General features: G+C 42.5%; 1 protein-coding gene across 1 annotated transcript; it reads left to right on the top strand.

The window, feature by feature from the left end:
* Positions 1 to 14,649: 14,649 nt before the first annotated feature.
* tmem65 (transmembrane protein 65) lies at positions 14,650 to 69,886 on the top strand. The gene is made up of 7 exons (XM_084312314.1): positions 14,650 to 15,064; positions 57,187 to 57,231; positions 58,716 to 58,783; positions 60,346 to 60,400; positions 60,534 to 60,576; positions 62,267 to 62,372; positions 64,361 to 69,886. Exons 1-7 carry the CDS (start codon positions 14,782 to 14,784, stop codon positions 64,490 to 64,492), a joined length of 732 nt encoding a protein of 243 aa, XP_084168440.1. The 5' UTR covers positions 14,650 to 14,781; the 3' UTR covers positions 64,493 to 69,886.
* Positions 69,887 to 72,089: the final 2,203 nt, after the last annotated feature.

Below are 72,089 nucleotides of genomic sequence, written 5' to 3'. Positions count from 1 at the left end.
CACTTTCTAGTCTTGCACGAGAACCAATCAGCATGGGTATGGGCGGGTTAATTTGCCATTGATGGGGATTTGATTGGCTGTTTTTAAATAAAGCGCGGCCGCAGGATTAATAACGTTAGCGTTAGTTCGGCCAGAGAAACAAATATACTAATTAAAATAGTTGGACCTGCAAGATTTGTACTTTGTAGGTCTGCATTTTAAATGTAAGGAGTAAAACGTTTTTTTTTTTTCTGAAATGTAATTGAGTAAAGTATACAAACCTTATAATACTTTAGTAAAGTACAAATCCCCAAAAACAGTACTTAAGTATTGTAACGAAGTACAATTACTCAAGTATTTTACACCCCTGCTTATGTATGATGAAAGCACGTAAGGGCTTGCACTAAAATAACCCATAGAAATGCATTGGAGGTTGTGGTGTTTGGAGAAAAAAGATAACACATGAATGAACAAGAGGACTGATAGTCCCTGGGCCAGACCAGATATCGGTACCACTCAAGGTGACGAAACTTACATATCATTTTTTTAAAGATCTATGTCTGTAGATGATATTTTGGTATTATAGCACTTCCTGAGTGATGGCTGTATCATAATTATCAAGTCATGAAGTATACCCACCCCCTCAGGAAATTGCATTTCAGATGCTGGTGCATATCCTGCTTTAGACTCATGTAGAGGACATCTGTCAATGTTTCACAATATTTCTTTGGTATAATCTTAAAGGGGAATATGTCTTCTTTCATTCAAGCAAGATGTGAATATTTCTGACCAATATAGAGGTCACTGGAGCTCTTTGAACAGTCAACAACACATTTTACATGATTTTTCGCCTAAATGATATACTATCTTTTAGCCTTGTGTCATCTAGGAGCAACAGGGACACAAAATACAATCATAAGGGTTCAGGAAATGTATAATATGCCTATACTATTTCTTGTCAGCTGTGATTGTGAGCCTTCAATTAGAAGAGCAGTACTAGGCTCCTATTAAAGGGGACATGTCTTGCTATTCCTTTCACTATTAGTCTATGGAACACATCTGTAAAGTTTAAAAAATATATATGAATTGTTTTGTATTTCTAATCAAGTACTCTAAAGCAGCATTTTTCCACTTCAAGATTTCAAGCTGTTTTGGGCTGGGCTCCGCCCATAAGCACTTTGAGTGACAGTCACCCACAGTCAGACAGAGGCAGACAGGCAGACAGAGAGAGATTGAGGGGGATACTAATTCATTTCGCCGTGGGGGGGGGGGGCATAATCCAATGGGACAATGCATTGGTAACTTGTTTCAAATGACAATATATACCCCTGTGAATATTATTGCACGGATCTGAATACGGGCGTGCGCGTGGAAGTCAAAGATATTTTGACAGTGATATGCGAGTGGAGAAGCTCCATCCCTGCACGTCGGGAGGTTGTGTGTAAATGCATGTGTTTTCCCAGAGAGAGAAGCTCCTGCTCCGTGTCCCCCTCTCCCTCTCCCTCTCTCTCTCTCTCTCCCTCTCTCCCTCTCTATCTCTCTCCCCCTCTCTATCTCTCTCTCTCCCTCTCGCTCGTTCTCTGCTGTCTCTGTTGGCACCCGCTTGAGGAAGTGTAGGTATTTCCACTCGCTCTGTTGTTGAGCGAATGGTTGCGCTACAACCATAGAGGGGGCGTTACTGCAGATCAGCTCCGTGCTACGTAGGATAGCGAGTCAAATCAGAATAGCTTAGTTAACTGGGGGAGGATATTGTCTCAACTGAATTGGCGCAATCCGCCAAAATGAGAATTAGAGACACAGACCCCATATTGATACAAACCCCCATTGCTAGGAAACAATGCTTTTTTTTTTATCCACTTTTTCTACCATTTTTTCTATATTTTCTCCCATCCCAATTTCGTATCATCCAATTCAACCCTCCCCTGTCACGAACGCTGTTTCTTGCCTCCCACAAGCCGGCTGCAATGTGGACTAAGTCATACATAGCACAAGTCCCCTCCGGTACTTGAGGTAACAGCAGTCGCATCTTTTCACCTGCGCAGCTCGATCTCTCAGTGGCGAGGAGTAACGCGTGGGAGGCTCACGCTGCCCCCGACACTTCCTGATTCTACTGCGCAGGCGCACCAACCGACCTGTAGGAGTCGCTGTCCACAACGCCCAATCCCCACCCATCAGTTTCCCACCCCCTAATACGGCCAATGTGTATTAGTACGGACGACCAGCTAAACTGAAAGCAATGTGGAGCGCTGGGATCGAACAGGCGATCCCAGCGTCTCCGCATTCGTGGCGAGCGCCTTGCCCACTACGCCACGTAGCCGCCCTGCTAGGAAACAATGCTAAACACTGGAAAGGGCCATTTATAAGACACAGGACTTTTTTTTTCCATTTTTCTCCCCTCCCAATGTTAGTCGTTATGCCAATTCCCAATCCCCTTCCTGGTCGTTGCGCACTCTACCCCCTACCGTAGGTCTGGGAGGGCGGAGACTATCACATGCTTCCTCCGACACATGTGTACCCAGCCCACCACTTCTTTTCACCTGGCAGCGTGGACTCTCACTGGGAGAGTGTAACGTGTGGAAGGTCACACTACCTCCCTCCAGATCCTTCCCTCGCTGTGCAGGCGCCCCGACCGAACTGTAGGAGTCGCTGTTTACAACGACCCGGACCCACCCACTGGCTTCCCTCCCGCTGACTCTGCCAATCGAGCCAGTATGACGGCCGGCCAAGCCGGAGGCAACGCTGACAGCCGGATTCGATACCAGTGTCCCTTTCGTTGGTGACAAGCGTTTATTCCGCTGCGCCACCCAGCCGCCTCAGACACGGGACCTTTAAACTATACAGAACAGCCACTAGGATAATGTCACAAAGTGGTCTGTCTTTATCATACATATACAGGACATAAAGGACACCACAATGAGATAAGGAACGACTTAGAGTTTTATAAACAACCTATTAAACAGAACAACATTATAAACAAAATGAACATTGAAAGTGAATTATACATTTAATCCCACAGTATACAGTATCGTTATTAATGGGAATAGGCCTATGTCAAGATCTGATTATACTCAGGCTATCACGATCTGTGTGTACTTAGTTGTGATGGGTTACTACTGTTTGACCTTACTCCTAGAACCCACCTCACCCCTGCCCACTTTGACAACCTAGGATGGCTTAGAGTAGATGACAGAGTACAGCAACTTGCAATGGGCTTGGTCTACAAGATACACTACACGACCAAGGTACCCATGTACATGTCAAAATACTTCCCAAAGGTCAGTGAATACCACGATCACAACACCAGAGGGAGCTCCACAAATCATGTTAAACCCAGATTCGGCTCAAACAAGGGACTAAACATGTTTCGCAATTATGCCACATCAATGTGAAACGCCCTACCCAAAGCTGTAAAGGAAAACAGAGCTTAAAGTCTGGACTGTCTATCGACAGACAGAGATTCACGCATGCTAGGAACAAGGTCACACAGACCCTCAGAAAGGCCAGAGCAAACTTCTTTATTAGTATAATTGAAGCAGGAAAAGGGAACGGCAAAAAAATCTGGCAAACCTTGAATAAACTCCTAGGCAAACACCAGAATCGGGAAAAAGACCCCCTAGAACTGAATGTGAATGACATACTAGTTAAAGACCCCACAGTACTGGCCTGCACCCTCAACGAACACTTCTTAAATAGTGTTCTAGACAGCACCAAACACTTTGCCCCCTCCAGTATCCTACCAAACCCAGTAACCAACACCCAGCCCCTCTTTGAACTGGAGGAGATAACAGAGCCTGAAGTGAAAAAGATCATTCTGGCTCTGAAAGGCTCCAAAGCCAAGGACGCCTACGGGCTCGACACTGATTTCCTCAAAACATACTCTGATGCACTCATTAAACCCATCACTCTATTAGTGAATCAAACAATCACCTCCAGGGAAGTTCCATCATCCTGGAAGATGGCCATGGTGACCCCTATCTTTAAATCTGGCAACAAGGCACTGGTGACCAATTATAGGCCCATCAGTATACTTCCTGTCATATCCAAAGTTGCAGAGAAGTGGGTGTCGAATCTCATGACTAAACATCTCGACTTGGGCCCCACCCCACTTAACCCAATGCAGTTTGGATTCCGTGCCCTTCACTCAACAGAGTCAGCCAACTGTCTGTTTGTTGAAAAGGTCAAGAGTGCACTAGATAGCAACAAGTATGTTGGTGCTGTCTTCTTAGACCTTACTGTAGCAAGGCTTTCGACTGTGTCAACCATAATATCTTCCTAACCAAACTAACTCACTTCAATTTCTCAGCTGCTACAATAGAATGGTTTAGATCCTACTTATCAAACCGAAAACAATGTGTCACGGTCAATGGCGCCAAGTCCCCATATCTAGACAACCCTGTAGGTGTCCCTCAGGGATCACTCCTTGGGCCCCTGCTATTCTCCCTGTATATCAATGACCTGCCAAATGTGTGTCCCGAACTCAATGTACAGATGTATGCCGATGATGCAGTCATCTACACACAGGGCAAGGACATAGAGTTGATTACATCCAGGCTCACATGCGCACTAGACAAGGTACAATGCTGGCTAAACAGCACCTGTCTCCTACTTAATGCGAAAAAGACTGTGTGCATGTTCTTTAGCAAGCGTCCAGAAACCATCAAGCGGTCCAATGTGTTCCTGAGGAAGGAGGGAAGGAAGGAAGAACTAGAACTTGTTTCCCACTTCAAATTCCTTGGGGTCATCTTGGACTCAAACCTGACCTTTAAGAAACACATAAAGAAAGTGAGGAACACCATCAACTTCAACATTTCCAACTTCAAACAAATACGGCCCTCCCTAACACTTGAAGCCGCAAAGACATACCTACACTGTATGGTCTTCTCTCACATTGAATATTGCCTTCTAAACTGGTCATTTACTGGGGCCACAGCCATGAAACCCATAGAACAACTCTACAACAGAGCATTGAAGGTATATGACAGGAAACAGTACTCATACCACCACTGTAAAATCCTGGATAAGCATCAAATTTTAAATTTTGAAAACCTCAGACGTTATAAAAGTTCCTGCTTTGTATATAAATGCCTGCACAGATTAGCCCCTCCCCCTCTCAAGGAGTTTATCCACGAGAAAAGGAACACTGGATTAGCCACTAGATCAAACACCAGAGGGGATTGTGAGGTCCATTTTAGAAAGACCGCCTTCAGCAAAAATTGTCTATCGATAAAGGGAAGTGGAACATGGAACAGCCTTCCGGTCCCCTTAAGGGAATGTCCCACCCTGTCCACCTTTAAGGGCCAACTCAGGAAATGGCTGTTAGACAGCCAAATATGCACTTATTAGGGATGTTAGTGATGTTGTACTGACTGAATGTCATGTTAGTGTGGTCATGTCAGTGATGTCAGTTTTTATGAATGAACGTTGTATGGTCCGTTTTGTGTTTGTTTTATGTTAGGACTACGGGTGGAAATTAGCCCTGTGCTATTCCTGGCATATTTACGTCCTTATCATGCTGTGATGTTATGCATACACATGTAAATGATGTTCATTAATTTGCATTGTCCTTAATAAACAAATCTTAATCTTAATGTGAATCACTACCCACTTTCAAAACCACTCTCAAAGAACACCTACGGGAGACTGCAATTCGAAACTGGCCCCTGTAAATGCACTAACCCAACCCCCTCCAATGTACAGTAAATGACCAAGTATGGTTTTGTCAATATTCCAATGTACAGTTTTGCTTGTACAGTTGTACAGTGTCCCCCCCCCTCCTACCCACCCCCCCCCCCCCCCCCCCGCCCCCACCCACCCACTCAACCCCACCCCACCTACCCAACCTCCTCCAATGTACAGTTTCTACGTCAAATGTATATACTCTCTTTTCTGGACTCTTTTTGTATCACAAACAGTACTGTATTTGCAAATCTGGTATGTCATAAATGTATAGATGTAGCAGTACTGTCTATCTGTATGTTGTGTATGTCATATATGTTATGATGAATTGAAAATGGGGGACCCTGATGTAAACAAGACGAAAGTCTTTCTCTGGTCTGCATCCCCTTAACAATCGTATGTATTGAGCTGTACTGTACTGTACCCATTCTGCAATCTGTTAAAGTTTTCAATCAATCAATCAATCAATCAAACCTAGTCTCATCCCAAATATTACTTTACTACTTTCTGGTGATGTAGTATCATAGTTACAAACAGTAGAGGTTGAGTACTTTCTGGTGATGTATCATAATTAAAGACAGTAGAGGTTGAGTCCTTTCTGGTGATGTAACATAGTTAAAATAGTAGAGGTTGAGTACTTTAGATTTTGTATTTTGTGTCCCTGTTGCTCCTGTAGATGACACAAGGCTAAAAGATAGTATATAATTTAGGCGAAAATCGTGTAAGAATGTGTGTTGTTGACTGTTCAAAGAGCTCCAGTGACCTCTATATTGGTCAGAAAGATTCACATCTTAGCTTGAATGAAAGATGACATAGTCCCCTTTAAAATGATGATCAAAGACAATATTGTGAAACTTTGACAGATGTCCTACGTGAGTCTAAAGCAGGATATGCACCAGCATCTTTTTTGTGTAGTTATCCTATAGGTTTAAGAGGGGAGGTCGCTTATAAGCCCTTGGGTTTTTTGATGCGGTTATGTTTCGTACAGGGGTCATTCCAGAATTGGAGGACAATTAGGCATCAATACTTTTGAAAAATTGACCCTTTATTTGATAATTTTCTGTTATGTATTTCATAAAAACAGGTATTAAACCATCAAATAATTGGATTCGTCCAGCTCAGGCATCAAAGGTACACTTTTTATGATACGTTTTATTTGTTGTGTGCTATGTTTGCCGCAACCCTGTTACAAATACTCAGGAAGCTGAAAAAAGTACATTTAAAAATATTTTCAATAAATCCTTTACAATTAAGTAAAGAAAGTCACATGCTTACTGAATACTGATTTAATTTCAGATAAGACTTCACTTATATTAATTTAAGCAACTTTGAAATCGATCTTGCCCAACTTTTTAATAGTCACATCTTTCTTTTTACTAATTTCAGTATTTAATTTCAAATATTTGTTCAAATACATTATGCATTTAATCATGCAAACTATTACATTTACAATAGGTTAAACCACTGTGAGCTGAGAAAATCATGTATGATTATTTGAATAAAAATGATATGGCAACAGCCTTCAAATTAGAGTAACAGGGTTGCGCTAAGTAACAGTTACTTTACTTTTGATTGTAGATGAATGAATGAATGAATGAATGAATGAATGAAAACTTTATTAACAGATTGCAGAATGGGTACAGTGCAGTACAGCTCAATACATACAATTGTTAAGGGGATGCAGACCAGAGAAAGACTTTCGTCTTGTTTCCACCAGGGTCCCCCATTTCCAATTCATCGTAACATATATGACATACATGACATACAGATAGACAGTACTGCTACATCTATACATTTATGACATACCAGATTTGCAATTACAGTACTGTATTTGTGATACAAAAAGAGTCCAGAAAGAAAAGAGTATATACATTAGGCGTAGAAACTGTACATTGGATTGGGTAGGTGGGGGTGGGACTGTACATTGGAGGTGGTTGGGGGGGGGGGGGGGGGGGTAGGAGTGGGGGGGGGGGGGGGGGTGTTGGCGGGGGTTGTGTTCGGACATTTACAGGGGCCAGTTTCGAGTTGCAGTCTCCCTTAGGTGTTTTTTGAGAGTGTTTTTGAAAGTGGGTAGTGATTCACATTCCTTTACAGCTTTGGGTAGGGCGTTCCACATTGATGTGGCATAATTGCGAAACGTGTTTAGTCCCTTGTTTGAGCCGAATCTGGGTTTAACATGATTTGTGGAGCTCCCTCTGGTGTTGTGATCGTGGTATTCACTGACCTTTGGGAAGTATTTAGTCATGTACATGGGTACCTTGGTCGTGTAGTGTATCTTGTAGACCAGGCCCATTGCAAGTTGCTGTACTCTGTCGTCTACTCTAAGCCATCCTAGGTTGTCAAAGTGGGCAGGGGTGAGGTGGGTTCTAGGAGTAAGGTCAAGCAGTAGTCTGACCAGTTTGTTTTGAGATGTTTGTAATTTTGTTTTTAGCGCCTTTGAGGTGCTTTGGTACCATGAGGTGCAAGCATAGTCGTAGTACCCTTGAATGAGTGCTCCTGCTAGAGTCTTCAGGGTATTCTTGTTTACCAGTGAGGAGATCCGGTACAAGAAACGAGTTCGTTGGTTGACTTTTTTTATTACATTGGATGCCATTTTGTCACAGGAAAGATTTGCCTCTAGGATGGAACCCAGGTAGGTAATATCTTCTTTCCTTGTGACAATATTGTCACCCACTGTAACTGAGAAGCCGTCGGTCTTGCTGAGTTTGTTATTTGAACCGAAGAGAATGGACTCTGTTTTGCCCATGTGTAATGATAGTTTGTTATCAGCGAGCCATATGCAGATTTTGCTTAGTTCTGAGCTGAGGGTTTTTTCAACCTGTAATTTGTTCTTGTCAGAGACCAGCAGGGCTGAGTCGTCCGCAAACAGGAACAAGTTGCAGTCACAAGCTGACGACATGTCATTTGCATAAATTAGGAACAGTAGCGGACCTAGTATGCTTCCTTGTGGAACACCACAGTTTACTGTGAGGGGGGGGGATAGGGTACCGTTTACCTCCACCATCTGCTCTCTCCCCTCCAGGTAGGATTGCATCCAGCTCACTGATAGACTATCAAAACCAATTGCTTTTAGCTTGTCAATCAGAATGGTGTGATTGACAGTGTCGAAGGCCTTTTGTAGGTCCAGCATGACCATGCCGCAGTATTTGCCCGCGTCCACCTCTTGTTTGATGTGGTCGTTTAAATAGAGAAGGCATGTGTCAGTGGAGTGGGATGTTCTGAAGCCAGATTGGAATTCGTAGATTAGATTTTTTTCCGCAAGGTATTTTTCGACCTGTTCGTATACAATTTTTTCCATGACTTTCGAGATGGAGGTAAGGATAGAAACAGGGCGGTAGTTGCCTGGGTCTAATTTACTGCCTTTTTTGTGCAGAGGGGTCACTCTCGCAATTTTGAAGTCCTTGGGGACGTGTCCCTGTTTTATAGAGAGGTTTATTATGTGTGTGATGACTGGGGTGATGGCGGCTGCTGAGTCTCTGAGGAATTTGGAGGGGATGTTGTCATGGCCAGTGGCCTTGTTAGGTTGGAGGGCGCTCAGTTTTTTGAGTACCTCATCTGTTGTTACCATTTCCAGTTTGAAGTCGTCTTTGTGGACCCCTAGGTTTTTGTAGTAAGCTACTATGTGTTCTACCCCATAATGCCCTGAGTGGGAGGGTAGTTTGTTTACCAGTGTTGTGGCTATGTTTGTGAAGAAACTATTTAAGTAATTGGCTACATCCAGCTTTTCTGTGATGAGCGTGTTGTCCGTCTTTATGTTTATGTTTGAGAATCTGGTTTTAAGTTTTTTACTGCAGCCTAGTTGGTTATTGAGTAATTTCCAAAGTTCACGTGGTTTGTTTTTGTTTTCCTCGGTTTTGTCATTGATGAATTTTTTCTTTGCTGTTTTGATCATGGAGTTTACATCATTTCTTAGTCTGTTTCTTTGCAGTTTGAGTTCAGTCACGTGGGCTTGGAGTTCACTGCTCGTGCTTATGTTAAGCTTTGACTGACTTTTACGAAACTCAGAGCATTTTTTGTCTCTGGTTTTCATAGCGGTCAGTATTTCAGCGTGCATCCACGGCTCAGCGCGATTTTTTACCCTGGTGGTTCTTAGGGGGGCCATGTTGTTTAGTATCGTTGAAAATTTGGTCATGACAGATCATGACATATGTGACAAATACATACTCAGGACCACAGGAATGTTGTTTAATAATATTATTTTATTTTGGGACTCAACAGGATGAGTAGGAATGATACAAAATAAACATGTCAACAAAACCACAAACTGGATCAGAATAGGCCAACAACCTGGCATTCTTGCTGCATTCCTCACCTGAATAAGCATATCAACAATAGTAATGAACTGATATATTGGGAATAATACAAAATAAACATGTCAACAAAACCACAAACTGGATCAGAAAAGGCCAACAACCTGGCATTCTTGCTGCATTCCTCACCTGAATAAGCATATCAACAATAGTAATGAACTGATATATTGGGAATAATACAAAATAAACATGTCAACAAAACCACAAACTGGATCAGAACAGGCCAACAACCTGGCATTCTTGCTGCATTCCTCACCTGAATAAGCATATCAACAATAGTAATGAACTGATATATTGGGAATAATACAAAATAAACATGTCAACAAAACCACAAACTGGATCAGAACAGGCCAACAACCTGGCATTCTTGCTGCATTCCTCACCTGAATAAGCATATCAACAATAGTAATGAACTGATATATTGGGAATAATACAAAATAAACATGTCAACAAAACCACAAACTGGATCAGAACAGGCCAACAACCTGGCATTCTTGCTGCATTCCTCACCTGAATGAGCATATCAAAAATAGTAATGAACTGATCAATCTTTTAGAAAGCTGATTTTATGTTCAGATTTCATTTTTCGTGGCTGGCCAGAGTATCCCATACCTCTCTTGCTATAGCCATGTGGCGCAAGGTAACATTCTCTAGGGGAGGAATGAGGGTCAGCATATCCTCTGAGGGATACCAGTGGAGATCATCCCTAAATGGCCAGAAAAAAACGGTTTGCCCCCACTCTATGCATACATTTCACTTGGCAGTGAGTCTCATTCACCTCCTGGATGATCCCAGGGTAGATGGTGTGGTCGTACAGCAGGGCACACCATTTCCCCATAACGCCTGGACTGAGCCACTGCACTTCTTCACATACACATGTGCTGTGTATGGGGTCTTCTGTGTGGTCATCTGTGGGATTAAAGCTGAAGATTTTTGGCAATCACACTCCAGATTCCCTGTTGCAGAACATATGCAGCTGATATCGTGGTAGAGCATTTTCCCAGGTGAAAGAGTGACCACCTGGTGGAGCCTCATAGTGGACGGTACGGCTGGAAGGTCAGCTGGCATTTCTTTCACTGCATTATCCACAGCTTGCTCCTGAATGTAAAACAATTTCACTTTTGATTGTTCCTTACTCAGAGCTTGGTACAGGGATAGTGCCGTAGGGATATCAACTCCTTGGGTGACAAGCCTGTCGGCCCTCCTCTGCAATGTGCCACCCACACCATCTCGGACACCTTTTCCATGGCTGGCTTCAAAGTAGTTCCATGATCGTCTTGTAAACCCCCTTTTGAAGATTTCAGTACAAAACAGGTAAAAATTGCCACGCTGCTTGTACTGTGTGCAGGGTCCGTCGCTAAGAAAATGGATGGTTTTCACATCTGGGAGTTTCTCTCTGATTTCCCTCAGGATGGGCTGCAGGTGTTGCCATATGGCAGGTGGTCCCTTCAGTCTGGATGCTGATACAGTGCAGAAGGAGGTAGGGGCAGATGCCTCCCCCACATAGTAAACCCCAGTGTGCAAAGTGGCCTGTTGGTGTGATGCACCAAAATGGATAGCCTGTACTTCAGTGCTGTACTTGCAGCTGTAGTTCTCTGAGAAGTCGATATGGACTGCACATTCATTTGCAGGGAGGTCCAGCTTCAGGGCCTGTGAGAAAGCATATTGCTGCCTGATGTTGTAGAGATGGCGCCTGAACTTCTGGAGCAAAATCTGAAAAGTTTCCACCAGCTCTTCTTGGGAGCATTCAAATTCTTTTTTCAAAGTGACCTTTGAGGCTGCTCCAGGATAATTTTTGTGCTCTTTGTCCACAGTGGCCCACTGAAGGTAGGAGACAGATCGGTGGCTCTGTAGTGGCTTGTGAGTGTATAGGTATTGTTGCTGCAGTTCTCACATTCCCCATACATACATTGCTTGCTTGTGGTGTCACACATGATGGCTTGTGTCAGGCTCTCCAAGTCACGTACTTCCTCAGCTACAGCTGTGTGGCACAACAGGGTTCTCCTTAGGGTTGTGACCGCGATGTGTCGAATCAACTTGTTGACTTTGGATCTTGGAGATGGATTGTTCTTTTTCAAACGTTGGAGTCGCTTTCTGTATTTTGCTGCCCTCTGTTCAGCTTTCCTCAACGTATCCTGTACTTTCTGGAACTCCCTGTTTAACTTTGCTTTGGTAGCCCTCAATGTTCTTCTCCCAGCATCACGTTGCCTAAAAGAAAGATATAAACATAAATGCATTGTCACATAATCATTTCACTTGCATGGACGTTTTCCCAATTGTAGTTTTGCACCAAACAAAGTAATTACCAGGATTAGATGGGCCTAATAATTACTGAGTACATATATCAAGTAAATTAAATGGTAAATGGTGCATTTACTGTATAGCACTTTTATCCAAAGCACTTTACAATGTTTTGTAAAAGATTTAATGATATTTTTTTTAATTAAATTACCTTGAAGTCCCAGTTTGAGAGCTGACTGGGTATTCTGGCCTGACTGGAACGTCTGGACTGACTGGGGCATCAGGGCTGACTGGAGGGGTGTTCAATCCTTCAAGTACACTATTCCTGGCATCACTCCTCTTATGAGCCTCCTTCCATTTTTTACGTTGGGCACGCTGCTCTCTCATACTGCAGTCTTTTAGCCTTTTCTTCTTCCCTGTTTCTACATATTTTCTCCACTTATCTTTCTCTTTTTCTAAGTACTGCTGTCTCCTCTGTTCATCAGCATCACGCCTGGCACGGTAGCGCCTCTGATTTTCAGCAGTGCTCAATGGTGTGGAAGAACTCTGTAGAAATCAATTACATTTCAAACAAAATGTCTATTAACCTTTGATAAAATAATGATTTGGGTAACACCTTACATTAAGTCTGCATTCACTACTATTAGGCACTAATAACATAGTTGTTACTAGTACACGTAAGTACAGTTAGTTACAGATGGAACAAGACATCTAATAATTACAAAGAAATGTGTGTAATTACACATGTTCATGTTCTACTTCTGTAAAGACATACTGCTGAACTGAAGGAGATGCAACCCTGTTACTGTAGTGCAACCCTGTTACTCTAATTATAGTAACAGGGTTGCAAGTAACAGGGTTGCAAATAAATGCTAATGTTAGCTTTTACTTCAGGAAAAGATGCTAGCTGAGGAATGTAAGTTACTGTTAATGTCGAGGTTAAACATAGTTATATGAATAAAGAAAGATACATTTGAAATAAATGTGTCTTATTGTGATAATATGAGTAACAGGGTTGTGTTGGCTAGAGTGACACAGTCAATCAAGGCTGAAAAGATTAGAAAAATATAAAAAGTAGAAGAGAGGACTTACCTTTGGTCTAGCCATTTTGTTAGCAGATGGCTTGATGATGTCATTTCCTGTGTCATGTGACTCACTGTTTTTATTTTTTCCCCTCTATCAGGTGAAATAGGTTTCGGTAACAGGGTTGCACACATGTTGTGGGACACAACTTCAGTGCATAATTACTATTATTTAAAATATGTTGATGAATAAACAAATTGTTTTTATAATTACAATAGACATATATCAACAATCTAATACCAAAAAAGTATATTTAAAACATATATTTAAATGTTATATTGGACATGCAAGTTGGTCATCAAGAAGGTGGGACAAGAGAAAAGTGCCATTTTAGGTGGTGTTCAAGAGCTATTTGGTATTTTAAATAATATTTTGGAACCACTTTTTCCACAACCATATTTACATTTAGTCTCAGGACAAGTACAATTTACATAACAAGTGCATGTTTTAGTATTTTGTGCATGGATTGTTTGGAATTTCATGGGTGGGACTGAAAATGTCCTCCAATTCTGGAATGTCCCACAGGTGCTTTTATTTATTTTCTCTTTTTCTTTTGCATTTTAGCATAGCAGCACTGTAGCTTTTCTTTGGTAGTTGTCATTGCACCGTGGTTGATACAGGCTCACACTACCCCCGCCATTTCCTGTCTCTGCTGTGCAGGCATCCCCCAACCGACCTGTAGGAGTTGCTGTCCACAACGTCCAGATTACCACCCATCGACTTCCACCCGCTAACTCTGCCAATTGAGTTAGTATGACGACTGGCCCAAGTCGGCAACGCCGACAGCCAGAGTCGTACCCGGTGTATCTTGCGTTGGTGACGAGCGCAATGTCCGCTGCGCCACCCAGCCGCCCTGGATTTTAAAAATTATTATATATCTGTCATCAATCATTATTTTGTAAAACATGTATGTATGTAAAAGAAAATGCCTGTGGCAGGGAGTGCGACACACAAATCGCCATAATCAGTCAGCCGCCCCAGTTCGGTGTGCATATTCGCACTTAAATGTCATATAAGTGAATTGTATATAAACCCTCCCTCCTTGCCATGCCTTGGCTTTTACTGAAATGACACCACTGTACCTGTCTAGATAAACCCAACGTCCTTTATACTTACCAGTTATACTTAATTTTTTTTTTTTATTAAAAAATTGCATGTAATTTTTTTTTTCTTTAAAAAAAAAGAACTAAAATTGCCCCTCCACCATACTAGCTCTTGGTGTTAATTTTACAGGCGAATATCATCGGTAATCGAGTACGCTCTACGGAAAACTTGTGCATTGCATTCTGGGGAATGTGGGCGTTACTGTATTTGTATGTAAAAGCTTCAGAAGTCATGATCATGAATGAGACCGTTTGGACAAACTAGAAACTTCGGAGATACGAACAGGAGAGGAGGAGGACTGAAGCGAAGTGAAGATCCACCCCACCCCTCTCCGTTTTATATTATATAGACGTGCGATCGTTTGCATTATTTTGTTGTTGTTGCCACAATGATCAAGCTTTGCCTACAGAGACGTTTCCGACCCACTGTCCACCAACAACAACATCAGCTGTCGTTGAGGTTTCTCCGGCAGGTCCCCGGTGGTGTCACGGTACCGGAGACGTCCCACCGCCTGGTGCCCAGCTGCTGGATGGGAACCCGGAGGAACGAGCCCCGGGAGCCCCTGAACTCTCCCAAAACAGCCAAGGAGTTCATCTACAGCCTGCAGCCCACGGAGAGGGTGTCTCTGCTCCGAGCCCTGCAGAGCTTCGAGTCGATAGCCATTGCTCAAGGTGAGTCAGTGTGTATGTTTTTTAGTATGTATGTATGGACATTATGTAATGCATGCATGCCACATGTGAATGACATGACTGGAAACGGGTCATTCCTGTTTGAAGTGGTGTTATTATCAATCAAGTGAGCGTGTTGGAGGAATACCTTGATTGATTGATTGTAGTTGTTGTACAATATGTGCCGGCCGGGGGGGGGGGCTAACATAGTATGTTTAAGGAGGAGACCTATGATTCACCTCCATTGTCCAAGACATTGAATTTTTTTTTATGTCTGTCTTAAGCCACACCCATTTCAAAGCCTAGTTCTTACAGTAAAGTACAGTTCGAGCTTCATCAGTCATTGGCTGCTACTGCTAGAATAGTTGACACTAGTGGTGGGCAGGAGACTCCACGTGGAATTCCCCGGTGGAAAATACACCGCATAGATCAAATTCCTCATCAAGTTGTAAAGAAAAAAAAGATGGAAAAAAATGAATATCGGATTGTCATTTTCAGCCTTATGACTCCCGACAAACACACACACAGTGGCGTGCACAGATATGGTCGAAGGGGGGCTTGAGCCCCTGCCCTTTTGCCCCAAGTGCCCCCCCCTCCCTCAAAACAACTTTTATTATTATTTAATTTTTTATATGAAGACTGAAATGTATACATCACATTTACATTACATCTTGTCATTTAGCTGACACTTTCATCCAAAGCGACTTACAAGTTCTGTACAAGAAGTCAACAGGAAGGGTACAACTCTTATCAGCTGAGTAACAATGTTCATCAAAGTGTTCAAACTTGAGTGCTGCAGTGTCAAGTTAGTATATATGTGTAACGGTTGTGACAACGTCACCTCAAACTTCGATGCCCTGAGTGGGAGTCGAACCCTGGTCTCCCACACCGCAGGCAGCAACACAGACCGCTATACCAAGAGGTGAATTAACTTCTAAGTAATGGGTTTATGCGTCTTTTGAGGATGTGAGAGTGAGTTTAACCCATAGCACCGCTACTCACCCCAGCCCTTCTTGACTGCGCTTCACGATACCATCCGTTACATATGTTAGTATATTAGGAAGAGTGCATGACAGTAGAGAACAGTAAGAATCCATTATGGGTGTAACGATTCGACCCCACTTCGATTCGATTACGATTCTTCAGGCAACGATTCAATGCATCATGAAATCTCTTCATTTGACCACGAGTCGATGCGATTCGATACATTTTCTATCAGTTAATTCCCCAAAACATTTTGAATTCACAAATGTGGCTGGGGGAACTGATTCAATCAGCATGATTGATTGATTGATTACGTTAACAGATTGCAGAATGGGTACAATAGAGTGCAGCTCAATACAAACAACTGCTAAGAGGATGAAGACCAGAAAAATACTTTTGTCTTGTTTACATAAGGCTCCTCCATGAATGGACTATATATAGGTCAATAAAAACAATACACCAAGCTTATGTACAGTAACGTTAAGTTAATTTAACTTATTCTAGGCTTATCAATAGCAATAGATTTTAGAACACCTAGATTTATCAATAGTAATATATAACGTTAATGCCACAAAACGAATGCCTTTGTTAATCATAACGTTGATGCAGTAGCGTATGGCGCGTTGGCTGTAACGGACATGAGAATAACATAACACTGCACACATTAAAATTGCGATTCTAATCGATTATAACATTTTCAAATCGATGCAGTTGAATCGTCACCTTAGGATCGATGCATTGTTACACCCCTACTACCCATGAATAAAATAGGCCGCCTCATCAATTTATAAAGTACAAATTGTCTGTGCACGCCCCGCTACACACACACACACACACACACACACACACACACACACACACACACACACACACACACACACACACACACACACACACACACACACACACACACACACACACACACACCCAGTGCACACACACACACACACACACACACAGTTGTCATTAACAAGCGTACAAGAGCAGCTGGATATCTGAATAGGTTTATTTTAGTTCAGAGATGCAGGTTAGATATTATAATATGAGTACTTTATAATAGCATTAGCCTATATTGCCTACACCATATTTCTCTATTTTGTATATATTGAGTGTATTGTACTCAATATAGCCTATGAGCCAGGACCCCAAATTTGGGCCACTGGTACCATCTGGGGGTACCATCAAGTCAAGTCAAGAGTTTTAATTGTCACGGCATACAGGTATACAATGAAATGCGGGTGGTCTTGCCCGCAACGATGTGCAATACAGTGGTACAACATATAATAGAATAAAAAAATAAAAATAAACAGTGCAATAAACAGGTAACAGGTAACATGGAGTGACATCTCGGTATCTGTACATAGTTATTTACAGAGCATATGGGACATGCTAGTTAGCTTTGGTAGTGCAATACACTGTTCCTGTTATTCTAATTTAAAGTAGCCTTTCCTTTTGGCCATAAGTGTGCATGTGTGCGACATGAGTGTGTGCCCGCTCATGTTAAAGTGTTAAGTGGCTGCTCGTGTGTGAGCGTGCACAGCGTGCGTGTCGTGTGTGTGTTCATGTGTGCTTGTGTGTGGATAGTTCAATGTTCTGAGCACTCAATGTTCATTGTTCAGGGCTCTGATGGCCTGGGGGAAGAAGCTGAGCCTAAGCCGCTCTGTCCTAGTAGCTGGGGTTCGCAGGCGTCTGCCTGACCTCAGCAGCTGGAACAGGCTGTTATTGGGGTGGTGAGGGTCTTTCATTATCCTGCAGGCTCTGGATTTGCACCTCTTGTTGTATAGAACCTGCAGGGGGGGTAGTGCAATACCCGTGGTACGCTCGGCTGAGCGCACCACTCTCTGTAGGGCCTTCTTGTCCTGTGCCGTGCTGTTTCCATACCAGGCAGTGATGTTTCCGGTCAAGATGCTCTCTACAGCTCCTGAGTAGAAGGACTGGAGTATCTTCCCCGATACTCTGAACGTCCTTAACTGTCTCAGGTGGTAGAGGCGCTGTTTCGCCTTCTTTACTACTGTGTCTATGTGTGTTGACCATGTCAGATCCTCTGAGATGTGGACCCCCAGGTACTTAAAGCTGCTCACCCTGTCCACGGTAGCCCCGTTAATCATCAGTGGTGTGTGTGTCTCCTGCTGTCCTCTCCTATAATCCACGATAAGTCTCACAGTGATGTTTGGCAGCAAGGTATACACCCCTAGTACTAGAAGATATGTGATAGTATTGCAGTGGTGGTAGCTAAATGTGTGTTATCACTCAATTTATAACCCCATGCCAAAACATACCCTTTAAAACTATACATAGAATAGAGTAAAGCATTTGTCTTCAAACTGATGGTTCTCTCTTATTATTGACCCTTTCTCTTTGAGACTTAGTGTAATGGCAGAATTTCTTCGGAGTTTCGTTTACCATTTCGTTTTCAGTGCGTGCAGCAAAAAGTTTCACACTCGTGTCCAATGGCTAATACAAATCTGTATCCACAGTTATGATGTACACTCACGGACTCCAGGATTAAGTTTGAAGGTTCTTTACTTTCTTTGGGCAGTCACACAATATACAACATCATTCTTCAACAGGATATAGATCGAATTAGGATCGGTGGACTTCGTTTTGGACTACGTTTTGGACTACGGTCAAAAAGTTATGTGCTTCTATACTGCATGGGCACTGTCTCACTACTAACTAGGCACTTCAAGTTCACTGCATATAAAGACTCTCGCACATGCGCAGTAACACATCTAACGTACATGTAATGTTAATTCTTAGAAATAATTCGCAACTAAACTATAAATATGGCTTATAGCATACCACAGCATTACAAATTAAACTACTGCTCGTTTTCTAAATATATAGAATACAAATATATTCAAAATATAAACTTTCAAGGTTTGGCTCTTACATTGCCGGCCTCTAATTGGAAGACAAGCAGGCTGCCAATTACTCAATAAACAAACTAGAGCCAACGTAAATTTCAAAAATAAAGCATTATCCTATATGCTAATCAAATTCTAGCGTGAATGTAATGAACGTACAAAGGATACGTAGATCAAAGTTCTTTTGTTTAACTGTCCTTCTCATAGATGAGACACAGCTTGTCGACAGGTCTTTCAAGGGTGTTCGTCTTCGTCTTGACCAGCACACGCCTCACAAGTCCGTTTGCATCGGGAATGATCTGAGCGACTCTTCCCAGCAACCATGAGCTCCGTGGCGCTGATTCATCCAAGATCATGACGACATCTCCAATTGACAGATTCTTCTTGATCTGGGTCCATCGCTGACGCTCTTGCAACTGGGGAAGGAACTCACGCACCCATCGCTTCCAGAATAAGTCGGCGAGATATTGTATCTGCTTCCATCTTCTGCGTGCGTATGAATCCTCCTTGCTGAACAGTCCAGGCGGCATGACTGGCTGCTTCTTCATCAGTAGTAGAGATGTTCCGATACCATTTTTTCCTTTCCGATCCGATTCCGATACCTAAGCTTTGGGTATCGGCCGATACCGATACTTATCCGATACCAGTGCATACATAAAAAAAAAAAAAAAAAAAAAAACGATATTATATAAATTTTTTATAAATATATATATATATATATTTTTTTTAACAAATACTGTTTTATATATACTGTTTTTTAGTAATAACTAGAAAGTAATGGTATTTATTCAACAACAGGTGATTGTATAGATTTGTATTAGTATCATTAATCAATGAGTATGGGGCTTCAGCACTGCAGATATACCCTACTCCAATGATCCACACGGACATTATACGTTGCTGCACTCGCTACCCACTGGCTCTGCAGATATACCCTACTCAGTCTGTCTACAAGGCTCCGTTTCAGTAGCAGTCGGATCTGTTGTGATTTTTGCACAATAAATATTCAACATTCTCTTTTGAGACTCCGCCTCAGACTCTTATCATTTGGCACTAAAAGCTAAACATTGTCACCGATATGGCTGTCCGCAACATGTCATTAATTGTGTACGCGAGGTGGTCTCAATGACGACGCCAACGTGAGCTAAGTTAGCATAGCATGAGCTGCCGGTATATGAAAAGACTGTAACGTTACTGGTGACATTGTGATTTAACGAATACTCCTTTGCCAACTTGCTGTACTTTGCTTGCAGGTCTGCAGCCATTATTGCTGGATTATATGAATAGCCCCAACTTTAGCCAAGGTAACGTTAAAGCTAGCTTTCGGTTAGCTGTTCAATGCTAATAACACCAGCCACCAAGCGAACCCATGAGCTCCCCGTCAACACCGCTCTGTCGGGACGATGACATTTAAGAAAGTATCTGCTGTTAAAATGACAAATGGCATTGACACTTTAATCGTTTAAGCACACGTTTGTTTTATAATGCTTACTCAACAGACCACAGTGTTGTTGATAAATTACGTCATATGGTATCGGAGCGCAGCATTAGAGGGTACTCGCCGATACCGATACCAGCATTTTAGCCAGTATCGGCGGCTTTTCCGATACTGGTATCGGTATCGGAACAACTCTAATCAGTAGTAAGTGGTTAGGGGTCAATGCTTCGAGGTCTGAAGGGTCGTCTGTTGTTGTGAGTGGTCTGTCATTTAGTATGTATTCCACTTCACACAGCAATGTGTGCAGACACTCATCACTGACTGTTTGTTCCTTCAGCACAGATCTCATTACTTTCCTTACCGATCGGATCTGTCTCTCCCAGACTCCTCCAAAATGTGAGCCTGCAGGTGGGTTGAAAACCCATTTGATTCCTCTTTGCATCAGTGCATCTTGAATCTTTGTTTGATTCCACTGCTGAATCGACTCTCGCAGCTCACGCTCAGCGGCTACGAAATTTGTCCCATTGTCTGAGCGCATAATTGCTACTTGTCCTCTCCTGCACAGAAAACGACGGATTGCATTCACACACGAGTCAGTGTCAAGCGAGTGCGCTACTTCAAGGTGTACTGCTCGCGTAGTGAGACAGGTAAACAGGACGCCATATCTCTTCACAGTGCTGCGGCCCTGCTTCACGTCAAACGGACCAAAGTAGTCCACCCCTACGTTAGTGAAAGGGGGCTTGTCAGGTTCCAGCCTGTCTGGAGGCAAGTTTGCCATCTTTTGTCCGAGGGTCTTGCCTTTGACTTTTCTGCAGACCACACATCTTGACAAGAACTTCCTCACCATTGAGTTCGCTGAGGGGATCCAATACCTTTGACGCAAACGTGAGAGCATATAGTTTCTTCCACAGTGTCCGATTTTCTCATGAGTGTCTCTCAGAATCAGTGTAGTGACGTGCGAATCCTTTGGGATGATGACCGGATGCTTCACATGCTCCGGCATAGCAGATGCACAGAGACGGCCTCCGACCCTCAGAACTCCATCCTGGATCACTGGGTCAAGCTTTGTTAGATGACTGCTCTTCTTCACGTTGCTTCCTTTCTCCAGCATGAGTACTTCTTCAGGGAAATGCTGGGTTTGAGTGAATCTGATGATCTCCATCTCAGCTCTCGTTAGACATTCAACTGTCAAGGTGCCCACTTCTGGCATCATCTTGTTGTCGTTCTGGTTGTCATTTCTTGTTTGACGATCGGGATCTGTTTGTAGATCTGTCTTCTTCTTCCTACAGCGCTGTAGCAGCATATCCTTCAGTCGGAGAATCCAGGCGACGGCTCTTTTCAATCTGTACCAGCTGGAATAGTGGTTGATCAGCTTGTTCACAGCGTCTGTGTCTTCGACTGCGTGTGTAAGGTGTACGTGTCTCACCTCGCTGTCGTCCTCTTCGACCTTCATCTCGGCAGGTCTGTCCGGCCATTGACTCTCTGGTTCTCGAAGGAAAGCTGGACCATGAAACCAGCTAGGGCTCTCCATGAACTTGGTAGGTGTAAGCCCCCTGGAAGCACAGTCGGAAGGGTTGATTGAGGTGTTGACTGAGGTGTTGGTGCGCCTTCGTTGCATCTCTGATGGTGGCGACACGGTTGGCAACGAAGGTCTTGAAACGCAGTGTTTCATTCTCTATATATCTCAACACGGTTGTGCTGTCAGTCCAGAATGTCGAGTCATGAAGGTCCATCTGGAGCTCTCGTCTCAACATCTTGTCAGTGTTCACGGCCACTACCGCTGCTGTCAATTCCATTCGTGGAATAGTAGTTTGCTTTGTTGGAGCAACACGGGCTCGTCCCATCATGAAGGCGCAGTGAACCTGTCCATTGCCGCTTGTCAGTCTGAGGTAGGAGACTGTCCCGTATCCATTTTCAGACGCGTCAGAAAAGTGATGAAGCTGTGCTTCTGCAACAGGTCCGAAGTCCACTGGTCTTACACATCTGGTCACACCCACTTCTGACAGTTGGTGAAGCTCTTGCAGCCACGTTGTCCATTTTTGGGCAAACTTTTTAGGAATTTCGTCGTCCCATGCAAGCCTTTCTTTGCACAGCTGCTGCATGAGCATCTTTGCAGGGAGGATTGCTGGGGCAAGGAAACCCAGAGGGTCGTAGATAGAGCTGGTTACTGAAAGGATTCCTCGTCTTGTGACGGGTCTGTCTTTAAGATTGATCCTGAACTTGAATGAGTCGGACTCGATGCACCACAACACTCCTAAGACCCTTTCCACAGGGAGAGCATCGTTGGTCAGATCCAGGTCTCTCAGTTCGTTTGCTCTTTCGTTGTCTGGGACAGACGCAAGCAGCCTGCGACTGTTACTTGTCCATTTGGTCAGGTGAAAACCTCCGTCGGCGCACAATGCGGTGAGGTCTGCTCGTAGGGCGATAGCTTGAGTTTCGTTGGAGACCGACTTTAGACAGTCGTCTACATAAAAGTTCTTAAGAACTGTCTACAGCCTCAGGTGGAGCCTTGCTCCTATTCTCTTGTGCTGTCCTCTGTAGAGCAAATGTGGCGCAGCTGGGTGAGGAAGTCGCACCGAAGAGGTGCACAACCATCTTGTACTCAGCGATGTCCTGGGTAATGTCTCCCTCGGGCCACCACAGGAAGCGCAAGAGATCGGTGTCTTCATCAGGCATGCGCACTTGGTAGTACATCTTTTCGATGTCAGCCATCATGGCGACCGGCTCCTGTCTGAAGCGAGTCAACACTCCGACCAGGGTGTTCGTTAGGTCTGGTCCTTGTAGAAGCTCACTGTTCAATGAGACTCCTTGGTAGCTGGCGCCACAGTCAAACACCACACAAATCCTTTTCTTCTGTGGGTGGAAGACTCCATGATGGGGAAGGTACCATACTTTTCCATCCTGACGACTTAACAGTCTTGTTGGTACTTTCACTGCATATCCTGCTTTAATCATGTCACACATGAAGCTGGTGTACTCTGCATGGAACTCAGGATTCCTCTTCAGCTTGGTCTTGAGGTTTAGTGCTCGCTGCATAGCAGCACTTCGATTGTTTGACATTTGGACACTCGCTCTCTTCAGCGGAAGATTTATGTAGTAATGTCCATCCACATAGCGTGCAGAGCCTGACACAAAGTCCATGAAACGATGGTCCTCTTGTGACATCTCTAACTTGTCATCACAGTTTCGTTCGGGAAAGTCATGGTTATATTGCTGGAGAAGAAGCCGTTCTATATCATCAGTCTCGACAGCAATTCTGTTCACTGCAGCACTTGATTGTTCACCGTCACGTGCTGTAGTGTCCGTTGGCTCTTCCAGTGGACCATTCAGAATCCACCCAAGAGCAGTTTTGACCGCATATGGTCCGTTTGCTTGGCTGTGGATCACTTTCCATGGCTCTAGCAGCTTGTGTTCTCTTGTTCCAATGAGAAGCTCCACTTCGGCGTTGATGCGTGGCAACCTGACTTCTTTGAGGTACGGCCATTTGTCAACATCCTTTTGTTGTGGAACGTTCTTCACGGAGACGGGGATGTTCCTCTGTGTGAACACCTTGGACAGTTCAATGAAGTTATTCTCCTCTAACCCACTAACTTCCAAGTCAGTGAGGATGTAACTCTCCACTCGCTTCTTTGCATTGATGGTGCTTAGCACTAGCTCCGTCTTTCTGCCTTGAATGTTCAATCGCTCTGCCAGTGTCTCTGTACAAAACGTTGCAGAGCTGCCTGGGTCCATGAATGCATAGACCTCCACAGCTTTGTTGCTTTTCTTGTTCTTTACTCTGACTGGCACTATGGCGAGCACGCAGTTGTCTCCGGCCCCAGTGCAGGCACTTAACACTTTGTTTTCCTCTGTACTGGCTTGGGAGGCGGGTTCATCTTCTTTTGAGGCAACTTCTGTTGTCTTCTCCTTTGCACCTTTGTCTTGCCTTGCAAAATGTAGCATGCTGGGATGCTTCATGGAACAGTGTTCACATGTCATTTTCTTTTTACACTCCTGGTTAAGGTGGCCTTTCACCAGGCAGCCGAAACAGAAGCCGTTCCTCTTCAGAAACTCCACTCTTTCCTTATGTGGTTTGTCTCTTAGCTTGCGACATTCTTCCAGGGTGTGACCTTTCTCACAGAACACACATGGCTTTGTAAAGGCACGGTTGAAGTATGTAGCATCCTTTGATTTTGATGATTCACCTTTTTCATCATCCACTTGTTCAGCACTGGTAGCGAAGCTGCTTCCCCTTTTAGCTTCTCTTTGATCTTTCTTTCCGTGCTGAGGTTTCTTTGTATCTTTCTTGTCCGCTGTTGCAGAGTCGAGATCTCCAAAGAGAGGGTCAGATGTGATCTTTGCTTGGCGATCTACGAAGCTCACCAGATCTGTAAACTTGGCTCGCCTCCGACGGCGTTCTTGAAGGTCATATGCATGAACTCTCCATCTTTCTCTCATCTTGAATGGCAGCTTAGCAACAACCGCCCTCATTGTTCACATTTATCTGCTTTAGGCTGAAACCACAGGTCTTGATCAGCATTCTTTTCTTCTTCATCACTGAGATATAACAGCACCAAGTGATTAACGTGTGTAAATTCTTGATAGAATGTGTCATACATTCTTATTTCCCTTTGCACAATAGTTATATCAGGGGCTTGTTCTTCTTCATTTGCCAGAAGACTTTCTATTTCGTTTGACTTTGCAGTTAATTGTCCTAGCTTGCATCTTCTGGCTTTTATAAGCCCAGTCAGCTTGTCCTCTAATCCCTTGGGTGTTAGCTCCCTCTTGCGGACATTCTGTGTAACTGCACCCTCTGGCTCAGGCTCCGTGAGTTTCGCTGCAGTTTCACCGTCCATCTTGGTTGTTATTGATGCGAAGATACACCGTGAGAAGAGAACGGTAATGATTTAACTCTTTGAGTTATATTCTTCTTCAGGTGTCACATGAGACACTAGACACTTTTCTTTATTCAGTTGACATGCACAATGTTCTTATTTGTTTCGTTTTTGCAACGTAGTCATCCAGTTTAGCTCACCAAAGTAACGTTAGATTCTAAAGCTGACGTCACGTCACGAGTCCACATGCTGATCGTTGCTAGCTCCCGCTTTCGTCGTCAACGAGGGGCTTCTTTAACTAACTCTTCCAATAGCCAGTTTATTTTCTTGATAACGATGTCAATAGCAATATTTCCTCTTGGTTAGACAACTTTTTGACTAATGTAATGGCAGAATTTCTTCGGAGTTTCGTTTACCATTTCGTTTTCAGTGCGTGCAGCAAAAAGTTTCACACTCGTGTCCAATGGCTAATACAAATCTGTATCCACAGTTATGATGTACACTCACGGACTCCAGGATTAAGTTTGAAGGTTCTTTACTTTCTTTGGGCAGTCACACAATATACAACATCATTCTTCAACAGGATATAGATCGAATTAGGATCGGTGGACTTCGTTTTGGACTACGTTTTGGACTACGGTCAAAAAGTTATGTGCTTCTATACTGCATGGGCACTGTCTCACTACTAACTAGGCACTTCAAGTTCACTGCATATAAAGACTCTCGCACATGCGCAGTAACACATCTAACGTACATGTAATGTTAATTCTTAGAAATAATTCGCAACTAAACTATAAATATGGCTTATAGCATACCACAGCATTACAAATTAAACTACTGCTCGTTTTCTAAATATATAGAATACAAATATATTCAAAATATAAACTTTCAAGGTTTGGCTCTTACACTTAGTATAAATATAGCTCAGACTATATATATATTTTTAGAGAAGTTGTTAAAGTCAGCATTTTTACAAATCATATCTAATGGCAGTGACAGTACAGTTACTACCCAATACATACGTACGATGCATTTCTGTTTTCATGACAGATATCAAAACTGTTTCTCCTGTCAAGTCAAGAGTTTTATTTGTCACGGCATACAAGCATACAGTGAAATGCGGGGGGTCATGCCCGCAGCGATTGTGCAATAATACAAGTAATAAGAATAAGACATAACGGGTATAATGTACAATACATAACGTTTACAAAAAGTATGGTAAGACATGCTAAGGTCCTGCGATAGTGCAATACAATGTTAGCTACGGATGAGGCACTGGGTCTTATGTTATATAGAGCTGCCGCGATAACCGCATTACCGCGGTATCGCTGTTGCATCACGCTCACCGCAGAGTTAGGCTGAATACCGCGTCACCGCTGTTTTTTATCATAATAATAAAGTTGGCTTGCGGCTTGCGGCTCTGCAGATATACCCTACTCGGTTCCAAGCGACCCTATTGGTCCAGCCTGGCTCTGCGGCTCTGCAGATACCCCCTACTCGACGCCTCTGAACGAAAACAGAACGCCGCCATCTTTACTGCCTCGCTAAGGATGCATTTCATTCAGGATTTGTTTGCGACAGAACCAAGTGCAATAAACAAAAAAGAATGGATTCACTGTGTGTATTCTGCCTTATTTATTGATGAAACAAAACTGACATCAACCCAATTTACCACCGAGCGGAGAGTTTAGTGTCACAACAAGATCGCTGATGTGTTACGTTTGTTGTTGTTATCCGATATACACGAGAGGTAACGTTAAACCCGGGTTTGCTTGGTAGAATACACAATGAGAGGTAACGTTAGCTTTGGCAGAATAGACGCAACGAGAGTCTGGTTAATGTTGTTATTGATTGATTGATTGAAACTGTGTTAAACTCTGGCTTGCTGCAAGCCCTCGGACATCTATGCCCACGGAGCTTTCAGTGTACACAAGCGAGCGGCGGCGGCCCCGCCTGCATCCCCATTTCCCAAACGGAGTAGTACCTGGCTGCAGTGGAAAAGGAACGAAGTACCAGGTGCCTAAAGCGGGTCGAGTCGAGTAGGTAATATGCAGTGGAAAAGCGCCATTAGACTAGAGGCAGGCTATAAGAGTAGACTACTAAAAAAAAAAAAATGCATTCAAACCTTTTTTTTTTTTTGTGCGCACTGTGCGGTAATTACCGCGGCGGTAGGAAATATTGCGCAAATTCGTGCGGTAAGGAAAATATCAATACCGCGGCAGCTCTACTTATGTACACTATTATACAATGCTATACTATACAATCTACATTTATACTATGTGTCCTTATGCTAACTTGCTATATCCATCTATTTACTATACAAGAACCACTCCCGTTCTCTTTTTATTTTTTAAAGTGACCTTTTCATTGTGTAAAGTGACCGTTGAGTGTGAGCGTGTGCAGCATGTGTGTGTGTGTGTGTTCATGTTAAAGTGACTGTTAGTGTGTGAGCGTATACAGTATGTGTGTTATATGTGTGCTCATGTGTGCTTGTGTGTGGAGAGTTCAGTGTTCAAGACTCTGATGGCCTGGGGGAAGAAGCTGAGCCGGAGTCTCTCTGTCCTAGTTGCTGGCGTTCGCAGGCGTTTGCCTGACCGCAGCAGCTTGAACAGGCTGTTGTTGGGGTGGTGAGGGTCTTTCATTATTCTGCAGGCTCTGGATTTGCACCTCTTGTTATATAAGACCTGCAGGGGTGGTAGTGCAATACCTAGAGCCATATGAAATCCGCGTTCACGGAATCGCGGACGGAATCGCGGAATTGAGCAATAAAAATTAAAAAAATATATATATATTTTAATGTTGTGGGACTTGTACAGCACTTTGTTCAACTTTGTCAGTGCTGTAAAGTTTTAATCTTAGACAAACAAAACACTTTGCTTTCATGAAATATTGTAAGCCGTCATTTGAGGCTTTATAAAAGCAGCACAATGAACACATCTGTCAGTGCCGAGTCCAACCTCATCTTAAATAACAAACAGCATTGCTTGTTGTAGTTAACAAAGAGAGGCAGAGTTGATTTTGCAAAATAAAATTAAAATATATCATTTATATATATATATTTTTAATCACATTTTATTTTCATATTCGAATCCCATGCCCATCGAACAAAGCTTCGAAGTATTTAAGACAGCCCTATTAAATGGACTGTTATATCTTATAAAATTGTGGACATTTATTCATTCCCACTTATTAGACACTATTTCTGATGGTAAAATGAGCGTACAAAGCAAAATACAGAATTCTGAAATATTAAAACGGAATTTGGAAAAAAATAAAAATGGAATTTGGAAAAAAAATTAACGGATTTCATATGGCTCTAGCAATACCCGTAGTACGCTCAGCTGAGCGCACCACTCTCTGTAGGGCCTTCTTGTCCTGTGCCTTGCTGTTTCCATACCAGGCAGTGATGTTTCCAGTCAAGATGCTCTCTACAGCACCGGAGTAGAAGGACTCAGAGTATCTTCCCCGATACTCTGAACTTCCTTAACACTTTGGATGCCACGGGTCCCGTGGTTTAAAAGCAAGCGTATTCCACCACCCACTTCCATGATAGAGCACTCGCATTTATGAACGCATTTACTATATCTTAAATTATGGCTATGTGTCTAATCTGGCCGTCACTTATCAATGACTTGTTTGCAGTCAACATTGTCAAAACGGATTGTTTTTTAATCGGTTCATTTCCGTTTTATACCATTTGGAAAAACGCTTGTTTCTTGAAACTTCCAGAAGATTTCAGAAGATTCTGTGATAAACGCCCTTTACTGTATACACAAAACACGTTGTCATTTTTCTGCCTATTAATGAATCGTTTTCAAATAAACGCTAGATTATCGATAGTATATGTGTACTTATGCACACTATAGAAGCAGGCTGAAAAATCGAATCTCTTATTTCCTGATCGCGCGCACACACACACACACACACACACACATAGGGCCCACGTTGATATCTCTGTGAAAAAAGGTCTGATTATCCTAAGACTGGTAAAATAGATTCCTTACCTCAGATCGGATGTTTTCCAAAAAGATTATTTCAATTCCTGATCGCCATTCCAAATATCGATTGCGTTTATTGATCCAACGCTGGGTGGTCGAAACACCGATTCCACGCTGTTCTGATGGTCCAGAATGAATCCGATCGTCTCGGGTGACTTGTCTGAGAAGTAAAATGAGGAAGCCGGATTTTTCCCCCCCATGCTTTTCATTCAGTCTAATCAGGGAGCGAAATTAACTTTTTGACTCACCGGCCAGTGGCGGGTAGATGGGAAGAGTCTACCCGCCAAGCATATTTCTTACCTGCCAATATATATTTTATATATACAATTTTTTTTTAAATAAAATATATATTATATAATCATACTTGTAGTTGTATTATCTGCGAGACATCGCCACCACGCAATAAGTCAAAATGCTTGCTATCTGCAAACAGCTCCACTGTCTGTTTTGGCTATGTTGCTCTTCTAGAAAAATAATCCTTTCAGGGTTGCCTATTGAAATACTGTACACTTTCCTACTGTACACTTTCCTGATTAATTGAAATGGGGGACCCTGATGTAAACAAGACGAACGTCTTTCTCTGGTCTGCATCCCCTTAACAATTGTGTGTATTGAGCTGTACTGTATTGTACCCATTCTGCAATCTGTTAATAAAGTTTTCAATCAATCAATCAATCACACTTCCAGTACAGAAACATTGTTTGAGTTTGCGTGTCAGGTAGACCATTGATTGACAGTCGAGTCTGCCAATTACATCACATCGCTTGCACTCCGGTGCTGCAGCTGGACCCATTGCCCACCTCTGCTGTTGATAACGCTAGCCAAGTTATTATACACACAGATACACAGTGGGCCAGTGACTTTGGTGTAGGGGTGTAACAATGCATCGATCCTAAGGGGGAAATTCAACTGCATCGATTTGAAAATGTTAGAATAGATTATCGCAATTTTAATGTGTACACGTTATGTTATTGTCATGTCCGTTACAGCCAACACACCGACATACGCTACTGCATCAATGTTATGATTAACAAAGCAAGGCATTCGTTTTGTTGCATTAACGTTATATTACTATTGCTATCGATACATCTAGGTGTTCTAAAATCTATTGCTATTGGTAAGAGAGACTATAATAAGTTGGTGTCTCGAAAAACGAGAGCCCTGATCGCGGAGTTTCAGGAAGTAAACAAGAAAATTGAGAGCTTCCGATTGGTCATTTGCTTTATTTCCCATGAAACCAGTCACTTCACTCTACTGTGATTGGACCGTTGGCTTGAGTGCAATGTGGGACTTGTAGTTTTTTAACGATCTCGCAGCGGAGGAAAAAAAGACGAGAGAGGCTATAATCTGTATTCGCACAGCGTGCGCGTAATTGATTTTTACCGTTCGCATACAAATATTTTTAGGGGCCTGCTTATGAACTACACGTCTACACGCCACACGGCGGGCAGCCCTCTAAGTGTCATGCGCCAAAGGTAAAAACAGACCGCCCCTGGCGGGCGGCGGGCTTTAGTTTCGGTCCCTGAGTCTAATCCAATGGGGTGCAGTACCACAGGGAGAGACGATAGGGGGCAGTATTTTCCCAATGGAGCTCAGAGAGTTCCAGTGGTAACTGGAGGCTAGATTGATGAAATATTAATGGAAATCGCTAATAAAAAAAAAAGATTAAAAACGAGATTTCTCGCTCCGTGGCATTCAAAGTGTTAACTGTCTCAGGTGGTAGAGGCGCTGCTTCGCCTTCTTTACGATTGAGTCTATGTGTGTTGTCCGTGTCAGGTCTTCTGAGATGTGAAGCTGCTCACCCTGTTCACGGTAGCCCCGTTTATCCTCAGTGGTGTGTGTGTCCCCTGCTGTGTTCTCCTAAAATCCACGATCAGCTCCTTGGTTTTACCAATGTTCAGGAGCAGGCTGTTGTCCTGACACCAGCGTTCTAGTGCATCAACCTCCTCCCGGTAGGCCTTCTCGTCGTTGTCAGAGATGTACATACTGTTGAGCAATATTTTGCTGCAACAACACATTCAAACTGTGCCAGAGGCTGTGACAGCTGTTTAACTAATTCTGCGCCAAACACGAGATTTCTCGTGTTTCAAATACAAGCCAGAAAACGAGACATCTCGTTTTTAGATCCTTTTTTCCGATTTTCCCATTCTAAACACTCGCGCGGACCTGCCTGTGTCTCCCTGGCACTGCTGCCTATGTTTTCAATGACGACCATACAACTATTGTCTCCATAGCTATAATATAGAATATACAATAGCTCCGCAAACATTGTGGTGAAAATGATCAATAACGCATGGTGCCAGGGATTAAAGATGGGAAAACAGCGTGGCAGTCAATGAGTTAAGAGGTAAGTGACAGAACATTTGAGATGAGTTCGTATTAGCATACTTTCTCATTTAATTTAAGCTTTCTAAAATTAGCTAACTAATGTTAGCTGACATTGCCCATTGATTGATTGATTGAAAACTTTATTAACAGATTGCAGAATGGGTACAGTACAGTACAGCTCAATACACACAATTGTTAAGGGGATGCAGACCAGAGAAAGACTTTCGTCTTGTTTACAATACCATACCATCAATTTAGAATACAAAACCTTTTTAAAAGCTAACTAACGTAATACCCACTGGTTATATTGTCAAAGCACTGTTATGGGCTATATGCTATTAGCTGTTATTAGCTAGCTATGCTCCGAATTGAAGAAACCATAACATTGATATCAGAAATAAAAGAATGTGATGGCTTAAGTTTCTATTACCAACACTAATCCTCATTAACCTGTAATCTTTACATCACCACCTGGGTGTGATTTATTTCTTCTGTTTTAGGTACTGTGATTGATGGTGGGATAGTCATTTAGATATGGAGTATTTGATTTACTTTGCAAATTTTTCATACCATCTTTTGAGTATACATCTATGTTGTCCTTTTATAATGGTCGATTTTCATGTTTTCTTTAGGGTAGTGATATAAAATGCATGATAGCACACATTTAGCTTCCACTGGTGCAATGCTATCACATATTTTCGAACTCTCTAGAGATGTATACCTTACCAAAAGGTATCACTATGAGCATTAGTCCCCTCCGATGGTACCGACCAACCCTACTGGCTCACGGACTAATAGTGTTGAAGAGGTTCCATCGAAAGTATTGCATTTCTATACCCAGCCACTCCCTCTTGTTCCCATCCTGTCAGTAGTACAACCATGCTGACGCAAAGCTACAGTCTGTTCCCTCAGCAATTTGTTGTGTCATCACTGGAGCACAGTGAACTAATTAGCACTTCTAGTCTGCAGCAGTGGTATCTCCTGGGACCAAATAAAACAAAAACAAAGAAGATACTCTTGGCGACTTGACAAACTTGTCTTCATGGGTGGTTTAGACATTTTCTACAGCCTTGTTTTCAGACTACAATATTTCAGTAAACTTTTCTTAACATTGCAGATAGTTGGGACTGGGAGTGCTGTGACAGCTTGGCTCCAACACGTTTCTTTCTAACACAGTCAGCTGTTTGTCTGTTTTTATATAGCAGAATCAGTCCAGGAACTCCTCTGCAACATCCCAGGGACTGGCACCAGTCCACTCCCTGCACCTTGAGGGACTGGCACCAGTCCACTTCCTGCACCTTGAGGGACTGGCACCAGTCCACTCCCTGCACCTTGAGGGACTGGCACCAGTCCACTCCCTGCACCTTGAGGGACTGGCACCAGTCCACTCCCTGCACCTTGAGGGACTGGCACCAGTCCACTCCCTGCACCTTGAGGGACTGGCACCAGTCCACTCCCTGCACCTTGAGGGACTGGCACCAGTCCACTCCCTGCACCTTGAGGGACTGGCACCAGTCCACTCCCTGCACCTTGAGGGACTGGCACCAGTCCACTCCCTGCACCTTGAGGGACTGGCACCAGTCCACTCCCTGCACCTTGCGGGACTGGCACCAGTCCACTCCCTGCACCTTGAGGGACTGGCACCAGTCCACTCCCTGCACCTTGAGGGACTGGCACCAGTCCACTCCCTGTACCTTGAGGGACTGGCACCAGTCCACTCCCTGCACCTTGAGGGACTGGCACCAGTCCACTCCCTGCACCTTGAGGGACTGGCACCAGTCCACTCCCTGCACCTTGAGGGACTGGCACCAGTCCACTCCCTGCACCTTGAGGGACTGGCACCAGTCCTCTCCCCGCACCTTGAGGGACTGGCACCAGTCCACGCCCCGCACCTTGAGGGACTGGCACCAGTCCACTTCCTGCACCTTGAGGGACTGGCACCAGTCCACTCTCCGTACCTTGAGGGACTGACACCAGTCCTCTCCCCGCACCTTGAGGGACTGGCACCAGTCCTCTTCCCGCATCTTGAGGGACTGGCACCAGTCCTCTCCCTGCACCTTGAGGGACTGGCACCAGTCCTCTCCCTGCACCTTGAGGGACTGGCACCAGTCCACTCCCTGCACCTTGAGGGACTGGCACCAGTCCACTTCCTGCACCTTGAGGGACTGGCACCAGTCCACTCTCCGTACCTTGAGGGACTGGCACCAGTCCTCTTCCCGCATCTTGAGGGACTGGCACCAGTCCACTCCCTGCACCTTGAGGGACTGGCACCAGTCCTCTCCCCGCATCTTGAGGAACTGATACCAGTCAACTCCCCGTACCTTGAGGGACTGGCACCAGTCCACTCCCCACACCTTTAGAAACACTGGTTTAGAGAACTTGCTGAAACACTATGCTGTACACTATGTTTTCATTAGAATACACATGACCATCTGGTACTGCTGCCATGTGATGTGTGTGTGTGATTTGGAAACAGAAGCACAGTTCTGCCTACAAATGTCAGCATTGTTGACATCCAGTAAACTAAGCGTCTATACTAATAATTTCACCATTGGTAGAAAGTACATGGTTTCCCCCAGAAGAATAGTGTGATAGTGTCTTTCGACAGGAGGTCCGATGCTGGCACAGCGGTATTAATGTAGTTTGTGGTTGGGCGACAGTGGCTCAGGAGTTAGAGTGGTCGTCTGGTAATCAGCAGGTTCCCGGTTTGATTCCGGATCCTCTCTGCAGTGTGTCGAACAAGACTCTTAACCCCCTAACTGCCTCCGATGAGCAGGTCGGCACCTTGCTTGCATGGTTGTCTCCGCCGTCTGTGTGTGGGTGAATGTGAGGCATAAGTTGTAAAGCACTTTGGATAAAAGAGCTCTATAAATGCAGTCCATTTACCATAACGATTATCATGGACGGAATCATGGAATTGAGCCTTGAAGAAAGGCCAGTGATAACGGATAGATAGGGCGTTACATTTTATTTGATTTTTCCTTTATTTATCCAGGAAGGTCCCATTGAGATACAAGATCTCTTCTTCCAGGGAATCCTGGTCAAGACGACATTAAGTCTTGAAATTACCAGTGGCCTGTTAATGTCACATTTAACACGATTACTCATTGACTTTGGAAACATTATGCATTTATTGAACTTAAACCTAAACTTAAAAACATGACCTGGCTCATGGACCTGGTTACTTACCATCGGTCGATCTCAAGTATTTCACATCAGAGTCATTTTGTTGCTCCAATACTCATTTGTTTCCTGGTTCACACGCACACTTGTTTGCGCTAGATTTCTGTTTCAGTGGCGAAAACAACCACTTTTAGTGGACATTATGTTACTTGGTAACCAAACAAAAATAAGAAGGCATTATTTTCACAGGATTCATTATGACCGGAGAGATTTAAATATGTCGGACTTCCAACAGATTTTGCCAGTAAAAAAAAAGAGGTAATTACCAGCTAACGGAAACCATGAATGCAACTCCTTTTGACGTGAATACATCAGAATCGTCCTCATTTAGAAATGAAATCGCATAGATGTATGAATCGAGATTGCTAATGTTTTTACGATTAATCATGCAGTCCTAATAGAGAAGCGCCACTAGTCTCGTCCGTACCCGCCTGGATGTTATACTATGTTATACAATACTAATGAGTCATTACTGCTCATAGTTTTCTCCCCATCCCAGGTCCCACAGAGTCCAATTAAAATACACAATGAAAGGAAGAGTGCTGTGTTTTTGTTTCGTTTGAGTCTGAAAGGATGGTAGACTACATTAAGGACATGGCTGTGTTTACAAAAAGAAACACCTCCTGACTTGTCTTTTACAAAAACCTTGGGTTTGGCACCCAAAGACGTGTTTTATGGAAAGTCAAAATTATTCTAGGAATATCTTTTGAAGCTGTAGTCTTATTTTATGTTGCCAAAGTCCTTTAAAACACAAGGCTGGCTGGAGGGAAGACAAAACTAACTTTTCTTCTGCTATTACAGTATGCATCTCCCTATTACAGTATGCATCTCCCTATTACGGTATGCATCTCCCTATTACACTAAATTACAGTATGCATCTCCCTATTACAGTATGCATCTCCCTATTACAGTATGCATCTCCAAAGGAATCCAAGGACTACAGAGTCCACACACTTCATTCCATTGGGGAGCTTTGTTGGCAGAGTCATGTTTTCTTTTTGTGATACATTTCTTTTCTTTTATTTCTTTTATTTTTTACATGAAATACAAAAAAACATGACAACACACAATACAATAATAATAATAATATACATGACTTCACAGGACAATAATAGTACTAAGAATAACAATAATGATAACAGAATAACAAAAATAATAAATACAGAACATCAAAATCTAATTATATTGTACAGACGCCACAAAAGACATTTCCTCCCCCACCCCAGGACCCCAGGACCAACACCCCAGACCCGCTCCGCTGCTAGTTTGTGGCCTTGACTATCTCGGCCGCTGTGACCCACAGCTCAATACTGGCTTGTCCCACTTCCACCCCAATTACACGTGCAGTAGAGATTTCCATATAAATTATATCTAGTAGTGTCATGTCTTATGGATACAGAATCAAACCATAAACAAGGTGGCCTGTTGGGATGTTAGATCATAGTGTGAAAAACTGTGGTTTTGTATGTCTGCACTTTATGTGCTCATTTTATGCCTCTCTTTTTCTGTTGTAAAGCACTTTGAGCTGCAATTTCTGTATGAAAGGTGCTATACAAATAAAGTTTATTATTACACAACAGCATAATGACTAATAGGCTGCCAATTTACTGAACTTGTCCAATAGCCAACAAAAAAAAGGAAGTGAGGTTTGAAAAGCTACTACAGCCAGCTCTAATGATGATTCATGTCTAGGAACTGTCTGCAGACTGACAGATTGCACGAGGAAGGGAAGAGTGTTTGGGCTATTATTGTACAGCAGCACTGAGCCGGGAGACGAGAGAGAAGAAAGGGTCTAATCACCTGGTAGCTGTCATCGAGGCTTGATGATGGAACAGATGGAGAACGCAGGGTGAGCAATAAAGGACAGATTTGTGAGGTTCTTGGAAAACATTTCCCCGACCTATTTACCTCAGTTAAGTTGTTGTTGTTGTTGTTGTTGTTGTTGTTGTTGTTGTTGTTGTTGTTTCAGAAACAACAACAGGAAGATAAATAGAAAGCGTCAAGTGAATTAATTAAGTGTGTGTTTGAACGGGAGGATAATTAAGCTAATTAGTGAGCTCCAGTAGTGTTGTTTACTTTCAGAGGCTCCAGACTGTCCTACATAGGCCTGGGGGAAGTCTGCCCTTACAGGAGACACACACCCCCCCTGCCCTCACCCTATACTCCACCACTCCTTCCACCCTGACACCCCCCTGCCCTCACCCTATACTCCACCACTCCTTCCACCCTGACACCCCCCTGCCCTCACCCTATACTCCACCACTCCTTCCACCCTGACACCCCCCTGCCCTCACCCTATACTCCACCACTCCTTCCACCCTGACACCTCCCTGCCCTCACCCTATACTCCACCACTCCTTCCACCCTGACACCTCCCTGCCCTCACCCTATACTCCACCACTCCTTCCACCCTGACACCCCCCTGCCCTCACCCTATACTCCACCACTCCTTCCACCCTGACACCTCCCTGCCCTCACCCTATACTCCACCACTCCTTCCACCCTGACACCTCCCTGCCCTCACCCTATACTCCACCACTCCTTCCACCCTGACACCCCCCTGCCCTCACCCTATACTCCACCACTCCTTCCACCCTGACACCCCCCTGCCCTCACCCTATACTCCACCACTCCTTCCACCCTGACACCCCCCTGCCCTCACCCTATACTCCACCACTCCTTCCACCCTGACACCCCCCTGCCCTCACCCTCCTCCACCACTCCTTCCACCCTGACACCCCCCTGCCCTCACCCTATACTCCACCACTCCTTCCACCCTGACACCCCCCTGCCCTCACCCTCCTCCACCACTCCTTCCACCCTGACACCCCCCTGCCCCCACCCTATACTCCACCACTCCTTCCACCCTGACACCCCCCTGCCCTCACCCTATACTCCACCACTCCTTCCACCCTGACACCCCCCTGCCCTCACCCTCCTCCACCACTCCTTCCACCCTGACACCCCCCTGCCCTCACCCTCCTCCACCACTCCTTCCACCCTGACACCCCCCTGCCCTCACCCTATACTCCACCACTCCTTCCACCCTGACACCCCCCTGCCCTCACCCTCCTCCACCACTCCTTCCACCCTGACACCTCCCTGCCCTCACCCTATACTCCACCACTCCTTCCACCCTGACACCCCCCTGCCCTCACCCTCCTCCACCACTCCTTCCACCCTGACACCCCCCTGCCCTCACCCTCCTCCACCACTCCTTCCACCCTGACACCCCCCTGCCCTCACCACTCTTTCCACAGACCCTGTGCAAAACGTACACTACAGACAGCATTTCCACCTAGATAAGATAAGTTATGGAATTCCGGAGTCCTTGACAAGTCGTGGAAGCTACTGATCTCTAGACGAGTTGACAAAATGAATATATTCATTTTAACATCTCATGTCAGACGGGATCAAATCCTTGCCTTGCCCTCTTTTTCGTCTTCTCTATCCATTTTGTTTATGGAGTTGTTTTGGTGGCGTGTGGAAAGGCCTTTTGAGACGGCTTTTAAAGTTGACTGCAGCTCACCTGTTTGGAAGGGGACTAGCTGGTGGACATACCTGCACCCCCCATCATGGCTTATTATTAACTGTTTGCATTGCGTTGAGATACACCTGGTGAGCCAGTGTAGTTACTGGACCTATAGCTTGACTGTGTACTTCAACCCTATTAGAGGGACTCTAGGAGTCATGTCGCCATGGTTGCACATTAGCTTGTACTACTGCGCTACAACTTAACTGAGGGATTCAAATGGCAATTCAATTAAATAATGGCGAGATGTGTGAATTATGATTAATATTAGACATTGTAGTTGAATAATATAAAAAAGAAAAAAAACATAAATAAATGAAATATAGTCTCACATTGCCAGACCTATTTCCACACTTCCACATTTTAGTGCATGAGAAGGGTCTGGCAGAAGCAATCATTGCACACTAGGGGAAGACAACATTCAGTCCCCCCCCCCCCCCCCCCCCCACACACACCAATTTCATAGGGCAGCAGCACCCAGAATGCACCAGGCACAGGAAGGAAAAAAGAACAAGACTAGGTCAAATACAATAATTTCTTCTATATAGTTCTATGGTTTATAACCGTAACGTTCACATTTTTTAAATGGGTAAACAGTGCAAAGGTTTACTTTAAACATTTAAATGGTCAGGGGTAATCTAAAATAGTCTGCTGATTAGTAAACGCACTAAAACTTGTGCTTGAGAGAGTTCAGGCACTAAACCTGTTCAGATGAGGACCGATGCTACTTGGACCATATAGTCATCAAAAAGAAAGGTACTAGAGCACACATACCATCTTTAGAAAAACTTTTTTTCAATTGCAAATTATGTCTCCAACGAAAAACATCTGCAGTAAAAAATATACCTGTTTCATCTAATAAGTTTTCAGTCTGGTCACCTCATTCCAATTATGTTATTAATTTTTTTATTATCTTTTTCCCCCTTTTTCCGTTTTTCTCCCATCCCAATGTTAGTCGTTATGCTAATTCCCAATCCCCTTCCTGGTCGTTGCGTACTCTACCCCCTACCGTCGGTCTGGGAGGGCGGAGACTATCACATGCTTCCTCCGACACATTTGTACCCAGCCCACCACTTCTTTTCACCTGGCAGTGCGGACTCTCACTGGGGGAGTGTAACGTGTGGAAGGTCACACCACCTCTCCTAGATCCTTCCCTTGCTGTGCAGGCGCCCCGACCGAACTGTAGGAGTCGCTGTTTCCAACGACCAGGACCCACCCACGCCGGCTTCCCACCCGCTAACACTGCCAATTGTGTTAGTATGGACGGTCGGCCAACCCGGAGGCACCACAGCCGGATTCGATCCCACTGGCTCTGTGGTGGTAGACAGACGCTTAGTCCGCTGCGCTACCCGGCCGCCCTCCAATCATGTTATTGCAGCAAAATGGGATTGTCTTGTCATTGCGATATATTGCTGTATTGATCCCCCCCCCCCAGCCATCAATATGGTGGCTATTTATTATGTTAATTTATCTAAGTTGCTCAATAAAATGCAAATTTGATTCTCAAAATTCTAATAAGGAGGAGACCGGTCTTATTTTCTCTTTTGTATATTTATTTACTATTGTGTTTTAAAGCAAAAGTTCTTTCTCATCCGATTACAGATTAATCGATGAATAATGGGTAGAATACCCGATCACTAAAATAATGGATAGCCTATAGGTGGGACTTCCTCAGCAGAACATGTAGCTATAGGTTATAACCTCATCAACTTCAATTAATCACAGGAAGGTAATCCGAGTCCTCTCTGATCCAGACTTTGCTGTCGTTCATTCAGCGGGAAGCGCCTTGGCTGTCAGCAAGTCAGCACACAGCTCTGCTACTTCTCTCTGGCGTTCTCTCACTTCTTCTTCTGCTTTCTTTCTCTGACTTTTATTGTCAATCCCCCCACTCTGTCTGTCTGTGTGTGTGTGTCTCTCTCTCTCTCTTTCTCGCTCTCACACTCTCTTGATCACACTCTCTCTCACACCTTTTGTTTTTCTGCTTATTATTTTCTTTCTCTCACACTCTTCCTCTCTTGATCACACTCTCTTGATCACACTCTCTCCAATCTACCAAAGTCAGCATATGTCACCCCACTTCTCAGAGAGCTGTAACTGGCTTCCCATTGCCATGCGATTCGGCTTCAAGGTCCTTGACCTGGCAGCGAGGGGAATGGCTCCCTTGTAGTACCTCTGGTCATTGGTCTCTTACTACACACCCTCAAGATCTATCCCTATACTACTACGTATCATGCTAATAATGCCACTATGCACTCAGAGTGTAGCACTGACGTTCAACACTGTTTGGCGAACATTAGTTGCCAGAGTTGTACCCTTCCTGCTGACTTGAGTCGCTTTGGATAAAAGTGTCAGCTAAATGACAAAATGTAAACGTAAAGGTAATGTAATCTGTAATATCTCAGGAACTCTGTTTTACATTCTCACTCTCCCTCTTTCTGTCTCACTCCATCTCACATTCTCTTTCTCATTCTCCTAATTTTTTTGCTCTCTCTCTCTCGTCTAGAATGCTAGAATCTCAAGATGGGTATTTGATCTGGTTCCCCCTCAGGCTTGTGGTAATAGAAGCCCAGTGCCTGAGACCCTGCACTCTGCACAGTGACTGAACTGTGTGTTTAACTATAGATGTGAAAACCCACTCTTGACAAACTGCCTTTAATGACAATATTTTGAGTTGTGATCAGGGTGAGGGGCAAGGGGATGAATGTAAGTCAATACAATGTCCTTACAAGCATAGTGAAAACCTAATTGTGTCTGTGTGCATTACCAATCGCTCCCTTTAACACAGCACTAGCTCATGATTAGGGCTGGGTATCGCCACTGATTTCAACAATTAGATTCCGATTCACAAGGTCCCGAATCGATTCGATTTTCGATCCGATTAGATTCTATTCAATGCTATACATGGTTCAAGGAACCCTCTAACATGTTGCATTGTTAAAATATCAATGTTTACATTAAGAATTGACTCTCAAGCAGTTATATGAATGTACTTTTTATTGGAACATTGGCTTTTGCATATGTCACGTCTGGGTGATGTCTCAGTAAGTGGTTTGGTTTCATAGATTTTTTTGTATTTCCACAATATTTCACCTCCACTTTGCACAGCTTACATGGCTTTGCTTTTGTCCAGCTCTTCTCTGTCGTCATGTTTTTTAAATCCAAAATGCAACCAGACATCTGCCTTTGCACCTGGCGGTGACTTGAGTGATGCTTTCACTTGATCCATCTTTTTAGATTCAAACACGTTGCCTGAGATCTGGACACGAGATGACCAGGAAGGGAAATGGCATAACGAAATCTTTTTTATTATACATGTTTTATGAATCGATAATCGCTCATTCAAATGAAGATCGATTCAGAATCGGGAAATCGATTTTTTTAACCCAGCCCTACTCATGGTGTCTCCATACTTCAGGCACTCGTGAATGTAATGTAGAGTTGCATGCAAAGTAGGAAATTCCCAGTTGGGAGGTAGCCATTTGGGAGGGGGAATATAATTGCAATTATTTTGAAAAATGTTTATTAGATTATTCACAATATATTAAACATAATTATATTTTGCCCTCCAACATGTCTCCAGCATAATTCTGAAATCTGCTTACAATTGGGAAGCGTGCGGAATGTGCGGTAGAGATGAATCGATTTTGAATCGTTTCCACTGGGACTGCAGTTGCAGATAGATTATTTTATATTTTTAGGTGCTTTTAGGGTGGTTATTGGCATTTTAAGATTAAAGCAGTGAGATTATTTTATATTTTTAGGTGCTTTTAGGGTGGTTATTGGCATTTTAAGATTAAAGCAGTGAGATTATTTGATAAGAGGTGCTTTTAGGGTGGTTATTGGCATTTTAAGATTAAAGCAGTGAGATTATTTGATAAGAGGTGCTTTTAGGGTGGTTATTGGCATTTTAAGATTAAAGCAGTGAGATTATTTGATAGGAGGTACTTTTAGGGTGGTTCCCATTTTTCAAACAATTTGAAAATTAAATAGACAACTTGAAATAATTTCCCTCCAGTTCCCGCTCGACAGGCAAGCTGTTTCAAACTGCTCTAGAGTAGAGCGCTTTAGAGTAGAGAGAGATGGAACTGTTTTAAAGTAGAGAGAGTTCTCTTTCACGCTGTGGTCACAGAATGACTCTTTGACTTCTCTCTCATCCACTTCAGGAGACAGAGAGAGAAGTTAGAACTGTCTTTCACGCTGTGAGAGGGGAGGGGTGTCAGTTTTATTCTGTCAGTTGAGATGAGAGTCGTCCCATAGAATAAGAGTTAAGGAGGGGCGCCTGAGTGGCGCACCGCATACAGCACTACGGTGCAACACGGCCGACCCGGGTTCACTCCCGGACCCGGTGGTCTTTGCCAAATGTCTTCCCCGGTCTATCTCCCATTCATCCTCCTCTCTCTCTACCGGACTGCCCGCTAGCAAAAATCAATAGAAACCTACAAAAACATAACTTGTCCAAAAGGACAAGTAACATTTAAGAATAAGAGAAAGGAGACTATGCAAGCCTGTTAACCCTTTCACTACCACAGGGTTAACCCTTTCACTGCAACAATACAGAATGTTAACCCTTTCACTACCACCCTTTCACAACCACACTACAGAAGGTGAAAGGGTTAAAGTGCTTCTTTCTCAATGACAGAGTAATTAAGCTGTTAAGAGTTGAACTTTGCAAAAACCCATTTGAACGCAATCCTCCATTTGAGGAGGAGGAAAAGAGTCTGACACTGCTAACTAGGGGTGTAAAGGTACACGTATCCGTACCGAACCGAACAAGTTTCAGTGTGTACCGTACCGTACCGAACGGCTGTGTAGTGTACCGAACGAATACAACGGTATGTTAACCACTAACGACCGCCCACCGGGGCCTGTTTTTTTTCACAATCTAATATAATAATTATTATTTTGTGCAGGGGTAAGGCTAAGAGAATTATTAAGGACTCCAGCCACCCAAACAACTGCCTCTTTGAACTGCTGCGGTCAGGCAAGCGATACCGGAGTCTCATGGCAAGCACAGAAAGACTCAGAAGAAGCTTCTATCCCCAGGCCACCAGGTTGCTCAACGAACAATAACACTATGCAACAACCATCAAATGCACTCACAACACAACACACACATCCATACACACACACTCACTTTAAACAAACAACACACTGCAGCACCCACTCTCCACACTTTAGAACACCTAGACACTTTATATTTATTGGTAAAGGATTTGCACTACAACCCATACCTCAGTACACCTTACTGTAAATTGTACCTCATCCCATTTCTGCTTTGCACTATATAGTATTGTATATTAGTATATTGCATAGTATATTGTATATTCTATGGTAACTCAGTTACTCTATTCTGCATCGAACATTGTACATATGTATATACTGAACACTGTCTACGTACGTGACTTCTATTTTTACTTCTATTTTTACATGCTATACTATTTTATTTTATTTTATACGTATCTTTTGTCTAGCACAGTCTCTGGAGCGTAACAGAAAGAAGCATTTTGTATAAAAGTATTCTGTACTTCTGTATGACAACTATTAAAGAAACTTGAAACTTGATTCTAGGTGCAAACATCCTTGCAAAACACCATCGGGATTTACTGTTGACTCCTCACAACTTTAGAGTCCAGGGCCCTCATTTGTCAATAATGCGTATAAAGTGTTCTATTTTTGTTCCTAAGCACGGAATTTAGAATGTCTCTACGCACAGAAAAATCGGGATTTATCACATGTGCGTACACGGGTCCTACGCACACTCCGTGTTGATAAATACGATTTGTTCTTACCGTCTATGCTCGTGCATGATTATCCATAATGGTAATGAAACACCCCCATGGGATGTGGAAAAATGGACTAAGCCGAGCGAACTCTGAGAAACTTCACAGAGTGAGATTGATCACGGAGGTCTAACCAACTAATTTAACGCACTGTCGAACCAAGAAGACGCAACGCGTGTTACGGGAGAAATACGCGACAGGCTGACGGACTTATACACGGTGATGTTGGATATCAACGACTCCCTAAAGACCATTGTTGCCTGGGCAGCGCAAAATACTAACAAAGGCCGTTAACCTGTTTGGCGTTGGTGTCATAATAACAATGCTGGAATATGAATGCCTTTTTTCGTTTCGTTCTTTTAAAGTTTGATTGGCTACCGGGTATAATATGATTTGTAGAGGCATACAATCTATTTTGATGTCGGTAGTAGGTAGCCTATATAAATTATATAGCATAGCCTACATTATGGAACAGTAATTTGCGCATATATAACTAGGGATGGGTACCGAATTCGGTACTTTTGAGGTACCGAACCGAAACACGTCGGTACAACCGAGTATCGATTCAAGTGAGATACCAAAAAAGAAAAAAAAAAATTTTTTACCTTTTTTCTTTTCATGTCAACGTTCACACGCACAATATATGCTTACCTAGGATTTGACTTGATTCAACAACAAAGCAGTCGGAGCAATGGCAAGCCGAAAACTGTAGAAATTGTAGTTATTTGAAGTTTGGATATATTTTTTTTTACGACAGGTCAATTTAATTTTTTGAGACTAAAAAGTACCGAAAAAAGGTACCGTTGGGTACCGGTACCGTATCGGTTCAAATGTGAAAGGTACCCATCCCTATATATAACGCATGGCACAGACACAGAGCCCTGCGAAGCCTGCATACAGTAAACTAACTTGATCGTTAATCTAACTGTTGTCCTTGTATCTTTATGCTTATGAAAACATTAAATAATATGTATAGGCTATAGGCCCTTGTTTGGCCATAATAATAGCCTATTCTCAAATGGCTATCCGCTGTGGGCTATCTCCTCGCTGACCAGTAGCCTTTATCATATCATATTCCTATGTCTCCAAGGAATCGTGGGGCTCTGGGGAAGAAAGGTTGGGAACCCCTGCTATAGCCTATATCCTTTATAATGTTATAGGTTATTTTATTTACAGTAGTCTATGATTTGTTTCCATAGCCGGTCTCGGACAGTTATGCATGTGGCTGAGACGGATCGGGATTAGAAGCTGCTATAGGAAACTGCTTCTCGGCTACGAATTAAAGCCACGATTGAAAATAATGTACTTCCTTTCTTGACAATAGCCTATACTATAACAATAATACGAGAGCATACAAGAACAATGAATCTCACTGCCATCTAGCCTACGCCGTCTGTGCGGGAGCGCACAAATAGACTGTGTTGTCACAATGTAAATAAAAATGTGCACTGAAAAGTTACAGTATGTAGATGGTTGATTATTTGTATGACAGTCAGTCCCTTGCAAAAAGTTCAGTTTTATTTAATGAATTGAAAACATCATTGATATTACGTAAAAGCAAACTGGCAATAGAAAAGATGTTCAAAATAATCGAGTTCCCTTAAAACACTAACGCTATTAAATAAAAAATCTACAGTGGAGGTTTTTTGCTTTAATCCCTGAATATCTTGCATGGGTAGATTTACATAAAACTGCTCTATGAGCTCTTGTCTGTATTGCTGTGGCGTTTTGGAGGTGGCTGTTCCACGTCTGACATGCGTCAGGTCTTGGGGGTTCCAGCAGCGGGATGCCATTTCTGATGGCCAGATTATGGAGCACACTGCAAGCCATGACTATGTGGCAAACCCTTAGGCAAATTGCACACTCCTCTTGTGCGTGAGTGTGCCCGGTTGTAGATGCGCTCCTGTTGGGGTTGATCAGAGGAGTCATCAGCCATCAGGCTTCAGTAAATAGCCCCGATCCCCTGCATTTAAGTGATATTTTTATTACAGATACCCCAGTAATAACATTACAATTTAATGCGTTCCTCCCGGTCACCGGCAATGACTTATCAGCCAAATGCAACGATAAATAAATAAGATGCATTCATTTGGAAAGACTTATTCCAAATGCTATTTATAGGGTTTGACAATAATTACACTAATGCCTCTATTTTACAATGAACTATAATGAATTACGGGTCATACCGAACACGCCAGTGTTGAAACTAATGCACGAAAGCTTATTTCCGTGTTGTAGTCTTCATATTCTACCGCTGGGCGCCAGGTACGCACGGTCTGAGCTGTGCGTAGATATACGCACAATGTCAAGCACACGTTCAAGTTGATAAGTCCCACACTTTGCTTAGAAATTATCATTCTCACGGTTTACGCACATATCTGTGCATACGCACAATTGATAAATGAGGGCCCAATTTATTTAAAATAAATTGGCCAAAGTCGGCTTTCCTTCCTCTTAACATCCGTGCAAAAAAAGACACAACCCTCCCAGGTGCGATACCCATGGTTAAACATTTTAGATGCTTGGGTGTGGAAATATTTCCCACCATAAGACAAACGGTGAAGCACAATTACACAAAAATACAGAACAAAATCAAAGACGACCTGGACAGGTGGGCAAAACTTAAAAACTCAGTACAGGCAAGGGTATCAATAGTTAAGATGGATGTATTACCAAGAATCAACTTCATCAGCTCAATGCTACCGTTACCTCCTCCAGAGGGCTACTGGAAAAGATTACAATCCTCCACATACAAATTTATTTGGAATAACAAACCACCTCGCATAAAAAGATCCACCGCACAGAGAAATAAAGCAGACGGTGGCATGGCAGTTCCAGATTTTTTACAATATTTTAAGGCTTTCACATTAAGACCATTGACAATATGGTTTGATCCCCAGGCTTTGGTATCTTGGAGAGGATTGGAAGAAAACATAGTAGCCCCACAGAGACTGAAGGACATGGCACACACTAAACTTTCAATCAAGCACTGTGAGCGGGAATTTGGACCCATAATTACCCATGCAATCAGAACATGGCGGGAAACACAAAAAAAATATCCTAACCCTCAAAAATGGCATAATCACACTCCCATATTCAATAACAATGCACTCTTAATGGGAAAACGTCCTATAAGATTCCCTATATGGGAAGAGCAAGGCATACACTCATTAGGGGATATTTTTAATAACCAGGGCTTCTGTAGTTATGGAGAAATATGCACAAAGTTTAACCTCACCGAGTCCACATGGCTTTTTTACATACAGTTACGCCTATGTTTGAGGTCTCACGGTGTTCCATTACACATACCAGTTGAACACCACAGATACCACAAATTTTTCTATGAAAGAGAAACATTGGGAGGTTTTGTATCAGGTTTTTATTATCAATTACTAACGTCCTCGTATGAAACCCTTCAACTAGACACTGTCTGGAGGAGGGATATTCCAGACCTGGAAAGTGACTTTGATTGGCAAGAAGCATGGAACCCGGACCATCAACAAATCAATCTTAACTATATTCACAGGACATACTTGACTCCTATAAGACTGAACAGAATGGGCCTGAAACAAGACTCAAAATGCTCCCTATGTACAAATGGAGACGAAGGGACATTTATGCACATGTATTGGGACTGCCCACCAGTTAAGGCATTCTGGAAAGATGTGACCCATCAATTATCAAAACTCGTATCTTGGAATATACCAGTACACCCCTCTGTATTGCTTTTAAATGATGTTTTTGAGTTTGCAGTAAATCCACAGCTAAAGAGATTGGTCTTATCGGGTATCACAGTAGCTAAAAAACTGATCGCATCACGCTGGTTTCAACCGGAAAAAATGTGCCGGAAAGTTTGGTCTCTTACATATCTCGATGTGATATATCAAGAAATATCTACAGCAAGAATTCTGGGTCTCAACGAATCCAAAATGTCAATGTGGGTAGAAGTGGTGGAGAGAATAAAAGCTAGCTTATAATGGTAGTGTCTGGTTAGGAGTGAGGGATAATGGAGGTACTATCCAAGGAGGGGTCCGGGAGGGGGGGGGTTCGAGCTGGAGCATATGTGTAGGGTTTTAGAAAATAGGTATTAGGGGTATGTTCTATATAAACATTTATATAATTGTAATTTCGCTGGATATACATATACACTGTATACGGTTAAAATGTTATTATAGACTTTTTTTTTAAATCTTGTTTCTGTACTTGCATGTAATTTTAACCACCTTGACTGTTAGTTTCATTATGCATTATGTGTTGAGTACTGACGTTTAATAATTTTTGTTTTGCAATAATAAAAAAAAATATAAAAAAAATAAAATAAATGAGGGCCCAGGGCAGCTACAGATGTACAAAGAACATGATTAATGCGAAGTTAGCCATTATTCTTTTCTGTGTCTTATCAGAAGGGGTCAATGCAGGGGAACGAAGATCATATGGCGTCAACTATGGATGGGCATCGATTTTCCGAATATTTGAATAGTCGTTAAATTGTAAAAAGAAAAACGATTAGTTTATGCGAATATCGTTTTGTCTCCAAAGAAAATATGTCCCCTTATTTTTACCGGCCAGCTAGCTTGCTTGTTTTAGTATCTTGCGTTCGTTATTAAGTAAAAACTAAACCATACGTTAGCGTGGAAGCTCACACATTCCCTGAGCCCAATCATTTACGGTATTTGATACCTACCAAAAGACAAAGAATAAATAGTTTTTAGTCATTGACCTGGGACTACTTTTGTAAGTAAGTAAGCAATAAGTACCAAAATAAATGAACAATAAATAAATATACAAATTAATAAATTAATTCAAACTAGTTCCAGTATGTTGAGCTATTAAGAAAAGAGACTGCTCCTATATTGTGTGTTTCTTGATGAGGTGAACTGATGGCAGCCGACTCCCCATCTCTGTTGGGCTGGGTTTCAGAACGCACATTTGGTGCTGCCTAATTAGGCTACACACAGTTTCTCGTGTGTGGGTGTGGGGGTGTGGGGGGGGGGGGGGGGGGGCAATAGAGCCAAACGTAGCAGGACACATTTTGTTTATTAATGATGACTGCGATTGGCAGATTCAACATTTGACCAATCACTTGAGACTGAGAGTTTGTTTTGCCTCATTTGTTTCCACCAGCCAAATTGATGTATAGAATAGAACGGTGTCCAAACAGTGGTTGCTGAGCCCACTGGCTCTCAAGGACCCCCATAATTAACTTAATACATAATAGACCATGGACACATTTCATCTGAGAAGATATTTGAGAAGATGGCAATGTGGGTCTTGTGACTCTTTAATTACACCAGGCGGCACCATTTGATTTTTTTCTATGCCTATTTTATTATTGCATTTTGCACAATCAATTCGGGCATGACCACCCGCATTTCACTGTATGCCCTGGTATGTATGTGACAAATAAACCTCTTGATTCTTGATTCTTCATAAACATTTAGTTAAAGGGGTAAAAGTAATGTTGATTTATTTTGCACATAATCATTATCTCACACACATTCCAAAAACTCTAAACGGTTTTGCACACATTCATTTAGTTTGACAGTTATTGAGAGTTAATGAGTTTGAATATGGCCACCAGTGATGTCATCGGGGACATTGGATCCTTGTGTTGTGTTACAGCTCTATGAAATGATGTAGAATGAAAGAATAGCAATACCTTGTCTCATAGGGACTGCTACCTTATAATTTCATGGAGCTTTAATGAACACAACACAAGGATTCAATCACTGGTGGCCATATTCAAACTCATTTACTCTCAATAACTCAAACTAAATGAATGCGTGCAAAACCGTTTTTTTTACGTGTGCGAGATTATGTGTAAAATAAATCAACATTGTTTTTTTCAAACAAAATTTCATTGAAGCCCAACGACCTCTGAAATTCCAAAATAGAATTCTGAGGAAACCTGTGGGGAAGAAAACGTACACCTCAGAGAGTTCAAATGTGTTCCTACTTGGATGACTCGCAGTAATCCCAGAAAAAGCCCTGTACCAGCTCTCCACTTTGCAGGCAAGCCGTCTGTTCTGTGACCGTTCTCTGTGAGCCACATCTGGTGGCGACTAATTACACACCGTGGCCAACTGGATTCATGCTGCTGTTTAATTATTTAATTACTGGATATAGTCTGACACACACATACACACATACACACACACACACACTCACACTCACAGCAATACACAGTTATACTGAACTAAGCATATCTTTGAGGTTTTTGCTGAAGAAAACGTTCAGATTATGCATTCTAGCAGCCTCTGTACCTCTGTTTCAGTACTGTTCTCAGTGGGCTGTTTCTGTGCCTGTAACAACGAGCGAGCTGCTTTTATCGTACAAATACGATAATTATTGTACATCTAGCAGTGTGTGCCTGTACTGTCGAATGAAATTTGAAAGAAACGTTCAGACTAGACGTTGCAGATCAAATATAACTGGAGATCCACCAATAGCATTATATGTAACGGAGGTCCGTGAGTAATATCCACAGTCACGATGGACGTGTGTTGTGAAGTGACTGTGGCAGTAAGCGGTACTGCGAGTTAAACTCACGTCCCCTTAAAAGACACATAGATACGTTACCAAGAAGTGAATTCACCTCTTGGTATAGCGGTCTATGCTGTGCGGCAGACACGTGTTCGAAACTCCCTCGGGCATCGACATTTAACTCATTGGACGCCAACCACGAGTATAGTCGGGTTAACTCGCCGACGCTTGAGCGCCAATCACGAGTATAGTCGGGTTTTAATCGTTATTTCTTTTATTAGCGATATCCATTCATTTTCATCCATCCAACCTGATGTTATCGTTGGGAATGGGTCTGAGCTCGCAAAAGGGTAAACACCGCCACCTATCGTCTCCCGGATGGTATTGCACATCATTAGATTGGATTGGCTGGGGATGTGCATAAAAAAAGAAGTCCGATCCGGGTTTTGCTTCTCGGGCATGCAGTATCGTTGTACCATGTTGACTGGGGGGACTGGGAGCAGCGTGGATTATGTGTTTTGGACTATAACGTTGGATCAATGGACGCAATCGATATTTGGAATGGCGATCAGGAATTGGATTAATCTTTTTGCAGAACATCTGATGTGAGGTAAGGACTCTATGTTACTAGTCTTGGATTAATCAGATGTTTTTTTCATAGCGATCACAACATGTCTGTGTGTGTGTGTGTGCCTGCCGTTGGAGCTGAGCAAGGCACGGATAAGCGATTTTCAGCCCGCTTTTGTATCATGCATAAGGACATATATTATCGATAATCTAGTGTTTATTTGAAAATGATTCATAAATCAGCCGAAAAATTACAACGTGTGTTGTATTCCACTAAAGGGCTATTATCGCGTATTTCTCTGGAATTACTAGAAATCTCAAACTATACTCGTCTTCAAAACGGTATAAAACGGAAATGTACAGATGAAAAAACAATCCGTTTCGTACATGTTGACTGCAAGCAAGTCATTGATAAGCGATGGGTGTATTAGACCCATAGCCATAATTTAAGATATATTATAAGCACTCGCAAATTTCCCCGTCCTCCCATTGATTAAAGCACTGGCGTGCTAGCCCTAATTAGGTCAAGGCCCGGCGCTGAATGAGTTAAACACAACGCAGAGGAGTAACATCCGATCGGTCACACATAGCAATCTTGTCATTCATTTTGGGTTTAACTTTAGGTAAAAAAGTTTTTCTAAGGTTTCTCCCCTCCACATTGCCTGTGGTGTTTTTTCCTATTGCTAGATTTTTTGTGAGTTTTTCCTTACTTTCGCGTGAGGTATGTCTGTGAGTGTTGCATTCATTTATTTTAAATTTATTTTGGATTTTATGGTGTTTTTAGTTTTTGTTCTTGATTTATTGTTATGTTTCTTATTGAATTGTTTAAAGAAGACGTGTCCGGCCCATGGGGACATTAACGTGTGTTGTCGGGCCTTACAAATAAATGTGATTTGATTTTGAGTTAAGAATCTATCGTGTCGGGCGGCTGGGTGGCGTAGCGGAGATTGCGCTCGTCACCAATGCAAGAGACTCCGGTATCGAATCCCAGTCTCAGCATTGCCTTCGACTTGGGCCGGCCGTCGTACTGGCTCATTTGGTCAGCGGGTGGAAGTCGATGGGTGGGGATTGGACGTTGTGGACAGCGACTCCTACAGGTCGGTTGGGTGATGCCTGCACAGCAGAGACAGGAAGTATCGGGGGCAGCGTGAGCCTCCCATGCGTTACTCCTCGCCCACTGAGAGTCTGCGCTGTCACGTGTCCCCGGAGGTTTCTATCCTCACTACAGCCGACCAGTGGGAGGCATAGTCTAGCAACATTCAAGACAGGTGAGGGGAGAATTGGAAATATGAAATTGGGATGGGAAAAAAATAGAAAATGAGGAGAAAAAGTGGATACAAAAAAAGAATCTATCGTGTCTAGTGAACAGAAGGCCACGCCCCCTCAGAGGGTGACCTACAACACTTATAACAAATCAAATGATGCACCTGAAGCTGAAAAAAAAGACACTCCTGACATTAACATTACATAACAATAAGAAATCTCTGACTGAATAAAAAACCATTATACTGGATCTTTAACTCTTCCTGGACTCTCTAGCAAGGGTCAAGGGTGGGTTTATGCTTACACTTCGGACGGGGCTTTCAATTCCTCCGTCTTAAAATAGTGTCTCTTTCAGCGTGGAACACCCTTGACATTTTGAACAGAGCGGCAGCAGTTATAGCAGAGGTCTGGTTCTGTTGACAGCTGCTGTTTGTTTTGAGTAGGAGTATGGCACGCTTGCTTGATCCCTCTCATTTCTTTTCATTTTACTAACCTTTATTTTATCAAGTTAGACCCATTGAGATTAAAATCTCTTTTAATACAGCAGTTTCATACAGTGTACACACACACACTCCCTGTCTCTCTCTCCCTGTCTCTCTGTCTCTCTCACACTCTGTCTCCAACTCTCTTTCTGTCTCTGTCTCTCTCTCACACTCTCTGTCTCTCTCACACTCTCTGTCTCTCTCATACTCTCTGTCTCTCTCTCTCACACTCTCTGTCTCTCTCTCACACTCTCTGTCTCCAACTCTCTTTCTGTCTCTCTCCCTGTCTCTGTCTCTCTCACACTCTCTGGGCTAGATCCACAAAGAATGTATTGCACGGTGCTAATTGCACCCTTACTTACAAGTCTTTCTCTGGTCTGCATCCCCTTAACAATTGTGTGTATTAAGCCGTACTGTATTGTACCCATTCTGCAATCTGTTAATACAATTTTCATTCAATCAATCACCGTGCAGGAGATCATAATGAATTGTAAGTAAGGGTGCAATTAGCACCGTGCAATCCATTATTTGTGGATCAAGCCCATATGTCCCTCTCTCACACTCTCTGTCTCCAACTCTCTCTCTTTCTCTCTGTCTCTCTCTCACACTCTCTGTCTCTCTCTCTCTCTCTCATATATTCTTTGTCCATATCTAAAGCTGTGACATGATGCTGCGGTGCCTCCACCAGGATCAATAGTGACTCCATCCATGTGAAGCAGTGGAGGTTTCTCTATGACAACACGTGAAACACAAATTCACTCATAATTCATAATTATTATTAATTTACATATACCTATATAAAAAAAAAATATATATATATATATATATATTTTTTTTTATTTATTTTTTTTTATATATATATGTTTTCCTCTGTAAAAAAATGCCAGTGCATTTTTTTTTTTTTTTAAATGGCCAAAATTGACAGCTCTGAGCATGCCTGCACTGCAGTATTGCCTTAATTATTCGTGAAGAATACTTCACAGGTGTGACCCTTTGTTAAATAAATAATATATAACAGCGAATCAAAATAGGCTATTAATTTCATCTAAGCACGGTCTGTGCAGTTAAACTCTTGCCACTGAATGGAGGATTGATTGATTGACAGCCTTGACATCCAATATTACACAGAGGTTGAATGATTGACAACCTTCAAAATCCAATCAGAGACTGTCTGCAAGTGGTGCCAGGAAGTCTGCAGCTGGACTGGCGTCAGTGTTCTACTATAGTCAACGTTGTGTTGCATCATCTGTTTGCCTGAAGAAGAACATTTATTTGCCTAATATAATCATTCATATTTTAATATCTTTATTCACTTGTTCAGTTATTGTTGTGCACTGCATCGTTTACTTGGATGATATAAATATATATTTTTTTAAATCTCAGTTGAACTTGAAGACTAGTGTAGTTCTAACTAACTTCCTTGTTGTTGTAGCTGGCTAATATAGGAAATTATTTTTGCAAAGAATTATGGATGCTCCTCCAAACATCGTAGATCGGATCATACAGGAATCTTTTCACACATTCTCCTATGAAGAAAAGCTAAGAGTAAAAGCAGACGGTTATAAGGAGACAGCAAATTAATGAATGAATGAAAACTTTATTTGGGTGAATCGCTTGGGTGACGGAGTCCCGAAAATGGAACGTGTGTCACGCATCAACAGAATAGTGGATTTCGACAGCATCCTCACGCAAATGAAGGATCGATTGGATTAGATCACAAAAGACTGCTGTTTGATGATATATATATATATTTTTTTATCTCAGTTGTTGTCAAACGAAAGCCTGCAGTGCTTAGCCTGGACCAGCCGAAGTGTAGTAGTTCTAACTTCACTCGGGAGACAAAAGCCAAACATCAATTTGATGCAACAAGCTGGCTCGCGATGCTATATTGTTTACATTTCCCATGGGATTAATGCACGCGGCTCGAGTCGGACTCGTCACATGGAGAAGCTGCACTATTCAACGATGGATGAGATCGATCGAGATACCGTCTTTATGGGTAAGTGTCTTGGCTTTAGAATGTCAGTTTGTGTAACGTTAAGGCGCTCCCATAGTCCAGCAGACTGTACACAGAGCCGCGCGGACATCCGCGGAGTCTGCTCTGTGTACAGTCTGCTGGACTATGGGAGCACCTTTACTGTAACCGAATTTAAACCGCATCATAACTCCTACATCGACCATGTCACTTTTCAAAAGGCATGAATGAATGAAAACTTTATTTAACAGATTGCAGAATGGGTACAATATACAGTACGGCTCAATACACATAATTATTAAGGAGATGCAGTAGACCAGATAAAGACTTTCGTCTTGTTTACATCAGGGTCCCCCATTTTCAATTCATAGTGAAATGTATCTTGTGTTATTAGGAGCCCTGCTAAAGTTGGTAGCTAACGTTATATTGATAATGTTTCAATATTATCAGGTTGATATTATTAGGTTGATATTATAATGGTGTCAGTGTTTCAGATAGCAAGGTGTCAGAGCTTTGGTTGAGAGAGATTACAGTGCTGTCTCTTAAAACTCATAAACAAGTATTGAGCAAGACGAGTTAGTCTGTTGTGTTGTGCGTATTGTATGGGAGGGATAATGATGACTGTGTGTAACTAGGAGGGATATGAGGACTGTGTGTATGTGGCACTGAATTGATGTAAACAAGACGAAAGTCTTTCTCTGGTCTGCATCCCCTTAACATGTGTATTGAGCCGTACTGTATTGTACCCATTCTGCAATCTGTTAAATAAAGTTTTCATTCATCATTCATTCATTCATTCATTCATTCATTCATTCATTCATTCAGTGTAGAACGAAGAACTATAACATTCTCATTATCAAAGACCACAGTCTTAAACACACGCACACACAAAAGATACATGGACTATTGTTATTGGACACAAGCCACACACATGGACCCTGCACTGCACCATAATACACCTGTGATTATAGTATACTTGTTATTACACACACACACACACACACACACACACACACACACACACACACACACACACACACACACACACACACACACACACACACTCTCTCTCATTCAGTTCTGTTGTGTTAATATAAACCCGCCGTGGTCTCTCTCTGTCTCTCTCTCTCATTCAGTTCTGTTGTGTTAATATAAACCCGCCGTGGTCTCTCTCATTCATTCATTCATTCATTCATTCATTCATTCATTCATTGTCCTTGTGTTACATAAAAACCCATCTGTGGCCTCGTGCAGAGGAAGGTGTTAAATACATGTTAGATATTCCAATGTACAGTTTTGCATACCATTGACTCAGAATGGTCTGTGTTATTTAAATCGTCACAGCAGTATAGTTTGTTTATACTTCAGTATGACAAGTATGATATTTAAACATGGTCCCCAAAATGAATGGAAGCGAATGAGGAGCCTGACACATGGGAGGAATGGGGGTGTTACAGCGTTGGGGATGTTTAAAAAATATAATTTAATATATAATATAATATAATAATTTGTGCTTCACCTAAAAATTTGGTCAGCAGCCTCCACTGATGTGAAGTGTGTTGGTGCCACACAGTGCAGAACCATGGAGACCTTTTTATAACCCTTTCCCTTTCCCTGAAGCCTGCAAATAAAGTGGACTCTTCATTCAGTCTGGACTCATTGACTCATTGGTTCATTGATTCCTGCACCTCAGCACAGATTGAAATGTGTGAGCCAAGGTTCTCCTCTATTCCGGGGAAAAGAGCACAAAGGACTACTTCTTGTCTTTTTGACGTTTGCTTTTCCAAGTCATTTAAGAAATTGAGACGCCCTTCTTTTTTCATTCATCTTTTACCGTTACTGAAAGACCGTGGTAGTTACTTTCTGCTGATTCACCACTGCCATTGGCTTCCAGTGTGTCTAGAAATGTGTCTTAAACCACCACATTAGTTTCATGTCAAGGACCCTGAAATGTGTCGCACATTAGTTTCATGCCACGGACCCCCATTTTATGAGATTTGATTATGAGACAACAATTGATTCAATTTGCGATTGAACATTTCAAGTGCGGTACTACTATCCTTAGGTCACATGGGTAGTTGGTTGCCTCTCCACCTACTGAATACCCAGAGTAGGAGATGAGCCATGAAGTTTATTTATGTCTGTAAATGCTGTGTAGTGTGGAAGCCTATTGTACATGAGTAGGGTGAGTAGCCTACATGCCATTACTGCTTTTTACCTATTGACTCATTATAGCTCCTTTATTATCTTGAAATAATAACACCTGCCAGTTATTATGACATTGTTTATCATTACATACAATTTATCTATAGCTAAATGCTGAAAAACGGGAAACAAATTTTACTTTTTAGCTTTAGAAAAAAACATGCGTGGCCTCAGTGCTCAGTGGCTGATGATGAGTAACCGTATGTATTATGGTCTTGTTTTTCAGAGACCCTGGAGCCTTCGCCTCCCACATCAGATCAGATCAAATACGGTGAGAGATTAAATCTGTCTGTCTCACACACGCACGCACGCACACACCCACACACCACACACCATACACCACACACCACACACACACACACACACACACACACACACACACACACAGTGCCCAATATGTTCCAAAAAGTTAAAGTGTGGAGCTGCTTACCTCGGAGACTGCAGGCAAAGTCGTACAATTACAGTATATTAAATGTGTGCTTCTCAGTGTTTTAGCCTGTATGAAATGAGCTAAGTGGTCATCATTTGTTAAATAGGTTAGCTCAGTAATGCTTTGAAACAGGAGATTCTTTAAATATCAAGCCAAGGTGATATGCTGGCCATTTTGTCTGCTGTCTGACTGAGGATGAGAGATATGAAATGCTGTTTGCTCGTCATCCAAAAATCTTTACATAAATTAACAGTTTCTGAGTAATACACAATTATTTTGTATTGATTGTAAACCATTTATATAGTTTAGTAATTAAATAGTATTTTTTTGCACTGTATGGAACACCGTCGGTTGCTTATTTCACTGTATGGAATACCGTTTCATTTAATCATTGCCCTCATTTGCAAGAATTTACATGCCATTTAAATAAATATGAAATAAAATGATGATCTTCCGTACACAGGCGGAGGATGTATAGGCTACTTTTTCTCTTTCTGCGTCATCGCTCTACCTAGACCAAAAACGTCTGCTGGAGAATCACACGCTGGGCGCTACATGCTGTGCAAAAGGGCAACTCCAGGCAATGATGCACCTGATTATCTGTACATCGTCCAGGGTTCACAGGCGAAAGAGGCTTTATAGACACGCGTAGAGATGAAAGCAGCTTGTCTGTCAATCAATAGGACACGCACACACACACACACACACATATTCAGTCACGCGGATAGATCTGCAATGCTGTAAAACGTCGACCTATAGGCAAAATAGCTCCACTTGGTGTTGCAGATATCCATTGCTTTGGTCTGACGGGTGCGGGTTGAGTGGGGATACTGGGGGCGGGTGCTCCACAAAAAAACAAAACAAATCTGGATTTATATATTGAACTTTCTCAAATAAAGAGTAACAGTAAACGGTATACATATATACACAAGGTGCGGGTGAGGGTCTGTACCCTGACAGGCATGATATAAGAACAAGGACAAAACAGGGAGTTGCAGAATTGAACGTGAGATTCCCTGCTGACGTCCCCACATGCTGAGGGTAGAGCTGACTGAGGTCGTCTGGGTGACATGATGCCGATGAACCGGCTCAGAACATCGCAGGCAAAAGAGAAAGCAGAAGAAAGCAAACATACTTTTGTCACGTGGTGACAGGGGTGTTCTTACTCTCACAGATAACACGGGACATTCCTTTACACATGAAGCCAAATGAGGTCATCATGGGCCGGGCCCAACGGACCCGTCTATCACCTCATCCTTGTGTTGTTTCACACCACCGCAACACATTTCTGAACTTCCTTCTCGTCTTGTTTGTTTCGTCGACAGTGCTGCTCCACAACGCCATCCCCTTCGTTGGATTCGGTTTCCTGGACAACGCCATCATGATCGCCGCAGTAAGTGGTCGGCCATTTTCCAGGCGCTTCCATCTAGGGATGCACCGATCCGACTTTTTCAGTCCCGATACCGATACCTGGGTTTGGGTATCGGCCAATACCGATACCGATCCGATACCCATTGTCTAATTCTTTTCTCCAAAAAAATAAAAAAAAGATTTATTTATTTTTTTATATTAAAATATATTTTATTTTTAAGAATTGTAAAGGAGCACAAGTGTGTTTTTGATTAGTTGTAAACAAAGACAGAAAATAAATGTCATTCAATTAATAAACTGTATGCCTCACTGTCACTGTGTGGAAGAGACTGGGATCATTCTTTTGTGCAAGGCAACATCAGGCTTGACTTAAAACATTACTTTCCTAACTTAGTGAAACTAAATGTAACAAATTAACACATAGATATAAATGTACTGAATGGTTATTTCTTATTTTATTTCTTATTAAAAAATAAATAAATAAAATACCCGATCCAGTTATTTTACTGATATCGGCGGCCGATACCAATATCGGATCGGTGCATCCCTATCAGCTTCGCCTAGTTCTAATGGATGGAGAGGACCTTTCCCTGGATGGTTGCTAGATGGGATACAAGATTCAATAGATTTGTTTCATACATACACGAGACATGTAGTGAAATGAAGGTGGCCATGCCCGCCTTGATTGTGCAAAAATGTAAATAATAAAATAGAATAGATAATAAAATAGAATAGACATGATAAAAAGTAATACGAATACAATGCTAAGCTTAAGAAATAAAGGTAATGAGTACTATACAATTAAAGTGACCTTTTTTGTAGTGTGTTTGTGGGGGGGGGGGGGGGGGGTGTGTGTGTGTGTTCGTGTGTGTGTTCGTGTGTGTGCTTGTGTGTGGAGAGATCAGTGTTCTGATGGCCTGGGGGAAGAAGCTGAGTCAGGGTCTCTCTGTACTTGCTGTGTGAAACGCATCACGAAAGTGATGGTGACGTCTTGATGGACCGCCGGGCACCAAGCGGATGCAGACGGGCTACAATACATCCTTTATGATAAATGTTTTATTTACATTTGAGTAATATACTATAATAGTATAATATTAGTGTAGCCTAATCTTTATCTGCAACTGTGAAGAAAAACCCCATTGGTTTAAACAGAATGAAAAAAGAAAAGAAAAAAAAAGTACATCTTTTTCAAATGTTGATTTAGAATTTGAATGTCAACGTTATGAATGAAGCTTCGAACTATTCGGTACAGCCCTAAAAGAATGTACATTTAAATATGAATGGCTCATTCTATCATCCTATCCTATCCTACTAATCACCACAAAGTACCAGAAAATACCCCAATGTACCACAAAGTATCACAAAATACCCCAAAGTCCCCCAAAGTATACCAATACCTCAATGTACCACAAAATACTGGCTCAGAGGTAGAGCAGGTCAACTAATGATCATATGGTCAATGGTTTGGTCAGTGGTTTGGCCAGCTCCTTCTGTTAACATGCCGAAGTGTCCTTGGGCAGGACACTGAACCCCAAATTGCTCCCAATGAGCAGGCTAGCATCCTCATTTCCTTTTGTTTCCTAGGGAAACCAGATCGAGATGTCGATAGGAGTCACCTTGGGCATCTCCACCATGGCAGGTAATAACTCTGGGCGAGTATCTCCTGTTCTCTCTCTCCTCTCTCTCCTCTCTCCTCTCTCTCACTCTCACTCTCACTCTCTCTATCTGTTGAGTGTTGACTTATCTCTTTATCTCTCCCTCCCTCCTTCTAGCCGCTGCCTGGGGGAACTTGGTGTCTGACTTGGCAGGACTTGGGTGAGCAACAAAAACAAGTACATGAAATGTGATAAACCATCTCAAAAGGAGAAGTTGTGATCGTGGTGGGCGGGTGCGTTGGTTGGTCCGTGGGTGGGTGGGTGGGTTGTTTGTTTGTTTGGTTTTGGTGTTGGTTGGTCCATGGGTGGGTGGGTTGTTTGGTTAGTGGGCGGGTGGGTTGTTTGGTTAGTGGGCGGGTGGGTTGGTTGCTCTGTGGGCGGATGGGTTGTTTGGTTGGTGGGTGGGTGGGTGGGTTGTTTGGTTAGTGGGCGGGTGGGTGGGTTGGTTGGTCCGTGGGCGGGTGGGTTGTTTGGTTGGTGGGCTGGTGGGTTGGTTGGTCCGTGGGCGGGTGGGTTGGTTGTTTGGTTGGTAGGCGGGCGGTGGGTTGTTTGGTTGGTGGGTTGGTTGGTCCGTGGGCGGGTGGGTTGGTTGTTTGGTTGGTAGACGGGCGGTGGGTTGTTTGGTAGGTGGGTTGGTTGGTGGGTAGGTGGGTTGGTTGGTGGGTAGGTGGGTTGGTTGTTTTGGTCTGTTGGTGGGTTGGTTGGTTGTTTAGTTGGTGGGTTGGTTGGTCCGTGGGCGGGTGGGTTGGTTGTTTGGTTGGTAGATGGGCGGTGGGTTGTTTGGTAGGTGGGTTGGTTGGTGGGTAGGTGGGTTGGTTGGTGGGTAGGTGGGTTGGTTGTTTTGGTCTGTTGGTGGGTTGGTTGGTTGTTTAGTTGGTGGGTTGGTTGGTTGGTTTGTTGGTTCGTACATTTTGCTTGCTTGTCGTTGGAATGACGCAGGATGGCGACAAAAGTATCACACAAGCAGCAGTAGCCTCCTGTTTCTCTGCACTTTGATACAAGTTACCTTCTGATTAATGTTGAAGTGTGATACTGTGTTTTTATGTTTTCCATCGAGGACCACTTTGGAAATAAGTGTTTTAACTTTAAGTAATGCTTTTAAGTGCAATCCTCTGGAGTGCAGGGTCGTGATACTACAATGTAGTGTATGATACTGTGGTTTTCCCAATCAAATCAAAATCAAATTTGAAAACCCTACTCTAGGGGACACGTCTACTGTCTCAGCCTGATCTCGCTTCAAATATGTAAATAAAGTACTAATCGACCACATGAAATAAAGTACATCATGTATGTTATAGCCTTAAGTAATATATGTATGTATTGTATAGAAAATGTAACATGTGTATGTATTACAAATAAGTACATATATTACATATTCACATTTTTAGAAAACATGCCGTGGATCGAACCCTAACCTTAAAGGAACACGTCAACATTTTGGGAAATTAGCTTACCGTCTTCTCCAGAGAGAGACAAGAAGATGGATACCAGTTTCCTCTCTGTGCGTTCAGTAGAAAGCTATCTGGCTGCATGTTAGCCTAGCTTAGCACAATGAATGGAAGTGGACAGTGACGGATAGCCTTCAGGAGTGGTGTTAGTTGGACAATACCTAGGCTAACCGGTCATGTCCGCTTCCATTCATTGTGCTAAGCTAGGCTAACGTGCAGCCAGATAGCTTTCTACTGAACGCACAGAGAGGAAACTGGTATCCATCTTCTTGTCTCTCTCTGGAGAAGACGGTAAGCTAATTTCCCAAAATGTTGGCGTGTGCCTTTAAACTTGACTTTACATCCACCTGCTTCCCTGCCCCTTCTAAATTCTAACTTGTGTGTGTGTGTGTGTGTATATAGTCTGGCAGGCTACGTGGAGGTCCTGGTGTCTAGGCTGGGGATGCAGGGTCCTGAGTTGACCCCCAAACAGGCTGACATGTGGCAGGCCAGAGTCAGTGCACACCTGGTGAGTTAAAAGGCACATTAAAGTGGTAGTTCAGATCTTTGGAACCCTAGCCCCATTTCTTACTTACCAGTGAGGATGTTTATGTATAGTTATATACAGTATAGTAGTTCCTCATACTAGGTCTGGCTAGTTAGTCACAAACCAATGCAAGGTCAATGGGGTCAAGCTCCTGTCTGTGTAAGTTGACTGAAGACACTCCACAGTGCACGCAAATTAGAGTTAAATTGTCCACAGTCAGTTTATATGGCGTCATTTTGCATATGGTATTCACTAAGACCTTGGTATTTTCATAATTTCACTAAAATCTATTTATTACGTCCTGGAATAATACAGTATACACCACAATGACATCACACATCATAAAGGAACACGCCAACATTATGGGAAATGCACATACCATCTTCTCCAGAGTCAGACAAGAAGATGGAGACCAATTTCCTCTCTGTGCGTTCAGTAGAAAACTATCCAGCTGCAAGCTAGCCTAGCTTAGCACAAATTAATGGAAGCAGATATGGACCAGTTAGCCTAGCTGTTTGCCAAAAACACCTGCGTTTTAAGTTAGGCTAGCTGGTCCATATCCGCTTCCATTCAGGAATGATTAGGCCCACAATCAACACTAATAGAAATAAATTCCAAACACTTTGGTAGGGTAACATAATATAGAACAGAAACAGAAAAACAGAACCTCACATAAATGGCAGAACCGCCTCTACCAATTATATTGATTCTGAACCAGTTATAACCAGTTATGGCCACCTCCAAATCGCAAACACTGCTCCTAGGCCACGGTTCATGGTTCTTCTGCTTGAGAAACTAAAATATTCGGGTGGTCTTCTTTCTGATGTTGGAGAAGACTTCTCGTATTTAAATGAATGAGCCTTAAATGCTCTAGCTCTAAATGTAATTGGGTTATTCAGACAGATTGGAGTAGAGTGAGGAAGCCATTTTAGTCTGAAGAGGAACAGGATTACAGGGAGAGACCAGTGATGTGGAACTTGAGGCAGCAGGTGCAGAATCATGAGTGGAAGAGACACAGGATAACACTTTGGAAGACTACCTTCAGAAGAAGGTAATTGTCAGGCCAAAGATGCTAAATATTTGGTGGAGCTAGAGATCAGACGCTTCACCCCATTCCACTGGGACGGAGGAACGGGTCATTCCTCGACCAGAACAGATCAAGATTATTCATGTAGCCAAGGCCAGTGGCAATAGAAAGGTAAAATAAAAATACCACGTCCCAAGGACTGAACGGGGCCAGGCGGCATACAGATTCTCCCCAGACTCAACGGTTGTTATCAGAGACTCAAAAATGTAAGTTTGACAGGTTGTCTTGCAATGACATCATTAGCTCCAACATGAATAATTACGGTGTGGACAATTCATTCAGTAATTCTCAAGTCATTTATTTATAAAGCACGTTTACAAACTCAAGAGCCAACCAAAGTGCTGTACAAGCATAAAAATTCATAATACAAAAAGGCACAGCAGGACAAGATGGTACAATCAGAGAATAAGACAACAGTAAGCCAACACACGGATAGAGTAGCACAGAGTACAATATAGCACACAGGGGACAGAAGAACACAAGAACAGATACAAGGGGGAATAGAAGGGGTAAGATAAAATTGCATGGGAGTGTGTGCGTTAGGGTGTGGGAAAATCAGGGTTTATTGAAGGCTTAAATGTCGGGACTTAAATGTCTCCAGCAAGGGGGCAGTTCTGATCTCCAGGGGTAGCTGGTTCCACAGCTCGGGGGCCATGGCCTTGAAAGAGCAATCGCCTCTCTTTTTTAGTCTGGTGTGGGGCGACACCAACCGAGCCTGGTTGGAGGATGCTGAGTAGGGGGGGGGGGTTATGAGCTCTGTAATGTACAGATTCATTCAGTCCAGATTAATTAGTACCCGACAGTTTATAATATATTTGTGACGTGTGCGATTTGAATGAGCCTAGTGAAGGAGCTCACCGCGGGGCGTGGTCTCTCTCCGCAGGGCAAGGCCATCGGCGTGATCATCGGCTGCATCCTGGGCATGTTCCCCCTGCTGCTGATGAACGACGACAAGAAGAAGAAGAAGGAGGAGGAGGAGGCGCAGCTCGCCCCCGACGCCACATCGAACTCCTAACAGACAAACCACCACCGAAACAACAGACTTATGTTTTTAAAGCAGTGTTCTTCTCTCTAAAACTAACCAATGGGGGAAACGGGGAGAGGGCACATAGTGACGTAGAGGGAATCCACCTTATTCACTTCGCCGCCATCTCTGTTTTCCTAGATCGCTATATTTCAGTGAGCCGATTCACTTCCACGTGTTTCAAAACACGAAAACAACGTCAGTGGGAAAACAATCTGATACGCACAATTCATAATTCCCACAGTGTTATTCTGCCTGTTGTTTTGACTATTTCAGTTCTTGAAGTGGCATTTCTTTACATTTTTATAGCTATACGTTTTAACACAGAAGTGAACGGGGCACTTCCTCATCCGTACCTCACATCACATCAGACTTGACCGATATGGCGGCAAAGTGAACAAGGCGAATGAAGGGGATCAGAGCACCAGGAAGAGGCCACTCGGTTGCGTCCGCTGTGGGGTAAATCTCCTTCCTGTTGAAATCTGCTCCTATACCCTACTACGGGGGAAACTAACAATATATAAAGTTCATATTTGCATTTAAAAATGATAAAGTCAGTCTGTCATCATACGTAAATCAGTTTCCACCATATTGAGAAATACAAACACTGTCTTGATGGAGAAGCTAACGTTAACTAACCGTTAGCTAGTGAGCGTTCAGTCGTCTTGGCTAGCGAGCCATGTTCAATGCTAAGCTAACATATCTTTTCAAGCTGATAAACTGAAACGATATATAAAATGCTTGTATATGTCATAAACTGATTGCACATATGATGACAGATTGACGTTAGTCTGTTGAAATGCAAATATATATTAATATATTGTTCAGTTATACTTTTTGTTTCAAGAGTAGGAAGGGAATGAGATCAGATCAGCCTGTTCTGCCAGACAGGCTCAGGGCCTTTGACAAAGCAGGCCAACTGTTTACTAGATCAAAACCAGAGCTGAAACCAGAGCTCTAGCTGAAACTAACGCTAACATCAACACTAGCTAACGTCACATGGGTTCACTGACATTACAAGATTCAAGAGGTTTATTTGTCACATACATACCAGGGCATACAGTGAAATGCGGGTGGCCATGCCCGCTTTGATTGTGCAATAATACTAAATAATAAAATAGACATAATAAAAAATAAAATAGACATAAAAATAGGCATGATAAAATAGACAATACGTGGGTTTGGTATGGAAGGATAACCGACCTAGCCACGTGCAGGTCATCAAATCCTGACGCACTGATATCCTTCGTAAAACTGAAAGCTAGCATGGCGATCTGCAATCCGCTGTGTGTAATAATATAATAACATTCAACAATTTTCCCTGGTTGAATCTGTTGAGCATGTAGTATATACAGTAACTGCGTGTGTATATGCTCGTTTAAAATGCTTGTACTACTCACCTTCATATGTGTTATACAACAATGAGAAGGAGACACGTTCACTTCATTCTCCCATGAAGCCCATCCAGCAAACCCATCCAATCTGACACCGGAATCAAACTTCAGCCCACATTTGTTTATGGATCTGCTGTATGGCTGCCTTTGTTTGCCGCACCATACAGTTTCCTCCCAGCATAGACTTGTGGCAACACTGATAGACAGGGTAAAACTCACCAGAGACAACCCATATACTATATAAATGAGGGCTGAACTATATATCCAACTCATATTGATATCGCACCATGAAAGGACACAATACCCTTATCGCGAGAACGGCAATATATGGGCATGTTCTCTTCATGATGTGTAAAATACACATAAGAAGGGAGAAATACCGGACCCATGTTGTAATACAAGAGGATTGGTCATGACTGGGAAGTTACACTTTCATAGGTTAGTGTATTCCCAAACATTTCTTCATATCTAAACTATATCAAAAGGAAACATCGATTTTGTGAGACAATTCAGAATGATATTGCAAGTTATATTGCGATCAAAACAACTGTTGCTTCCCTCAGACTTGAGATGGCTCAGTTGTCCTCACTGCGGAAGGCCACCATTTTCTTCCTGTGCACCCAGACAGTTCAGTCAGTATTTGTGAACATATACCACTCTCTCCTAATGCTAGGAAGCAGGGAGAGAGTTTGTGATGTCACTGTGATGCAAATCCTAGATATAAACTGGAATATATATACTAGAATATAAACCTCACTGTGGGTGTGAGAACTTTTAAGGATTATAGACCTGTTCGCTGTTTACAAACAAACCGTGTTCGAGCCAATCAGCAATACCAACTGAGTCACGTGACTAAGTTGCCCCCGATCTGCGCGAGCTGCTTGCACTAAAAGAATACGACGGGGCTCTATGGAGAAACCATGACGGATGGATGTCATTTTGCCAAATCAACATGGCTGTGAGTGTGAGTTTTTCACCTTTTACATATCTAGCTCTGGCATGGATTGATTGTTTAGATTGCTAGCGTGGCTAAGAACTGCAAATATATTGTAGTCTGCCCTGTTGTTCTGACCAGGATTACGTCTGACGTATACGGCGAACAGGTCTATAGACCCACAAAGTCTGTCCCATTCATTGTCTACAGAGCAGAGATTTTACATTCAGGTGATGATAAAAAAAAAAAAAAAGTTCTCAATGTGATTTCTAGCTTTAGGAGACAAAGGCTTTGACTGTCCAGGGCTGTTGTAACTATGGCTCATTGGAAATGGTTGTCAATCTTTACAAAATGATTGCTTCACCAGGTGCTGAGATTTCTGCCTTTTTAAACTCTGTCCAGGTCCCTAATCGTTTGCCCAATAGAATTAAATTCTGCTCCCCCGCACAAAAGAAATCATTTAAACATTTTTTTTATATATAAATCTTTAAAAAATACGTTTAGATTTGCAGATGTTGTCACAATTCCTGCTAGTTGCCGATAGGTGATTAAAATACTGCTTTGACCTTTAAAATAGACTGCATGCCCCTTTTTACTGAAAATAATAATAATAAACTTTATTTGTATAGCACCTTTCATACAGAAATTGCAGCTCAAAGTGCTTCACAACAGAAAAAAGACAGGCATAAAATGAGCACATAAAGTGCAGACATATAAAATGGGGTGTTTTAACTCAAAACTATGATCGCGTTTGCAGAGCATGTTTTTTGTCCGGTGAAACACAGAACTGTGATCGTTAGAAAAATGAGTTTCAGATTCGGTAAAATAGACATAGAAAGTATTCCAAGAAGAATAATTCCAAGTGATCGCATCACCATCACGATTACCAATGTAAATGTCTATACACGTTTCGATGGTCAAATACGCTTAGGCGACGAAATTTCTAGGCGATCAATGTGGCCACTGGCCAAGCAGAAATAAAAGTTGGAGTGTGATTCAACCCAAGCCATCGCAGTTCAGACATGGACGATACCGCCACCTGGTGATAGTCGATCGGCATTGCAGTTCTAATGTGTGGGGATGGTCGAAAATTATGCAGATCGCTCTGGGCAAGTCTGTAGAGCGGAGATCAAGGTAAAAAGATCAAATTATCCAAAAACGACTTTTTACGTTGTTGGCACAGAAAGTGTTAACCCCTTCTCCACCGGAAACGGCTTACGACTTGTTTCAAGTTCATGCGAATTCTGCCAGATCACGGCGTACAACGTTATTCTGATCATATTTTCGCCATGGAGGCTGGTCTGATGCTGTCTGAGCCAGCACAACTCTGCAATGCTTCAATACTGCCACCTGGTGGCTGATCGGCGAGTTGCAACCTGAAGTGGATCTCTTGTGATCCCGGTGCGTCTCCCTATTCCGTCCGGCCACTCGTATATCGTCGCGGGACTCAATACACACTGTGGATATGGATCGTTGCCATAACTCAATAAACAACATGATTTGGGCGTGTATTCGTATTATACAAACCGGAAATAGATCGCCTCGATCCCCATCACATAACTGGGATCTGTTTGCTCCAGTATCATCGCCCAACGCTAAGAGGAGGATGCCGTGAGTTTCAGCGTGAGTGTTTATCATTATCGATACAAACTGCTCTGATCAATATATCACCCATACTACATGAAGCATTTAAGGACTATCACGGAATTATAAACGACCCCCCCCCCCCCCCTCCGTTCACCCACGCATGATCAGTCATAACGTTTAGGACCATGTACAGTTGACATTTTTAATATAGCATCGATCGGTATCAAACTGCATTTGATGATCTAATATATGCATTTGTGCCTATATCTCACGTTCTGGGAAATACTGCAGAAAATGATAAAAACATATTTATACTCTAGGCGGTATTTTCGTATGAATGTGTGAATGAAAAAGTAAAACGTTCCTACATCCTGAACGATAGATAATCGATGTTGAATGGGCCATAGTAATGTCAATTTAGCAATACAATTTAAAAAGTTATAGCCCTGCAAAGAAGGTGAACATCTCCATAGACTTAAAGTGGTGGCAGAGATCAAACATTGATGGGTATAAGCGTGGCAGAGATAAGGAAGATGCACGTAAACAATCCACTCAGGGCTATTCAAATAGTTCCGCTGGACCGGGCACGAGCGCTGCTTTGATCACAATTAACCCACCATCACAGAAAGGCATTTGGAAATAATTGTAAATGACTGGACTGGACTCCCGATACAAGACGCACATTAAACATTTTTAAATTGTAACTGGATTCACTTTTAATATGTTGATGTTTTTTTTCAGCCTGCCTTGTAAGAGCAAAGTTTTTTTTCTTTTTTTGTAATTTTGGGATACGAGATGAGAACAGAGTGTGTATGTTTTTAGACGTGGAGCATTGAAGTGCACTGAGGACAAGCAATACAACAATGATTAAGTAGTACAAGAAACCATCTTGTAAACATCATTTCAACATTACAAAGGATTAAAGGGGACATATGTAATATGTGTCGGGTGTAGCAAACACCAAATGTTAAATAAATGATTTATTTCCAATGCCTGACTACCCCACACCCAAGAGGAAACACTGGGCAGTGCATCAGGCAAGGCAGTATCCATGGCTCCAAAAGGTACAACTACTAGGATTTTCTTCATCCAAAGGTCGGATGGGATGCTAATCGAAGCTTAATTCATTGCTTGTGTTCCCATTGTGACATCACCAAGGGCAATCATTCTGAACAGCTTGTTAATCTGAAGACTTCAGACCCTGGCATCTTCTTAGGTGCTATGTGTCCTATGGCTACAATGTAAATATTATTGCAAATACACCCAGTATAATGAACCCCTGTATGGTATACATTACAAGGTCAACAGTAGATGCCACATAGATGGGTTTCTGTTAGAAAAAATTGTTGCTGGTCTCCGTGCACATATTTTTTATTTTATCTCTTCCCACGGCGACTATGGATAGGGAATTTCTTTATTTAATTAAGGAATGACTGCAAGATGGGTCAATAAATAAAAAATTTAATTATTGGATGATGTCGGGGTTTTATGTTATGAATGATATCTGGGGCGTTCAGGTTATGGATGATGTCTAGGGTGTTTATGTTATGGATGATTTTGGGTGACCCCATACACACAAAAAGGAACTAGTTTGTTTTAAAGCCCAAGTCCAGATGTTTTGTTATTTTTTATGATATAAATGTAGGGTATATTCTAGGGCCCCTATTAGTCGACTAATCGGTCTAAAGCCGTAGTCGACTGCCAACCTCTTAGTCGAATACAAAAACTACATTTATATATATTTATAAAAAAATAAATATATTTTGTATCATTCTTTCCAAAAGAAAAGAGGCCTAGAAGCGTGGCTAACGCTAATGGCACGCATACCAGAGGCTAACTGCCTAAGAAAACAGGCACAGAGGCACTGAAAGATGATTTCACCCATCTAATGAACACACTAGACTAGACAAATATCAAGATGTATCCATCAGTGGACCAATTGCATGCTTTTGCAGAGGACAAGAAGCCTTCAGTCGACTCCTTCAGACATTAAGCACCCCCCACAGCCCAAATGGAATAATTAAAAAAAATATATATTATACTTTTTTTTTGTCGACTAATAGTTGACTAACGGAAAATTTTGGCCAATCATAGTCGACTATCCAAATCCTTAGTCGGGGACAGCCCTGGAAGAGTTTAATTTGTAGATGGAATTCTAAAATGGTAAAAAAAAATATATATATATATTAATGATAATAATAATTACTGTGACCTCTACCATAATCACAGTTTCAGGAACTTGACTAGAAACCGAAGGTTATCCTATAACCCTAGTTATATGACTACTGGCAAAGCGTCTTGATTCGCCTATTATTGGACTACACTCGTGCCTATGGCACACGCCTGAAAAAAACCTTTATTGCACCCTACATCTACGCCCACTTCCGATAGTATATAGCCTGGTGTAATGACCAAGCTCACCCTTTTTTAGTCTGAATTTCACGTGAAAACAGCCAGGGGTCCTCACTCAGGGCCGTAAAGCAAGACACTATGCCAGTACAACACATCAGTACTATGTTCCCTAGCAACATAATTCCAGTGAAACCCTCCATATATGAGAACTATTATTATCTAACTGACTATATTCACTTTGATGCTTCGTTTGTGGTTCTATGTGCAATGTAAAGTGTTTCAATGGCAATTTGTCTCCAATAGAACTCAAGTTCTACTCACTTTTATATTTCGTATTTAAATCGGACCAGAGGTCTTCTGCCTCTCTTGTACTATTGCAGGGGTGGCCAACCAGTCAGAGACTAAGAGCCACAAAAAAATGACTGTGGTACCACAAAGAGCCACACCATATACCAGCGTTTCTCAACCTTTTTTTTCAGTCACGGCACCCTTCACGTGTTTATAGGTCTCACCCTCTGGCCTCTGAAGTTGCTAATGTCTTTTTTTATTTGGGCCTCACAGGGTTAAAAGTACCCTGTGAGACCCATGGTTGCAAAATTACAAAATCACTTTTAGCCATTTAAAAAAATTATGTTTATTTAAAAAATGTTAAAGGGGAACTATTTTACTATTTCTTTCACTATTTGGGCACTTTTACACAATTCCTGTGAGTCTATGGAACACCTAGGTTTTTTTCAAAAAAAATGCATTGTTTTGTATTTCTAATCAAGTACTAAAAACCGCATTTTTCTACCTTAAGATCTTAAGCCGTTTTGAGGCTGGGCTCCAACCACTGTGTGGCCTGGTGCCAACTGCCACATCAACTGCCACATTATTATGCAGCTGAGAAATCTCTGACATCACAGATATGCACATTTTCAGATGACTCAGTTCAGTGAGGGTGAATATTGTGAGAGGAGAATTGGAAGAATTCGCCAATATGAGAATTAGAGACATATATCCTATTAATATAAGTCCACATAGCTAAGAAACAATGGTAAACACTGAAAAAAGCCATTTATAAGATAGTTCCCCTTTAAGCACATGTATAGTCAATTGGTCCTGTTGTTCAGCCTCACAATGCTATTTGATAGTAAATGTGTTTATATGTCCCACCCTCTGGCCTCTGAAGTTGCTAATTTCTTTTTAATTTGGGCCTCACAGGGTTAACCTCTTAAGCCCGAGATATACAGTAAAAGTGTATATTTTCAGCATTATGTTTGTTTACCAATTATTTGAACTGTTATTAGTGAAATATAAGATTATAGAAATCTCAGGGCAT

This window comes from Notolepis coatsorum, assembly GCF_963971535.1.
Source record: "Notolepis coatsorum genome assembly, chromosome: 4".
NCBI classification, from domain to species: Eukaryota; Metazoa; Chordata; class Actinopteri; order Aulopiformes; family Paralepididae; genus Notolepis; species Notolepis coatsorum.
This window is presented reverse-complemented; position numbering and strand designations above follow the sequence as displayed.

Excerpts from the sequence above, each read along its gene's own strand:
- tmem65 (XM_084312314.1), top strand. The coding sequence starts at position 14,782 with ATGATCAAGCTTTGCCTACAGAGACGTTTCCGACCCACTGTCCACCAA. Across the intron at positions 57,232-58,715 it reads ATCAGATCAGATCAAATACG|TGCTGCTCCACAACGCCATC; the intron begins GTGAGAGATTAA and ends TTTCGTCGACAG. Across the intron at positions 60,577-62,266 it reads TCTGACTTGGCAGGACTTGG|TCTGGCAGGCTACGTGGAGG; the intron begins GTGAGCAACAAA and ends GTGTGTATATAG.